Source organism: Balaenoptera physalus (genome assembly GCF_965194825.1).
Source record: "Balaenoptera physalus genome assembly, chromosome: 8".
NCBI lineage: Eukaryota > Metazoa > Chordata > Mammalia > Artiodactyla > Balaenopteridae > Balaenoptera > Balaenoptera physalus.
Window position 1 is genome coordinate 42,928,661 of NC_138887.1, and position 72,089 is coordinate 43,000,749.

Genomic DNA, 72,089 nt, shown 5'->3' on the forward strand with positions numbered 1-72,089 from the left:
GACATTAATATTCAAAGCCCGGCAAACTCTCGAGAAGACAATTTCAACAGGTAAATTTGCTCACAGTGTTTTTCTTTTTTTTCTTTTTAAAGGTACATGAAAAAGTGCTCAACATCAAGAATTTTTAGAGACATGCAATTTTAAACTACAGAAAGGTATTACCTCACAGTAGTCTGAATGGCCATCAGAAAAAAAATGTCTGCAAACCATAAATGCTGAATGTGTTTCCTAGAATGTGTACCCTCCTCTGCTGTTGCTGGGTTGTAAACTGGTAACAGCCACTAATCAGAACAGAATGAAGGTGACTTGAAAAGGTAACAGTTGAGCTACCATATGATCCTGCCGAACCACTAATGGGCCTATAACCCGAGAAGACCAGAATTCAGAAAGACACAGGCACCCAAACGTGCACTGCAGTGATACTTAAAATAGCCAGACATGGATGCAACGAAAATGTCCATCTACGGATGAATGGACAAAGAAGAAGTGGTACATGTACAGAATGGAATATTAGCCATGGAAAAGATGAAACAATGCCTTTTGCAGCACCACAGATGAGCCTAGAGTTAATCATACTACATAAAGTAAGTCAGAAAAAGAAAGACAAATATCCGATGATATCACTTACTGGTGTTATCTAAAAATTGATACCCATGAGCATATTTCCACAGAGAAAGACCCGTACAGACTTAGAAAAAGGTGAAAGGAATGGAACAATTAGAAGGTTGGGGGTTAACATACATTTAATAATACATATAAAATATATATATCAAGAAGGACCTACTGGATGCCAAGGGAGGTCTGATCAATGCTCTGTAATGACCAACATGGGAAATAATCTAAACTTGATTAGATATATGTATATGTATGAATGATCCAGATTTAGTACACCTAGAATAAACAAAACATTGTAATGTTTACAATGTATTTTTACAAATTTCTTTTTACAAATTTTTTTTACAAATTTTTACAAAAAAAAATTTACAAATTTACTCTGATAAGAAATAAAAATTAAATTAAACAAGAAGTAATGTGACACAAGCTTTTGGGTATTTGTCCTGGCATTTTCCACTCTAATTTACAACCTAGGAACAGGAGTTCCACTGAGACCCTGTTTGCCCTAGCTATCAAGTTGAGTATGAATAAATTCCGCTGCCTTGCTGCCCTTTCCTGCAACTGCAACTTTAAAACCAATGCTTATGGGTTCTTAATATTCACAAGGTCTGTAGGGCTGTAAATGACACCTGCAATCAGGAAATTTCCAGGGGTAGGTACGCAAAAAAAAATTCAGAAGAAACAGACTTTCAGGATCCTATTTCAATCGGTAAATTTTACTCACACTGTATAAAAGAAAAGCACCTGGAAAGATGCTCTAATTCGTGTTTATTAGCGGCATGGAAATCAAAACTACAATGAGGGATCACTTCACGTGAGTCAGAATAGCCATCATCGAAAAGTCTACAAATAATAAATGCTTGAGAGTTTGTAGAAAAAAGGGAACCCTCCTATGCTGCTGTTGGGATCTAAGGTGGTAACAGCCACTATAGAGAACAGTATGGAGGTGCCTTTACAAGGTAAAATTAGAGCTGCCATATGATCCAGCAGTCCCACTCCCAGGCGTATATCAAGAGAAAACCAGAATTGGAAAACCCACATGCACCCATATGTGCACTGCAGCACAATTTACAATGTCTAAGACATGGAAGCAACCAAACTATCCATCGGAAGATGGATGGATAAAGAAGTGGTACATGTTCACAGTGAAATATTACTCAGAAATGAAAAAGAATGAAAGAATGCCGTTTGCAGCATAATGGATGGACCTAGAGATAATCATACTAAGTGAAGTCAGAAAGAGAAAGTCAAATATCATATGATACCACTTATAGGTGAAATTTAAAAATTGATACCAATGAACTAATTTACAATAGAGAAACAGGAACTTTCCTGGTGGTCCAATGGTTAAGAATCTTAGCTTCCACTGCAGGGGGTGTGGTTTCGATCCCTGGTGTTGGGAGAAATAATATCCCGCATACCTCGCAGTGCAGCCAAAGAAATAAAAGAGAGAGAAACAGACTCACAGACTTAGAAAACAAACTTATGGTTACCCAATGAGAAAGGTGGGGGGAAGGAATAAATCAGGAGGCTGGGAAAAACATTTACACACTAACACATATAAAATAGGTAATCAACAAAGACCTACTGTATAACAAAGGGAAGTCTACTCAACACTCTCTAATAATCTATATGGGAAAAGAATCTGAAGATGAATAGACATATGAATATACACAACTGAACAAGATTCTGTACGCCTACCACAAACACAATATGTTAAATCAACTTTACTCCAATAAAAAAGAAACATTAAATTAAAAAAAAACAAGAAATAACAAAACACAAGATTTTGGGTGTTTGTTCTGGCACAGTCCACACTCATTTACAATCCAGGTGCCCGTCTTCCACAGTGGCTCTGGTTACCCAAGTAACCAGAGAGGGGTATGAAGGAAATCCAACTGCTTGTGCCCATTTCCACAATAGCAACTTTAAAACATGTGCTTATGGGCACTTAATATTCACAAGGACTGCCAGGGTGTACATGACACCTGCCCTTAACAAATGTCCTGTGGTAGTTATCGAAAAAAAATTCAAAATAGTCAGACTTTCAAAAAGCCAATGTCAACTGTAACTTTTTCTCACAGTGTTTAAAAAAACACATGCAAAGATGCTCAACATCTCGAATTATAAGACACACGCAATCAAAACTACAACAAGGTACCACCTCGCACAGTCAGAATGGCCATCATCAAAAAGTCTATGAACCATAAATGCTGGAGAGGATGTGGAGAAAAGGGAACGCTCCTATGCTGTTGATGGGATGTAAGCTGGTAACAGCCATTATAAAGCACAGTAAGATGCCTTTAAAAAGTAAAAATAGAGTTACCATATCATCCAGCAGTCCTGCTTCTGGGAGTACATCTGCAGAGAACCAGAATTCGAAAAGACAAATGCACCCAAACCCAAACATGCACTGCATCACTATTTACAATAGCCAAGACATGGCAGCAACCAAAATGTCCATCAACAGATGAATGGACAAAGAAAAAGTGCTACATGTACGTAATCGATTATTACTCAGAAATGAAAAAGCATGATCATATCTAGGTCCATCCCTGTTGCTGCAAATGGCATTATTTCATTCTAAGTGAAGTAAGTCAGATAGAAAAGGACAAATATCACATGATATCCCTTATAGGAGTCTAAAAAATGATAGAAATGAACGAATTTATAAAACGGAAACAAACCGACAGACTTCAGATATCCTTTAGGGAGAAAAGTTTTTAAATCTGTTACCGATCATTAAATGTCACCCTGAAAATATTAAGCAATAAATATCATTGTAAAGGTATTAATCCTCCTCAAATTAACCTATACCAGGCATTAGCAAACTAAACCTGCAGATCACATTCAGCCTATCACGTTCTTTTGTAAATTGAATTTAATGAATGACCCACAAAAAAACCCACAATGAGACATCACGTCACACCTCTCAACATGGCTATTATTCCAAAGTCTACAAATATGAAATGTTGTTCATGACATGGAGAGAAGGGAATCCTAGTACACTGTTGGTGGGATTGTAAATTGGTACAACCACTATGAAAACAATATGGAGGTCCTGAAAAAAGTTAAAAGTAGAATTATCATATTAGCCAACAATTCCACTGCTTGGTGTATGTCCAAAGAAAATGAAGACACCAATTTGACAAGATACATGCATCCCAATGTTCATAGCAGCATTATTTACAATTGCCAACATATGGAAGCAAACTAAATGTCCATCAACAGATGAGTGGATAAAGAAGATGTGGTATGTATACACAATAGACTATTACTCAGCCATTAAAAAGGATCAAATTCTGCCACTTGCAACAACATGGATAGGCCTACACTATTTATACCTACTTAAATAAGTTAGAGAAAGGCAAATAGTCTATGTTCTCACTTCTCTGTGGAATCTAAAAAATGCAAGAAAGGAATGTATAGAACAAAATAGAAATAGACTCACAGAGAACAAATTAGTGGTTACTGGTGGGGCGAGTGAAGGGGGAGGGAAAGACAGTAGTTTGTTTCTCTAAATCCAATACTCCTATGTATGAAATAAACAAACAAGGATATATAGTACAACATAGGGAAATATAGCCATTATTTTGTAATAACTTTAAGTGGAGCATGATCTATAAAAATATCAAATCCATATGTTGTAGCACTGAGACTCATGTAATATTGTAAATCAACTATACTTCAATTTAAATAATCCCTAGGGTGGCTGAATGGATTAAAGAAAGTTCAGTTACATACTGTGTACAAGAGATTCATGTTAACTTTAAATCCATATATAGCATAAAATTGAATGATTGGAAAAAAGATACTCCATGAAAATGATACTTGCCTGACTAGTCTATTATCAGGCAAAAAAGACTTGAAGTCAAACCTCTCAAAGGCAAGAAGGTTATCATATAATGATAAAGGGATTAATTCATCAAGAAATTATCACATTAAAGCAATTATACTCCAATAAAGATGTTAAAAAAAAAGAAATTATCACTATTATAAATATGTATGTATCCAACATTGGAGCCTCTCAACATATAACAATTGATATCAAATGAACCTAACAGACATATACAGTACATTCCACTCGACAGCAGCAAAATTTCCATTTTTCTTAAGTACACAAAGAACATTTCCTAGGGTAGGTCATATGTTAAGCCACAAAACAAGTCTTCAAAATCCAAGAATACTGAAATCATATCAAGTGTCACTTCCAACCACAATGGCATGAAACTGAAATTCAGTATTAAAAAGAAAAATTGAAAATTCAAGAACACTTAGGAATTCAACAATAAGCTCCTGAATAGCCAATGCATACAGGAATAAATCAAAAGGGAAATTTAAAAAAAATCTTAAACAAAATTGAAAATACAAAGTACCTAAATTTATGGAATACAAGAAAAACAGTGCTATTCAAAGAGCTATGTTTACAGTAATAAATGCATATATTTAAAAAACATTCTTGAGAGGGGATCAAGATGATAGAGTAGGAAGATACTGAGCTCCCCTCCTGCCATGGACACACCCAAATTACAACAATCTACACGGAAATTATCTCTGAGAATGACCTGAAGACTAGCACAGAATATTTCCACAACTAAAGATATAAGGAAGGAGAAACCACAAGGCAGGTAGAAGCACTGGGAACACAGTCTAGTTGGAACCCACACCTCGAGCACAGTGACCCACAGCTGGAAGATATCACAATTGCATAGGTCCTCCACATGGAGGGAAGGGTCTGAGCCCTGCATCAGGCTGCTCAGCCCAGGGTTCCTGCACTGGGAAGAAAAGAACACAGCAGGTGTGGCTTTGAAAACCTGCAGGGCTTACTTTCAGGAAAGCTGGAGGCTAAAGAAAACTGAGACTTTGCTCTCATAGGGCACACACAAATCTCACACGTTTTCAGTCCCTGTGCAGAGCCAGTAGTGTGAAAGACACCTGGGTCAGACCCACTTGCTAATCTCGGATAGCTTCTTGGAGAGGCAAGAGGCAGCTGAGACTCCTGCTAGGAATTGAGACATTGGCAAGCAACATTTTAGAGTCTTCCCTGGAACTGATTAGAATCAGGGGCCTGCCCCCATCGACCAACATGCCCATAGCACTCCTGCACCACAAGGCCTCACGACCAGACACACTGGGGGCCTACCCTGTCCGCCTGTGCACCTGGAGCACCACACAGCCACCCATAACGGAGGGCTGCCATGGCTACCAGCACACCCACGGCAGTCACATACTTCAGGGCCTCACAGCCATTTAGGCCAGGGTCCAACCCCACCTATCAGCTTGTCCACAGTAGCTGGCCCTGCCGTAAGAGAAAGGTGTGTGCAGCCCACACAGGGGACACCCCTGGAGCATGTGGCTCTGCTGGCCAGAGGACAATGTGCTGCTGGGCCCTATCAGTCATCTCCTATATAAGGTCACTTCTCTGAGACCAGGGAATGTAACAACCTAAACCTAATGAGTAGAAAAGCACAGAGAATTAGGAAACATAAGGAAATAGAGGAATATATTACAAATGAAGTAACAAGACACGACATCAGTAAAAGAACTAAATAAAACAGGGATAAGCATTCTACCTGAAAAAAAAAGTGTTCACAGTAATGATTATAAAGATGCTCACCCAAGTCAGAAGAATAGATGGACATAGTGAGAATTTCAACAAAGAGTAATAAAATGTCAAAAAGAACCAAACAGCTGAAAAATACAATAACACACACACACACACACATATGAGGGAAGCAAAATTATATTATATGATACAGAAGAACAGATCAGTGAAATGGAAACAGAGTAGTGAAAATCACCCAAGCTTAATAGCACGAAGAAAAAAGAAGTAAGACTATAGGTAAAGGGACCTCTGAGACAACATCAAGAATATTCACATGAGCATTACAGGGGTCCCAGAAAGAGGAGAAGAGAGAAAGGGGCAGAGAGCTTATTAGAGGATATAGTAACTGATAACTTTCCTAACCTGGGGAAGGAAACACACATCCAGGTCCAGGAAACACAGAGTTCCAAACAAGATGAAGACAAACAGGTCCAAACCAAGACATATTATAACGTGCCAAAAATTTAAGGTAAAGAGAGACCAAAGAAGCAGTGAAATAAAAGCATCTAGTTATGTTCAAGGTATTCCCATAAGACAGTCAGCTGACTTTTCAGCAGACTTTGCAGGCTAGGAAGGAATGACAGGATATATTCAATGAGCTAAAAGGAAAAAGCCTACAACAAGAATACTCTACCAGCAAGATTATGATTCAGAATTGGAGAGGGCTTCCCTGGTGGCACAGTGGTTGAGAATCTGCCTGCCAATGCAGGGGACATGGGTTCGAGCCCTGGTCCAGGAAGATCCCACATGCCACGGAGCAACTATGCCTGTGCGCCACAACTACTGAGCCTGTGGTCTAGAGCCCGTGAGCCACAACTACTGAAGCCCGCGCACCTAGAGCCTGTGCTCTGTAACAAGAGAAGCCACCACAATGAGAAGCCCACGCACCACAACGAAAAGTAGCCCCCGCTGGCCAAAATTAGAGAAAAGCCCGTGCGCAGCAACGAACACCCAATGCAGCCAAAAATAAATAAATAAGTAAATTTAAGGGGAAAAACAACAATTGAAGGAGAGATTAAGAGTTTCCCAGACTAACAAAAGCTAAAAGAGTTCATCACTAATAAAACAGCCTTATAAGCAATGTGGAAGGAATTTACTTAAGCTTAAAAGAAGTCTCACTAATTATTGATAGTAACAAGAAAACAAACAAAAGTAAAAAAATCTCACGGCAAAAAGTATACATAGAGTAAGGGTAGTAGATCAAACACTTATTAAGCTTCTGTAAAGAATAAAAGACAGGAGTAGTATGTTTTTTAAAAAGAGAGGGCCCAAATAAATCAGAAATGATAGAGATGAAGTTACAACAGACACCACAGAAATACAAAGTATCCTAAGAGATTGTGACAAACAACTATACACCAACAAATGGGACAACCGAGAAGAAATGGATGAATTCCTAAAAACATAAATCTTCCACGATTGAGTTAGCAATAAATAAAAAATCTAAACAGATCAATTACTAGAAATGAAATCAATCAATAATCAAAAAACTCCCAATAAATAAATGTCCAGGACCAGGTGGCTTTACTAATAAATTCTACCAAACATTTAAAGGACAGTTAACATCTATCCTTCTCAAACTATTCCAAACAATTGATGAAGGAGTGCTTCCAAACTTATTTTCTGAGGCCAGCATCACCCATATATTAAAACCAGATAAACACACTATCAAAAAAGGTAAATTACAGACCAATATCCCTGATGAACATAGATGCAAAAACCCTCAACAAAATATTAGTAAACTGAATTCAACATTACGCTAACTAAAAGAACCATACACCATGATCAAATGGATCATCTCAGCAATGCAGAATGATTCAGTCTATGCAGATCAATTAAGTGACAAACCAGATTAGCAGAACAAAGAATAAAATCATATGATCAACTTCATACCTCCAGCAGAGGATCTGGCAAAATTCAACAAAATGCAATATTTGAATTATGATAAAAACTCTCAATAAGGTGGGTATAGAGGCAACATACCTTTTTATAAAAAAGGACAGGGACTTCCCTGGCAGTCCAGTGGTTGGGAATTCGCGATTCCACTGCAGTGGGTGTGGGTTCAATCCCTGGTCAGGGAACTAGGGTCCCCCATGCTGTGCGATGTGGCCTGAATGAATGAATGAATGAATAAATAAATATAAAGGGGATATAGGACAAAAGCAGACCTAATATCATACTTAATGGTGAAAAGCTGAAAGCATCTCCTCTAAGAACAGGAACAAGACAATGATGCCTACTCTCACCACTTTTATTCAACACAGGATGAATAGTTCTAGCCACAGCCAAAAGACAAAAATAAAAGTAAAAAATAGGATCTAACTTGTAAAGGAAGTAGAACTGTCACTGTTTGCAGATGACATGATAATATGTAGAGAAAACCCTAAAGATCTCACCATCAAATTATTAGCACAAATAAACTCAGTAAATTTGAAGTATACACAATTTTTTTCTTTTTATTAATTAAGGTTTTTGGAGTATAGTTGCTTTACAATGTTGTGTTAGTTTCTACTATACAGCAAAGTGAAGCACCTATACATATACATATATCCCCTCTTTTTTGGATTTCCTTCCCATTTAGGTCACCACAGAGCACTGAGTAGATTTCCCTGTGCTATACAGTAGGTTCTCATTGGTTATCTATTTTACACATAGTATCAATAGTGTACATCTGTCCATCCCAATCTCCCAATTTCTCCCATCCCCCCTTTTCCCCCCTTCGTGTCCATACGTTTGTTCTCTACATCTGTGTCTCTATTTCTGTTTTGCAAATTAGATCATCTATACCATTTTTCTAGATTCCACAGATATGCGTTAATATACGATATTTGTTTTTCTCTTTCTGACTTCCTTCACTCTGTATGACTCTAGCTAGGTCCATCCACGTCTCTACAAATAACCCAATTTCGTTCCTTTTTATAGTTGAAAAATATTCCATTGTATATTTGTACCACATCTTCTTTATCCATTACTCCGTTGATGAACATTTAGGTTGCTTCCATGTCCTGGTTACTGTAAACAGTGTCACAGTGAATATTGGGGTGCATGTGTCTTTTTGAATTATGGTTTTCTCTGGGTATATGCCCAGTAGTGGGATTGCTGGGTCATATGGTAGTTCTATTTTTAGTTTTTTAAGGAACCTCCATACTGTTCTCCATAGTGGCTGTATCAATTTACCTTCCCACCAACAGTGCAAGAGGGTTCCCTTTTCTCCACACCCTCTCCAGCATTTATTGTTTGTAGATTTTATAATGATGGCCATTCTGACCGGTGTGAGGTGATACCTCACTATAGTTTTGATTTGCATTTCCCTAATAATTAATGATGTTGAGCATCTTTTCATGTGCCCATTGGCCTTCTGTATGTCTTTTTTGGAGAAATGCCTATTTAGGTCTTCCACCCATTTTTTGATTGGTTTGCTTGTCTATTTTGATATTGAGCTACATGAGCTGTTTGTATATTTTGGAGATTAATCCTTTGTCAGTTGCTTCATTTGCAAATATTTTCTCCCATTGTGAGTGTTGTCTTTTCGTCTTGTTTATGGTTTCCTTTGCTGTGTAAAAAAGCTTTTAAGTTTAATTAGGTCCCATTTTTAAATTTTTGTTTTTATTTTCATTGAAGTATACACAATTAATATACAGAGTTTTTCTCTGCTCTAATAACAAACTATCAGAGAAATTAAGAAAAAAATTTACAATTGTACCAAAAATAATAAAATACCTGGGAATAAATTTACCATGGAGGTGAAAGATTTATATATTAAAAATTATAAGATATTGATGAAGGAAATTGAAGATGACACAAATAAATGAAAAGATATCCCATGTTCTTGGATCGGAAGAATTAATCTTTTTAAAATAGGCCTATTACTCAAAGCAACCTACAGATTTAAAGCAGTCCCTATCAAAATACCCATGACATTGTTCACACACAGAACAAATAATCTCCAAATAAATATAGAACCACAAAATACCCACACTGCCAAAGCAATCCTGAGAAAAAAAGACGAAAGCTGGAGATAGCATGCTCCCTGACTACAAAGCTACAATAATCACAAAAACAGACACACAGGTTAAGGGAATAGACTAGAGAGCCCAGAAAGGAACCCACACACTTATGGTGAAAAAATCTACCACCAAGGAAGCAAGAATATACAATGGAGAAAAGACAGTCTCTTCAATAAGTGGTGTTGTGAAAACTGGAGGGCTACATGTAAAATAATGAATTTAGAACATTTCCTCAAACAGACACAAAATTCAAAATGGATTAAGGACCTAAAGGTAATACACCAAACCATAAAACTTCTAGGAGAGAACATAGGCAGAACACTCTTTGACATAAATTGTAGCAATATTGTTTTGGGATCTGGCCTCTAAGGCAAAAGAAATAAAAGCAAAAATAAACAAATGGAAGCTAAATAAAATTTAAGAGCTTTTGCACAGCCATGAAAACCATCAACAAAATCAAAATTCAAAGTGCAAAGTGTAAGAAAATATTTGCAAATGATATGACTGACAAAAGGTTAATATCCAAAATATACAAATGGTTCATACAACTCAATAACACATACACAAAAAATGAACAGACAACACAATCAATAATGGTCAGAAGACATGAATAGACATCTTTCCAAAGAAGATACAGATGGCTAAAAGGCAGATGAAAAAGTGCCCCACATCACTAATTATTAGAGAAGTTCAATTCAAAACAACCATGAGATATCAACCCCACACCTGTCAAAATATCTCTCATCAAAATGTTTACAAATACCAAATTTTGGAGAGGATGTGGACAAAAGCGAACCCTTGTACACTGTGGGTAGGATTGTAAATTGTTGCAGGCAATATGGAAAATAAGATGGAGGTTTCTCAAAAAACTAAAAATACAACTACCATATGATCCCTCAATAACACTCCTGGGTACCTATCTAGGAAAAAAATGAAAACACTAATTCAAAAAGATACATAAGCCCCAATGTGCATAGCAGCACTATTGACAATGGCCAAGATATGAAAGCAACCGAAATGCCCATGAACAGACAAATGGATAAAGAAGATATGGTATATATGTACAGTGGAATATTACACAGCCATAAAAAGAATGAAATTCTGCCATTTGCAGCATCGTGGATGGCCCTCAAGAATATTACGCTTAATGAAGTAAGTCAGAGAAAGACAAATACTCTGTGATATTATTTATATGTGGAATCTAACAATAATACAAATGAATGTATATGCAAAACAGAAACAGACTCACAGACCTACAAACAAACTAGTAGTTACCAGTGGGGACAGGTAAGGGGGGAGGGGCAAATTAGGCATATAGGATTAAGAGGTACAAACTACTATGTATAAAATAGATAAGCAACAAAGATATATTGTATAGGACAGGGAATTATTGCCATTCTCTTGTAAAAACATTTAATCAACTGTAATCTGTAAAAACTCCCAGATCACCTGAAACTGTTATAATATTGTAAATAAACTATAATTTTAAAAAATAAATAAAACAAAAATAAAAACAATTGGGTAGAGGATCTGAATACACATTTTGCCAAAAAAAAGAAAAAAAAAAGATGCCTAAAGGCACATGGAAACATGCTCAACATCACTAATCATCAGGAGGGAAATGCAAATCAAAAGCACAAAAAGAGATCACCTTACAGGTGTTAGAATGGCTATCATCAAAATGACAACAATTAATTAGTGTTGCTGAGGATGTGGAGAAAAGAGCACTCACCTGCACTGTTGCTAAGAATGCAAATCAGTGCAGCCACTATTGAAAACATTACGGAGGGTTCTGAAAACATAAAAAAATTAAACTACATATGAGTTAGCAATTCCACTTTTGGTTATTTATCCAAAGAAAACAAAACAAAGCAAAAAACTAATTTAAAGAGATACATGCACCCCTGTGTTCACTGCAACATAACTTACAATAGCTGATATATGATAGAAACTTAAATGTTCAATGATAGCCAAATGGATAAAAAAGTGTTTTATATATATATATATACACATACACACACACGTATACACATACATACATATGAATATACACAACGCACATACACATATACACACATACATATACATATACACATATACACATATATACATGTATCTATACACATGTAGATACGTTCATATATATATGTATATATGTGTATACAAATGTACATATCAGTTATATATTATATATTAGCCATAAAAAGATAAAATCTTGCCTTTGCCATGGACCTAGAGAGTATTATGAACAGTGAAGTCAGTCACACATAGAAAGACAAATGCCACATGATCTCACTCATATGTGTAATCTAAAAACAAAACAAACACAACCAAACCAGTTTTACAGACACAGTGAACAAACTGGTGGTTGCAAAATGGGAGGTGAGTGGGTCTTGGACAAGGCAGGTGAAGGGGTATAAGAAGTACAAAATTTCAGGTATATGATAAAAATTGACAAGAATTTAATATACAGAATAAAGAATATGGTTCATGATATTGCAGTAACTGTGGATGGGGACAGATGGTTACTAGCCTCATCAGGTGATCATTTGTAATATACTTAAATCCTAAATCATTATGTTGTACATATGAAACTAATGTAATATTATATGTCAATTATTCTTCAATTAAAAAAAAGAAAGAAAGAAAGAAAAAGAAAGCATGCCCTGACAGAATTTCCCCTGAGCCATTTCTTCGGAGTGTGTTTGTAACGAACAGCCTTGAGGAATGAGCTAATGTCTCTCCCTCAGACAAACAGGAACCTGCTAACCTCTCACTTTAAAAGCAGTGGAGTCCTGAAACTCAGGGTTCCTTAGTGTAACACAACCGAGTACATGCATAGCACTCAACTGGATCCCTCTCTGTCATCCCAGTGGGAACTGCGGTGTAGGGAAGGAGAACCAATACAATATTATGCTCACGCTTGCTGTGCCATAGGTAATAAAACCTTTTGTCTCTGAAAAAACCTCAAAGAACCTAACTTTACAACGAAAGGAACTAGGAAAAGAACAAACTAAGCCCAATATTTGCAGAACGAAATAAATAATAAGGATTAGAGCAGTTATAAAAGTAATAGAAGGGCCTACTGTCTAGGACAGGGAACTCTACTCAATACTCTGTAGAGATCTATATGGGAAAATCATCTAAAAAAGAGTGGATATACATATAACTGATTCACTTTACAGCACACACATTGTACATCAACTATACTCCAATAAAAATTAAAAATAAAGTAATAGAGACTACAAAAACAATACAAGGATAAATAATATTGGAGTTTCTTTTTGAAAAGATAAACAAAATTGACAAAGTGTTAGCAAGAATAACTAAGAAAAAGAGAGACTGAATGAATGATGAATGAACAAATAAATAAACACACCCACACACATGCATATAAAGTCATTGGAAATCAGTAAGAGGCGAGGATTTGGTTTGGCACAGTGTTGAGCACAGGAGTAAAGAAGCAAAGCCATCACCTCAAAAAAGGCACTGAAATCCCATGACACCATTGGATCAGCTGCAGGGACAGGGGTTTTGGATGGAGGGTATTTCTCTCAAAATCTCCCAGGGCAGTCACCCTTCTCTATGCCACCCCACCACTCCATTCACTTTTCCTTTCTCAATTTCTGGAACCCCTGGGGCAGCACTTCTTAAGCTGGAGCCTCCAGGGACCACCTCTGCAGTCCAGATTTTTCATGGATCTTCACAAGGTCTTGACTGGAAGCCAGGTGGCAAGGCCCCTGTGTGTGCGGCTGGACTGGGAGTGCAGGGGGGAACCGGAGCCTTAAAGCACAATGAATGATCAGAAAGAAAAATGAAGGAAACAATCCTATTTACCATCACATCAAAAGAAATAAATACCTAGGAACAAACCTACGTGAGGAGACAAAAAACCGTACTCAGAACGCCATAAGATGCTGATTAAAGAAATTAAAAATGACACAAACAGATGGAATGATACACTATGTTCTTGGACTGGAAGAATCAATATTGTTAAAATGATCATATAACGCAAGACAATCCACAGATTAAATGCAATCCCTATCAAATGATCAATGGCATATTTCACAGAACTAGAACAAAATAATTTTAAGTTTTTATGAAAACACAAAGACCCCTAGTAGCCACACTAACCTTAAGAAAGAAAACCAGAGCTAGAGGTATCAGACTTCCTGACTTCAGGCCATACTACAAAGTTACAGTCCTGAAAACAACAGGGTACTGGCACAAAACAGAAATATAGATCAATGGAGCAGGAAAGAAAGCCCAGAAGTAAACACAATCACCTATGGTCAATTAATCTATGACAACAGAGGCAAGAATATACAATGGAGAAAAGACAGCCTCTTCAATAAGTGGTGCTGGGAAAACTGTACAGCTACGTGTAAAAGAATGAAATTAGAACATTCTTTAACATCATACACAAAAATAATCTTAAAATGAATTAAAGACCTAAATGTAAGAGTGGATACTATAAAACTCCTAGAGAAAAACATAGACAGAAGACAATTTGACATAATTGCAGCAAAATCTTTTTGGATCCACCTCCTAGAGTAATGAAGATACAAACAAAAATAAACAAATGGGACCTGGTTAAACTGAAAATCTTTTGCACAACAAAGGAAACCATAAACAAAATGAAAAGACAACCTGTGGAATGGGAGAAAATGTTTGCAAACGATGTAACCCACAACGGATTAAACTCTAAAATATACAAACAGCTCATGCAGCTCAACATAAAAAAAAAAAAGCAATGAAAAAAATGCAGAAGATCTAAATAGACATTTCTCCCAAGAAGACATACAGATGGCCAACAGGCACGTGAAATAATGCTCAAATTACTAACTATTAGAGAAATGTAAATCAAAACTACAATGAGGGGAGAAAATACAAGAAACGTTTAACAAGGACCTAGAAGAACTAAAGAGCAAACAAACAATGATGAACAACACAATAAGTGAAATTAAAAATTCTCTAGAAGGGATCAATAGCAGAATAACTGAGGCAGAAGAACGGATAAGTGACCTGGAAGATAAAGTAGTGGAAATAACTACCACAGAGCAGAATAAAGAAAAAAGAATGAAAAGAACTGAGGACAGTCTCAGAGACCTCTGGGACAACATTAAACGCACCAACATTCGAATTATAGGGGTCCCAGAAGAAGAAGAGAAAAAGAAAGGGACTGAGAAAATATTTGAAGAGATTATAGTTGAAAACTTCCCTAATGTGGGAAAGGAAAAAGTCAATCAAGTCCAGGAAGCTCAGAGTCCCATACAGGATAAATCCAAGGAGAAACACACCAAGACACATGTTAATCAAACTATCAAACATTAACTAAAAAGAAAAAATATTAAAAGCAGCAAGGGAAAAGCAACAAATAACATACAAGGGAATCCCCATAAGGTTAACAGCTGATGTTTCAGCAGAAACTCTGCAAGCCAGAAGGGACTGGCAGGACATATTTAAAACGATAAAAGGGAAAATCATCCTTGCTGATCCTTGTACTCAGCAAGGATCTCTTTCAGGTTCGATGGAGAAATTAAAATCTTTAAAGACAAGCAAAAGCTAAGAGAATTCAGCACCACCAAACCAGCTTTACAACAAATACTAAAGGAACTTCTCTAGGCAGGACACACAAGAGAAGGAAAAGACCTACAGAAGCAAACCCAAAACAATTAAGAAAATGGTAATAGGAACATACATATCGATAATTACCTTAAATGTAAATGGATTAAAGCTCCAACCAAAAGACATAGACTGGCTGAATGGCTACAAAAACAAGACCAGTATATATGCTGTCTACAAGAGCCCCACTTCAGACCTAGGTACACATACAGACTGAAAGTCAGGGCATGGAAAAAGATATTCCATGCAAATGGAAATCAAAAGAAATCTGGAGTAGTAATTCTCATATAAGACAGAATAGACTTTAAAATAAAGACTATTACAAGAGACAAAGAAGGACACTACATAAGGATCAAGGGATCAATCCCAGAAGATATAACAATTGTAAACATTTATGCACCCAACATAGGAGCACCTCAATACATAAGGCAAATGCTAACAGCTGTAAAAGGGGAAATCGACAGTAACACAATAAAAGTAGGGGACTTTAACACCCCACTTTCACCAATGGACAGATCAACCAAAATGAAAATAAATAAAAAACACAAGCTTTAAATGATATATTAAACAAGATGGACTTAATTGATATTTATAGGACATTCCATCCAAAAACAACAGAATACACTTTCTTCTCAAGTACTCATGGAAGATCCTCCAGAATAGATCATATCTTGGGTCACAAATCAAGCCTTGGTAAATTTAAGAAAATTGAAATTGTATCAAGTATCTTTTCCGACCACAATGCTATGAGACTAGATATCAATTGCAGGAAAAAATCTGTAAAAATTACAAATACATGGAGGCTAAACTATCCAAGAGATCATTGAAGAAATCAAAGAGGAAATCAAAAAATACCTAGAAACAAAATAAAATGAAAACACGACAGCCGAAAACTTATGGGATGCAGCAAAAGCAGTTCAGAGAGGGAAGTTTATAGCAATACAATCCTACCTCAAGAAAAAAGAAAAATCTCAAATAAACAACTTAAACTTACACCTAAAGCAATTAGAGAAAGAAGAAGAAGAACAAAAAAAACCCCAAAGTTAGCAGAAAGAAAGAAATCATAAAGATCAGATCAGAAATAAATGAAAAAGAAGGAAACGATAGCAAAGAGCAATAAAATTAAAAGCTGATTCTTTGAGAAGATAAACAAAATTGATAAACCATTAGCCAGACTCATCAAGAAAAAAAGGGAGAAGACTCAAATCAACAGAATTAGAAATGAAAAAGAAGTAACAACTGACACAGCAGAAATACAAAGGATAATGAGAGATTACTACAAGCAACTATATGCCAATATAACGGACAACCTGGAAGAAATGGACAAATTCTTAGAAAAGCACAACCCTCTGAGACTGAACCAGGAAGAAATAGAAAATATAAACAGACCAATCACAAGCACTGAAATTGAAACTGTGATTTAAAATCTTCCAACAAACAAAGGCCTGGGAACAGATGGCTTCACAGGCAAATTCTATGAAACATTTAGAGAAGAGCTAACACCTATCCTTCTCAAACTTTTCCAAAATATAGCAGAGGGAGGAACACTCCCAAACTCATTCTACGAGGCCACTATCATCCTGATACCAAAACCAGACAAAGATGTCACAAAGAAAGAAAACTACAGGCCAATATCACTGAGGAACATAGATGCAAAATTCCTCAACAAAATACTAGCAAACAGAATCCAACAGCACATTAAGAGGATCATACACCATGACCAAGTGAGATTTATCCCAGGAATGCAAGGATTCTTCAATATATGCAAATCAATCAATGTGATACACCATATAAACAAAGTGAAGGGTAAAAACCATATTATAATCTCAATAGATGCAGTAAAACCTTTTGACAAAATTCAACACACATTTATGATAAATACTCTCTAGAAAGTAGGCATAGAGGGAACTTACCTCAACATAATAAAGGCCATATACAACAAACCCACAGCCAACATCATTGTCAATGGTGAAACACTGAATCCATTTCCTCTAAGATCAGGAACAAGACAAGGTTGTCCACTCTCACCACTATTATTCAATATAGTTTTGGAAGCTTTAGCCACAGCCGTCAGAGACGAAGAAGAAAGAAAAGGAATCCAAATCAGAAAAGAAGAAGTAAAATTGTCACTGTCTGCACATGACATGATACTATACATAGAGAATCCTAAAGATGCCACCAGAAAACTACTAGAGCTAATCAATGAATTTGGTAAAGTAGCAGGATACAAAATTAATGCACAGAAATCTCTTGCATTCCTTTACACTAATGATGAAAAATCTGAAATAGAAATTAAGGAAACACTCCCATTTACCACTGCAACAAAAAGAATAAAATACCTAGGAATAAACCTACCTAAGGAGACAAAAGACCTGTAGTCAGAAAACTATAAGACACTGATGAAAGAAATTAAAGACGATACAAACAGATGGAGAGATATACCATGTTGTTGGATTAGAAGAATCAACATTGTGAAAATGACTATACTACCCAAAGCAATCTACAGATTCAGTGCCATCCCTATCAAACTACCAATGGCGTTTTCCACAGAACTAGAACAAAAAATTTCACAATTTGTGTGGAAACACAGAAGACCCCGAATAGCCAAAGCAGTCTTGAGGAAGAAAAACTGAGCTGGAGGAGTGAGGCTCCCTGACTTCAGACTATAATACAAACCTACAGTAATCAATACAGTATGCTCCTGGCACAAAAACAGAAATATAGATCAATGGAACAGGATAGGAAGCCCAGAGATAAACCCATGCACTTATGGTCACCTTATCTTTGATAAAGGAGGCACGAATATACAAAGGAGAAAAGACAGCCTCTTCAATAAGTGGTGCTGGGAAAAAATGGACAGCTACACGTAAAAGAATGAAATTAGAACACTCCCTAACACCATACACAAAAATAAACTCAAAATGGATTAAAGACCTAAACATAAGGCCAGACACTATCAAACTCTTAGAGTAAAACATAGGAAGAACACTCTATGACATAAATCACAGCAAGATCCTTTTTGACCCACCTCCTAGAGAAATGGAAATAAAACAAAAAATAAACAAATGGGACCAAATGAAACTTAAAAGCTTTTGCACAGCAAAGGAAACCATAAACAAGATGAAAAGACAACCCTCAGAATGGGAGAAAATATTTTCCAATGAAACAACTGACAAAGGATTAATCTCCAAAATATACAGGCAGCTCATGCAGCTCCACATCAAAAAGACAAACAACCCAATCCAAAAATGGGCAGAAGACCTAAATAGACATTTCTCTAAAGAAGATATACAGATTGACAACAAACACATGAAAGGATGCTCAACATCACTAATCATTAGAGAAATGCAAATCAAAACTACGATGAGGTATCACCTCACACCGGTCAGAATGGCCATCATCAGAAAATCTACAGACAGTAAATGCTGGAAAGGGTGTGGAGAAAATGGAACCCTTTTGCACTGTTGGTGGGAATGTAAATTGATACAGCCACTATGGAGAACAGTATGGAGGTTCCTTAAAAAACTAAAAATACCATAAGACCCAGCAATCCCACTACTGGGCATACACGCTGAGAAATCCGTAATTCCAAAAGAGTCATGTACCACAATGTTCATTGCAGCACTATTTACAATAGCCAGGACATGGAAGCAACCTAAGTGTCCACTGACAGATGAATGGATAAAGAAGATGTGGCACATATATACAATGGGCTATTACTCAGCCATAAAAAGAAATGAAACTGAGTTATTTGTAGTGAGGTGGATGGACCTAGAGTCTGTCCTACAGAGTGAAGTTAGTTAGAAAGAGAAAAACAAATACTGTATGCTAACACATATATATGGAATCTGAAAATAATAATAATAATAATAATAATAATAATAATAATAATTCTGATGAACCTAGGAGCAGGACGGGAATAAAGACGCAGATGGAGAGAACAGGCTTGAGGACATGGGAAGGGGGAAGGCTAAGCTGAGACAAAGTGAGAGGGTAGCATTGACATATGTACACTACCAAATGTAAAACAGATAGCTAGTGGGAAGCAGCTGCATAGCACAGGGTGATCACCTTGGTGCTTTGTGACCACCTAGATGGGTGGGATATGAAGAGTGGGAGGGAGATGCAAGAGGGAGGGGATATGGGGATATGTGTATAAGTATAGCTGATTCATCTTGTTATACAGCAGAAGCTAACACAACAATGTAAAGTAATTACAGTCCAATAAAGATGTTTAAAATATATTAATTAATTAATAAAAAAAAATACATGCACCCCAATGTTCACTGCAGCACTATTTACAATAGCCAAGGCATGGAAGCAACCTGAATGTCCATTGACAGATGAATGGACAGAGAAGATGTGATATATATATATATACAATGGAACACTACTGAGACATAAAAAAGATGAAATAATGCCATTTGCAGCAACATGGATGGACCTAGAAATAATCATACTAAGTGAAGTAAGTCAGACAGAGAAAGACAAATACCGTATGATACCACTGGTATGTGGAACCTAAAAAAAAAATGATACACATGAACTTATTTATAAAACAGAAACCAGCTCACAGATAAAGAAAACAAACTTATGGTTGCCAAAGGGGAAAATGGGGGGGGGAGGAATATAGTATATTAACTATACTTCAATAAAAAATATGAAAACTAAATTGCATTAAAAAAGTTATACGAGTGCAAGGATAGTTTGGAAAAGGAGTAATTTTTCACCGCAGAAGATTTGCTTTAACATTATACTTTAACTGGTGAACCCTGTTGTAATGCACGGTATGTTTCAGAATGTTATTGATAATTTGTTGATTAAATCTAAATTATTTTTTTTAAAGTATAATACACTCCATATCGACTGTTTCACCAGGCTGTACTCAGTGCTCGAGAATTCACTCATCTTTCATAACCAAAGTTTTATACCATTTGAACAGCATCCCCCATATCCCCCACCACAACTTCTTGACAATGAAGATTCCGGCCTATACGTTACACCAAATGGACTTAACAGGCATATAGAGGACATTTCATCCAACAACTTGTTCTCATGGAACATACTCCAGGATAGGTCATATCATAAAATATAAATACGTCTTAGCAAATTTAAGGAGATCACAATCATATCAACTGTCTGGACACAATGATATAGAACTAGAAATCAACAAGAGTCTATCTGGAAAATCTACAAAAATGTGGAAACTAAACAGTACACTTCCGAAAAATCAATGGGTCAAAAAAGAAATCAGAAGTGAATTAAAAGGACTTCCCTGGTGGCGTGGTACTTAAGAATCCACCTGCCAATGCAGCAGACACGGGTTCGAGCCCTGGTCCGGGAAGATCCCACGTGCCGTGGAGCAGCTAAGCCCGTGCTCCACGACCACTGAGCCTGTGCTCTAGAGCCCATGGGCCACAACTACTGAGCCCATGTGCCACAACTACTAAAGCCCACGAGCCTAGCACCTGTGCTCCACAACAAGAGAAGCCACCGCAATGAGAAGCCAGTGCACCGCAATGAAGAGTAGTGCCCATGCACCGCAGCCAAGAGTAGCCTCTGCTCGCCACAACTAGAGAAAGCCCGTGCACAGCAACAAAGATCAAACACAGCCAAAAATAAATAAATTAAATAAATAAATTTTTTAAAAAAGTGAATTAAAAAAACCCCTCAAAACAAATGAAAATGGAAACACAACCTACCGAAACCTATGGGATGCTGCAAAAGCAGTCAGAGAGGAAAGTTTACAGCCATAAGTGCATATGACAAGAAATTAGAAAGCACCTAAATAATCTAACTCTACACTTCAAGGAACTAGAAACAGAAGAAATGTATCCCAAAGTTAGCAGAGGGAGGGATGCAATAAAGACTAGAGTGGAAATAAATAAAATAGATAAAAGAAAGTCAATAGAAAGGATCAATGAAATAAAAGCTGGATTTTCAAAACCATAAAATTCACAAACTTTCAGCTAGACTAGGAAAAAAGAGAGAAGACAAAATCAGAAATGAAAGAGGAGACATTACCACTGATAAGACAGAAATACAGGATCATAAGAGACTACTATGAACAAATATATGCCAACAAATTAGCTATCCTAGAAGAAACTGGTAACTCCTAGAAACACACTACCTACCAAGACTGAATCAGGAAGAAATAGAAAATCTAAACAGACCAATAACAAGGGATTGAATCAGTAATCAAAAAACTCCCAACACAGAAAACTCAAGGACCAGATGACGTTATTGGTAAATTCTACCAAGCCTATGAAGAAAAATTAACACCAGTAATAACTCTTCCAAAAAACTGAAGAGAAACGAATACTTCTAAACTTGTTCTATGAGGCCAGCATTTCCAAAACACCAAAGTCAAATAAAGACTCTGTAAAAAAAAGAAAACTACAGGTCAATAAAATTGATTAAAATAGATGTAAAAATTCTGAACAAAATATTAGCAAATCAACTTCAACAATACATTAAAAGGATCATACACGGTGACCAAGAGGGATTTATCGCTGGGATGTAAGAATGTTTCAACATACACAAGTGAATAGGCGAGATACATCACATTAATAGAGTAAAAATTAAAAACACATGATCGTTTCAATACATTCAGAAAAAGCAATGGACAGAATGTTATTCTTTTATGATTAAAAACTCTGAACAGATTGAGTATAGGGGGGAAGGTACCTCAACATAATTAAGGCCATATGTAACAAGCCCATAGCTAACATCATAGTCGTTGGTAAAAAAGGTAAAAGCTATTTTTCTAAGATCAAGAACAAGACAGTGATGCCCTCTTAATCACTCTTATTCAATATAGTACTGGCAGTGTTAGCTGGAGCAATTAGGCAAGACAAAGAAAGGTGTCCAAATCAGAAAGGGAGAACTAAAATTATCATTATTTGAAGATGGTATGACTTTGTATGTAAAAAATCCCAAGGAATTCACCAAAAAGTTGTAACTAATCAACAAAGTATGTAAAATTGAAGTATATAAAATCAACATACATCATCAGTTGTATTTCTATACACAGATAGTAAAACATCTGAAAAAATAAAGAAAACAATCTAATTTACAATAGCATCAAAAACAATAAAGTATCTAGAAATAAATTTGACAAAGTTGTTGACAAGTCTCTATATTGAACACTGCAAGACACTGATAAAATAAATTGAAGTCACTAAAAAATGGAAAGATATCCTATGTTCATAGATTGGAAGAATTTCTAAGATTAAAAGTCCTTAACACCATCTGTAGATTCTAACAATCTCTCTCAAAAACCCAATGACATTCTCCACAGAAATAAAAAATTCAATTCTAAACTTTCTATGGAACCAGAGAAAATCTGAATAGCCAGTACAGTCCTGAGTAAGAAGAACAAAACCTGAGGCATCACAGTTCCTAATTTCAAACTATACTACAATCTATATTAATTAAAACAGTAAAGTGCTGGCATCAAAATAGACACCCAGACCAATGCAACAGAACAGAGAGCCCAGAATCAAACCCCTACATTTAAGGTTAACTAATTTTTGACAAGGTAGCCAAGAACAACCATAGGGAACTAATAGAGTTTTCAATAAATGGGTTTAGAAAATCTGGATAAGCACAAGCAAAACAGAAATTTGAACCGCTATCTTAGGTCAGTCACAAAATTAACTCAAGATGGATCAAAGACTTGAACCTAAGGACTGATACCATAAAAGTCTTAAAAGAAAGCATAAAAAACTCTTCCACATTGGTTCTGATGATTAGTTTTTTTAATATGACGCTAACAGCACAAACAACAAAAGCAGAAATCCACAACCAAGAAGAAATCAAACTTAAAAGCTTCTAGGGACTTCCCTGGTGGTCCAGTGGTAAAGAATCTGCCTTACAATGCAGGTGACGTGGGTTTGACCCCTGGTCGGGGAACTGAGATCTCACATGCCGCAGGGAAACTAATCCCGTGCGTCACAGCTACTCAGCTTGCCCGCCTCAATTAGAGAGCCTGTGTGCCGCAAACTACAGAGCCCATGCACCCTGGAGCCTGCGCACCACAACTAGAGAGAGAGAAGAAAGAAAAAAACCCCGCATGCCACAGCTAGGGAGAAGCCCGCACACTGCAACAAAGAGCCCGCATGCCGCAACTAAAACCCAACGCAACCAAAAATAAATAAATAAAATACATGAATAAATAATAAATAAAGCTTTAAAAAAGCTACTGTACAACAATATAGACAATCAACAAAATGAAAAGTAAACCTACCAAATGGGAAAAAAATGCAAACCATAGACTGGAAAAGGGGCATGTAATCAAAATACATTTTTAAAAAAACTCATAAAACACCACAAGAAATCAAACAATCCAATGCATGAATGGGCAAAGGAAACATTATTTTTCTAAAAAAGACATATAGATGGCCAATAAGTATACAAAAATGTACTCAACATGACTAATCATCAGTACAGTGCCCATAAAAACCACAATGAGCTATTATCTCACACCTGTTAGAATGGTTATCATCAAAAAGACAAGAAAATAAGTGTTGGTGATGATGTTGACAAAAGGGAACACTTGTGAACTGTTAGTGGGGATATAATTTTGCAGCAACTATGGAAAACAATATGAAGGTTGCTCAGAAAAGTTAAAAATAGACCTGTTACACAATCCAGCAATTCCACTTCTGGGTATTTATCCAAAAAAAATAAAAGCACTAACTTGAAAAGAAATATGCACCCCCATATTTCTTGCAGCATTATCCACAATAACCAATATATGGAATCAACCTAAGTTCCTATCAAAAGATGAATGGATAAGAAAGATATGATATCTATATCTATATACTTACCTATATCTACATACACACAATGGATATTATTTAGCCATTAGAAAGAAGGAAATTCTACCATTTTTAACCTTGATGTACCTTGGGTAATTATGCTGATATAAGTCAAAAAGAAAAAGACAAATACTATGTGATATCCTTTATATATGGAAATAAAAAGAAGAGAATACAATGTTGGTCACCAGGGGCTGGGGTGTGGGGAATAGGAGAGATGTTATTTAAGGATACAAACTTTTTTAAAATATTTATTTATTTATTTACTTATTTATGGCTGTGTTGGGTCTTTGTTTCTGTGCGAGGGCTTTCTCTCGTTGCGGCAAGTGGGGGCCACTCTTCATCACGGTGCATGGGCCTCTCATTATCGCGGCCTCTCTTGTTGCGGAGCACAGGCTCCAGACGCGCAGGCTCAGTAATTGTGGCTCACGGGCCTAGCTGCTCCACGGCATGTGGGATCCTCCCAGACCAGGGCTCGAACCCACGTCCCCCTGCACTGGCAGGCAGACTCTCAACCACTGTGCCACCAGGGAAGCCCAAGGATACAAACTTTTAACTAACAGTAAATAATTCCTAAAGATCTGATGCACACGATAGTCAATATAGACCATGGTATTGTATTATGATCATCAAACTTGCTAAGAGACTAGATCTTAATTTTTTCTAACCACAATAAAGAAATAATAATTACGTGACATGATAGAGGTGATAGCTACTGCTACAGTGGCAAAGCATAAGGCTTAAATGTATCAAGGCACCATTAAATTCAAGTAATATTTTATGTTAAATATAAGAAAAAAGAAATGCAATAAGCAAAGTCAATATACAAACAGATCAAGCAGAATAAATTTTCTGTAAGTTAGAAGACAGTAAGTCGAAATTATCCACTCAGAAGAGAACAACGAAAAAAAGAATGAAGAAGGATTTTGTGATCTATAGGATATCACCCAAAGAAATCTTCTCTGAATTATGGAGTCTTAAAAGGAAGAGATAGAGAGAGAAGGCTTATTTAAAGAAATAGTTGCTGAGAACTTTTGTAATCAGGGGAGAGATTTGGATATCCAAGTTCATGAAGATCATAGAGCACCAAAGTTTAAAAAAAAGAAAAAAAAGAAAAACATTCCCCAAAACACATTATAGTAAAACTGTCAACCATCAAAAGCAAAGAATCTGAAAAGCAGCAAGAGGAGAGAAGCTTATAACTTACAGGAGAAACCTCATAAGGTTATCAATTGATTTCTCATCACAAACCTCACAGGGTACGAGAGAGTGGGATAATACATTCAAATTACCCAATGAAAAAAAAACACTGCCAACAAAGAATATCCTCTTCATCATAATTGTCCTTCTTAAATGAAGAGATTAAAAACTTTCTCCAAAAAGCTGAGAGAGTTCATAATCACTATATCTGTCTTAAAAAAATTCTAAAAGAGTTCCTCAAGCTACAATAAAAGTAAACTAAATAGTACCATGATAACATATGAGAATACACAAGACTTGTAAACATAAGTATATAGTTAAGGTAAGAATACTTTTAATAATGTGATATGGTGGTGTGTTAACCAGTTAACTTTAGTATAAATGTTAAAGTATGTGATTATTAAAATAACTGCAGCTATAATAATTTTAACATGTAAACAATATACAAAGAGGTAAGTTGTAACACCATATACAAAAATTCATGGAGGGGAGTAAAAGCAGAGCTTTGTGTTTGTGTCATGGAATTATATTATTATCAACATAAAATAGACTGTTATATCTGTAAGATGTTTTCTGTACGCCTCATGGAACCACAGAGCAAAAATCTTACCATACATTCAGAAAACATAAAGAGAAGGGAATCATAACATACCACTACAGAATATCACTAATTCACAAAGAAAGGCAGCAACAGAGGAAGGAAAAAGAAACAACAAAAAATCCAGAAAACAATAAGATGGCATCGGTAAGTCCTTAACTGTCAATAATTACTGTAAACATAAATGTATTAAATTCTTTAGTCCAAAGTCATAGAGTGGCTAGACATAAAAATACAAGATCGAACTATATGCTGGCTATCAGAGACTCACTTCAGAGTTAAAAACACAAATAAGCTCAAATTGAAGCTCTGGTACAAGATACTCCATACAAGTGGAAACCAAAAGAAAAGAGTGGTAGCTAGAGTTATACCAGACAAAATAGACTTTAAGCCTAAAGCTGCAACAAGGAAAAAAAAAATAAGGTCATTATATAATGATAATGTTTTCAATTTATCAAGACAAAAATCATAAATAAATATGCACCCAACAGTGGAAGATCTTAATATATTAAGCAAATACTAACAGATTTGAAGAGACAAATAGACAATACTAAAAAAAAAAGTGTAGGGATCTTTAATACCCAACTTTCAACAATGAATAGGTCATCCAAAAAGAAAATTAACAAGGAAGTACTGAACCTGAGCTGTACATTAGACCAAATGGACTGAACAGACAAAAACAGAACAGTCCACCCAACAGCAGGAGAATACATATTTTTCTGAAGTGCACATTGAACATTCTCCAGGGCAGAGCATGTGATGGGTCACTAAACAAATCTTCACAAATTTAAGAAGACTGACATCATACTAAGTATTTTTTCAACCATAATGGTAAGAAACCAGAAACCAACAGGAGAGACTCCGGAAAATTTACAAATATGTGGAAATTAAACAACATGATCCTAAGTAATCAATGGGCCAAATAAATAAATAAATAAATAAATAAATAAATTACAAGCTTCCTTGGTGGCACAGTAGTTAAGAATCTGCCGGCCAAAGCAAGGGACACGGGTTCGAGCCCTGGCCCAGGAAGATCTCACATGCCGCGGAGCCACTAAGCCCGTGTGCCAAACTATTGAGCCTGTGCTCAAGAGCCCACAAGCCACAACTACTGAGCCCACACGCCACAACTACTGAAGCCTGCGTGCCTAGAGCCCGTGCTCTGCAACAAGAGAAGCCACCGCAATGAGAAGCCTGCGCACCGCAACGAAGAGTAGCCCCTACTCACGGCAACCAGAGAAAACCCGCGTGCAGCAACGACGACCCAACACAGCCAAAAATAAAAATAAATTAATTAATTTATTAAAAAAATAAATAATTAGAAGACTGAATCATGAAGAAATGAAACAATCTAAACAGACCAAATTACTATTAAGGAGACTGAATCAGTTCTCAAAAACCTTCCAACAAACAAGTACCAAGACTAGATGGCTTCACTGGTGAATTCTACGAAACTTTTAAAGAAGAATTAATACGAATTATTTTTAATTGGGTAAATCATAGAAATCTATTTGTGGGTGATACACTTTGTATATTATAAATACACTAGGGAAGACATACCCACAATGATATAAAATAAGTTAGAGCTATTGGTTCTTAATCTCTGATTTCTTTGAAAAATAATTTGTCATTTGAGTTGAGCTTTATTTCATAAATTAGACAAATGAGCATACATTAATAATGAGATTCTTGTAAACTTTTCTGAAAATACAAAGAAGTGATAAAGAAGAATATGTCTGTTACATGAGTATGGAGTATAACGGAAACTTACAAGAACAAGGCTTGACCAATTGCAACCTCCACATGAAAAGCCAATATCTTTTTTTTTTTTAAACATCTTTATTGAAGTATAATTGCCTTACAATGGTGTGTTAGCTTCTGCTTTATAACAAAGTGAATCAGTTATACATATACAATATGTTCCCATTTCTCTTCCGTCTTGCATCTCCCTCCCTCCCACCCTCCCCATCCCACCCCTCTAGGTGGTCACAAAGCACCGAGCTGACCTCCCTGTGCTATGCGGCTGCTTCCCACTAGTTATCTATTTTACATTTGGTAGTGTATATATGTCCATGACACTCTCTCACCCTTTCATATCTCACCCCACCCCCTCCCCATATCCTCAAGTCCATTCTCTAGTAGGTCTGTGTCTTTATTCCCGTCTTGCTACTAGGTTCTTCCTGGCCTTTTTTTCCCCCTTAGATTCCGTATATATGTGTTAGCATACTGTATTTGTTTTTCTCTTTCTGACTTACTTCACTCTGTATGACAGACTCTAACTCCATCCACCTCATTACAAATACCTCCATTTCATTTCTTTTTATGGCTGAGTAATATTCCATTGTATAGATGTGCCACATCTTCTTTATCCATTCATCTGTCGATGGATATTTAGGTTGCTTCCACGTCCTGGCTATTGTAAATAGAGCTGCAATGAACATTTTGGTACATGACTCTTTTTGAACTATGGTTTTCTAAGGGTATATGCCCAGTAGTGGGATTGCTGGGTCGTATGGTAGTTCTATTTGTACTTTTTTAAGGAACCTCCATACTGTTTTCCAAAGTGGCTGTATCAATTTACATTCCCACCAACAGTGCAAGAGTGTTCCCTTTCCTCCACACCCTCTCCAGCATTTATTGTTTCTAGATTTTTTGATGATGGCCATTCTGACTGGTGTGAGATGATATCTCATTGTAGTTTTGATTTGCATTTCTCTAATGATTAATGATGTTGAGCATTCTTTCATGTGTCTGTAGGCCATCTGTATATCTTCTTTGGAGAAATGTCTATTTAGGTCTTCTGCCCATTTTTGGATTGGGTTGTTCGTTTTTTTGTTATTGAGCTGCATGAGCTGCTTGTAAATCTTGGAGATTAATCCTTTGTCAGTTGCTTCATTTGCAAATATTTTCTCCCATTCTGATGGCTGTCTTTTGGTCTTGTTTATGGTTTCCTTTGCTGTGCAAAAGCTTTTAAGTTTCATTAGGCCCCATTTGTTTATTTGCGTTCTTATTTCCATTTCTCTGGGAGCTGGGTCAAAAAGAATCTTGCTGTGATGTATGTCATAGAGTGTTCTGCCTATGTTTTCCTCTAAGAGTTTGATAGTGTCTGCCCTTACACTTAGGTCTTTAATCCATTTTGAGTTTATTTTTGTGCATGGTGTCAGGGAGTGTTCTAATTTCATACTTTTACATGTACCTGTCCAATTTTCCCAGCACCACTTATTGAAGAGGCTGTCTTTTCTCCACTGTATATGCTTGCCTCCTTTATCAAAGATAAGGTGACCATATGTGTGTGGGTTTATCTCTGGGCTTTCTATCCTGTTCCATTGATCTATATTTCTGTTTTTGTGACAGTACCAAACTGTCTTGATTACTGAAGCTTTGTAATATAGTCTGAAGTCAGGGAGCCTGATTCCCCCAGCTCCATTTTTCATTCTCAAGATTGCTTTGGCTATTTGGGGTCTTTTGTGTTTCCATACAAATTGTGAAATTTTTTGTTCTAGTTCTGTGAAAAATGCCAGTGGTAGTTTGATAGGGATTGCATTGAATCTGTAGATTGCTTTGGGTAGTAGAGTCATTTTCACAATGTTGATTCTTCCAATCCAGGAACATGGTATATCTCTCCATCTATTTGTATCATCTTTAATTTCTTTCGTCAGTGTCTTATAATTTTCTGCATACAGGTCTTTTGTCTCCTTAGGTAGGTTTATTCCTAGATATTTTATTCTTTTTGTTGCAATGGTAAACGGGAGTGTTTTCTTAATTTCACTTTCAGATTTTTCGTCATTAGTGTATAGAAATGCAAGAGATTTCTGTGCATTAATTTTGTATCCTGCTACTTTACCAAATTCATTGATTAGCTCTAGGAGTTTTCTGGTAGCATCTTTAGGATTCTCTATGTATAGTATCATGTCATCTGCAAATAGTGACAGCTTTACTTCTTCTTTTCCGATTTGGATTCCTTTTATTTCTTTGTCTTCTCTGATTGCTGTGGCTAACACTTCCAAAACTATGTTGAATAATAGTGGTGAGAGTGGGCAACCTTGTCTTGTTCCTGATCTTAGTGGAAATGGTTTCAGTTTTTCACCATTGAGGACAATGTTGGCTGTGGCTTTGTCATATGTGGCCTTTATTATGTTGAGGAAAGTTCCCTCTATGCCTACTTTCTGCAGGGCTTTTATCATAAATGGGTGTTGAATTTTGTCGAAAGCTTTCTCTGCATCTATTGAGATGATCATATGGTTTTTCTCCTTCAAGATGTCAATATGGTGTATCACATTGATTGATTTGCGTATGTTGAAGAATCCTTGCATTCCTGGGATAAACCCCACTTGATCATGGTGTATGATCCTTTTAATGTGCTGTTGGATTCTGTTTGCTAGTATTTTGTTGAGGATTTTTGCATCTATGTTCATCAGTGATATTGGCCTGTAGTTTTCTTTCTTTGTGACATCTTTGTCTGGTTTTGGTATCAGGGTGATGGTGGCCTCGTAGAATGAGTTTGGGAGTGTTCTTCCCTCTGCAATATTTTGGAAGAGTTTGAGAAGGATAGGTGTTAGATCTTCTCTAAATGTTTGATAGAATTCACCTGTGAAGCCATCTGGTCCTGGGCTTTTGTTTGTTGGAAGGTTTTTAATCACAGTTTCAATTTCAGTGCTTGTGATTGGTCTGTTCATATTTTCTATTTCTTCCTGGTTCAGTCTCGGCAGTTTGTGCATTTCTAAGAATCTGTCCATTTCTTCCAGGTTGTCCATTTTATTGGCATAGAGTTGCTTGTAGTAATCTCTCATGATCTTTTGTATTTCTGCAGTATCAGTGGTTACTTCTCCTTTTTCATTTCTAATTCTATTGATTTGAGTCTTCTCCCTTTTTCTCTTGATGAGTCTGGAAAAGCCAATATCTTTAATAAACAAAGGTGACAATGTTCATTTTCCAAAGAAAACTACAAGCAAAAAATAAATAAATAAAAATAAGAAGAAATGGGATTTTCCAGATTTACCTTGATGGTTTATGCACATTTTCTCACTGAATCACACCAGACATTTACTAAAGATAAAATATATGAACTTCATAGTGGAGGAATCTTGCAGAAAGCACCTGAACCAGTGAACAGCAGGTGTAATGGGACAAATGATTATCAGGTGACTGAAGCTCACAAGACACATTATCAGTACTGTGGTATTCTGGGTGAAAATACATAAGAAAAGCACAGTCTGAAACTATCATGAAAAAAATGTCAGTTTTATGCAAATTTCAGACCGCATATACCTCCCATGTTCCCTGACTGTTACACTGTATTTAAATAGTCTTTCTTATCAGTATACAGAGAAAATCTCTCCTAATTACTTTTTCTCCCAGAACCTTGAGTTATCTGGGCCACTAATGCCATCCCACTTAAAAGAGCATTTTCTTAATCCTGCTGTGATAAGCTGACGTTTCTGTTGCATTCAGATGTAGATTAATCATTCCACTTTCCCTTCTTCACTAATATCCAGCATCTGCAATTATGCCATAGGGCATTTCGGATATTACTGCCTTCCCATGTTGATCTTTCACAAAGAGAATAATTTCAATAGTTGAATGTCGTTTATTCATAGTGAGAATTCTCCATGCTCTGTAGGGAGCCTGGATGCAGACAATGGGGAAAAGGCTCTGGATCACAGGGGACAGGTATTCTAAAGAGTGGACTTTGACTATCATAAGAAGGAAAAAAATAAGTAGTTGAAAACAACTTTGCAAGGCAGGAACATCAGAAGTAGAAAATTAAAGGTTTGTAGTTTCGCAATCCATGAAATTTCAGGAGGAAAAGCAGACACAGCCTCTGACCCAGGACAGGACACTCACCTGGGAAGCTGCCATTCCCTCATCTTCCTCCTGCTCTGGTCGTCTTCTCATGGACATTATGTTGAGGCACCCCATCAGCATGTTGAGAATATGCCTTCAGCACCATCAGCACAGCTCCTTCACCTGTTCCCACTAGAGCCACAGACAAAAGCACCTCGAAACGCTGAAATGCCAATGTTTTGAAAAAGAGAGATTCAGGAACGATGACCCCTGAATGGAGACCAAACTGTAAGCTTTTTCCTTCCTGTCTACACATACTCTCCCCTCACGCAGATGCCCCAAAACTCTGCTACAGCACAGAGTCAGTGGACTATACTGCCCTGCCCCTTCCAGTCCCATGTAGAGCAGACACCGATGCCTCCCCAAAGGAAGAAGGACCAAAGACTGGAAGCACCTCTCACCGATTACCCAGCAGCCCTCGGGCTTAAACCTGGTCTCACCTTAGAATCACCTGGAGTTAAAACAACATGGATGCTCCCACCCAGATCAACAGACAGACTCTGTGGCGAGGGCACAGATGATGTTATTTCTAAATACTCATCATGTAGTACTAATGGGAAACTGCATGGGAACCACGTAGCAAACATTTCTTCTGCAGCTTCAAAGTGCATACAAATTTGGGGAAAATCAGGGCTAATAATGGCCTGACTCTTTCCCTAACTAACACCCTGATGCTGTCCTTAACTGAGGCTCTGAAGATGTCCCTAAGTAACAGCCTGAACTGTGTCCAATTAAGGCCCGCAAATTATCTCTAACTGAAGCCTTGACATTCTCCCTAACGAAGCCCCTGATGCTGTTCCAAGCTAATGGTCTGAACTAGAACTTACAAAGTCCCTAACCCTGTCCCTAGGACCCTGACACTCTCCCTAACTTAGGCCCTGATGCTGTCCCTCAGAGCCTAAGTGGTCACAAAATAATGCCCTGATCCTGTCCATTACTAAGGTCCTAAACATGTCCCTAAAAAAGTCAGTGAGGTGTCCCTAACTATCTCTTACTAAGGCCCTCAAGTTTTCTCTGAGGTCCTGACACTGTCCCTAACTAAGTCCCCGATGCTCTTCCTAACTAAGGCCTTGACGCTGTGTCTACCTGAGGCCCTGACACTGTCTACAATAATGGCCTGCCTCTTTCCCTAACTAATACCCTGATGATGTCCCTAATAGCTGCAGACATCCCACAATAACATCTTGACACTCGCCCTGACAGCTGTGATTCTGGCATTATTTAAGTCCATGAGAATATACCTAAGGAACAGCCTGAACTATTTCTAACTAAGTCCCTGATGGTGACCCTAATAGACTGAGATATCCGACACTATCGCCCTGATCCTGTCCATAACTAAGGCCCTGAATATGTCCCTAAGAAAGTCTCTTACGATGTCCCTAACTAACGGTCTGAACTCTCTCTTACTAAGGCCCTAAGTTATCTCTAACTGAGGCCCTGACGCTGTCCCTAACTATGGCCCTGAAGCTGTCCCTCATAGCATTTACTGTCACTAAATAATGTCCCGATCCTGACCATTACTAAGGCCCTGAATATGTCCCTAAGAAAGTCTCTGATGTGTCCCTAACTAACGGCCTAAACTGTCTTATATTAAGGCTCTCAAGTTTTCTCTGAGGTCCTGACACTATCCCTAACTAAGGCCTGGTGTCTGGCCCTAACTAACGTCCTGATGCTGTCCCTAACATCGGTGAAGCTCCGATGCTCTTCTTAACGAAGGCCTTGACGAAGTCTCTACCTGAGGCCCTGCCACTGTCTGTAACTAATGACCTGATTCTTTATCTAACTAACACCCTAATTATATCCCTCACTAATGCCCTGACAATGGTCTTAGCTTCGGCCCTGATGCTGGCCCTAACTAATGACATGACACTGGTCCTTACTAAGGCCTCACCCCGGGGTTGTCCCAGGCTGATGGGCAGTTTTCTCTTGTCCACATCTCTAGCCAGCTGCCTGCCATTGGCCACTCTAAGATTCTGCGATGCAGTGGTCCCACGTGGGATGTCCCTGAGTAGGCTGACCTACGGGAGGAGGGTCATGGACACTCCGCCCTCCAGGGGACTGCAGCTCAGGGTAGGAATCACTCAGCCAGTGTCTGGACACAGTTCTGTGTCCTTGTTTGTTGTAAAACCCTTGGAGTTACCGCTAACATTTTTTAAATGGATCTCCCCCTCGGCATATTTATAATATAAATTATTTGCCACATTAAGATTCAGGAATGACATTATTAGAATGAGCAGGAAGACAAAGGATGCCCCCCCGCAATGATCTATTACTTGGAGGATTTAAAATTCTAATGAAAACACTCATTCTCATCACCCTCTTGGGCATCAGCACAAGGCCAGAACCAGCTGCATTCTTTATTTATCCCTCTGATTTTTCCAGAACCTTTCCTTCGAGGAGAAATCTCTGGATTCTGAGGGAACTGTGAGTGGTAGCCATCAGGTAAATCTGATTCTGAAAAGCAAGAGGAAAAGAGACAGGGCAGGAGATGAGAATTGGTGATGGGGAGAAGCAAGGGCGTCCACGTTCAATCTTAGGCTGAGAGTCTGGGTTAATCTCCAACGAAGCTAAGGACCACCAGGAGCTGGCCTCACTGGCCTTGTCACCTGGTGTGGGGATTGGGGACAGCCAAACCACCATGCTCACTTTCAGAGAAATAAAGAAGGTGGGAGGGCACCCCTGGGAGCCAGACTGAAAATGTTCATGTTGTGAAATAATAAGATGTCTTTTTCAGAAAAGTGAAGACTCTTCTCTTGGTTCTCAAAGACTTGCAAATACTCTGTGTCCTTCTGGAGGCATGCTGAAGCCTTCAGCCTTTGAGGGCAGTAATGGGTGGGAATATGGGCTCAAAACAATCTGGCACTCACTCCTTGAGGGTGCTGAGGATGACCAGTGTCCACCCCTTGGGTGCTGTGGGGCCTGAAATCTCCTGATCACCTAGGATGGGAGGGGCCACACAGACACTCCACTGGACCACCGGGGGCTTGGCTGGTGGGCTACAGTCCTTTATCAGATACATGGTTTGCAAACATCTTGTGCCATTTTGGATGGTGGATTATCTTATTCCTTGCTCCTTTGATAAACAATGGTTTTTCATGTTGAGGAAGTCCATTTCATGTATTTTATCTTTTGTTGCTTGTGCTTTTGGTAGCAGATCTAAGAAATCATAGTCTAATTCAAAGTCATGAAGATTTACTCTCATGTTTTCTTCTATGAGTTTTATAATATTGGTTCTTACATCTAGGCCTTTGATCCATTTTGTGTTGATTTTGTTTATGGGACGGGGGGAGGTAAGGGTCCAACTTTATTCTTCTGCATGTGGGTATCCAGCTGTCCCAGCACCTGTGCTAATTGTTTGGGAGAATATATTTGCAGATGATGTGACCAACAAGGGCCTAATTTCTAAAATATACAAACAGCTCATACAACTGGAAAAGAAAATCAAAAAGTGGGCAGAAGGTCTAAATAGACATTTCTCCAAAGAAGATATACAGATGGCCAATAGGCACATGAAAAGATGCTCCGCGTCGCTAATTATTAGAACAATGCAAATCAAAACTACAGTGAGGTATCCCTTCATAGTGGTCAGAATAGCCATCAATAAAAATTCTACAAATAAACGCTGGAGGGTGTGTGGAGAAAAGGAAACCCTCCTACGCTGTTGGTCAGAATGTAAATTGGTGCAGCCACTATGAAAAACGGTATGAAGGTTCCTCAAAAAACTAAAAATAGAGTTGCCGGGGCTTCCCTGGTGGCGCAGTGGTTAAGAATCCGCCTGCCAATGCAAGGGACACGGGTTCGAGCCCTGGCCCAGGAAGATCCCACATGCCATGGAGTAACTAAGCCCGTGCGCAACAACTACTGAGCCTGCGATCTAGAGCCTGCAAGCCACAACTACTGAGCCCGCGTGTCACAACTACTGAAGCCCACGAGCCCAGAGCCCATGCTCCCCACAAGAGAAGCCACCGCAATGAGAAGCCCACACACCACAACGAAGAGTAGCCGCCACTCGCCGCAACCAGAGAAAGCCCGCGCACAGCAACGGAACCCAACGCAGCCAAAAATAAAAATAAATTAAAATAAATAAATTTATAAAAATATAAATAAAATAAAAATAGAATTGCCATATGAACCAGCCATCCCACTCCTGGGCACATATCCATACAAAACTATAATTCGAAAAGATACATGGACCACTGTGTTCATAGCACCACTATTCACAACAGCCAAGACATGAACACAACCTGAATGTCCATCAACAGATGAATGGATAAAGAAGATGTGATAAATATATACAATGGGATATTACTCAGCCATAAAACAGAGTGAAATAATGCCATTTGCATCTACATGGATGGACCTAGCAATTATCATACTAAGTGAAGTCAGACAGAGAATGACAAATACCATATGATATCACTTATATGTGAAACCTAAAATGAGACACAAATGAATCTACAAAACAGAAACCGACTCACAGATATAGAAAACAGACTTGTGGTTGCCAAGGGGAAGACGGGGGAGGGATAGATTGGGAGTTTGGGACTAGCAGATGCAAACTGTTATATATAGGATGGATAAACAACAAGGTCTTACTGTACAGCACAGGAAACTATATTCAATACCCTGTAGTAAACCATATGTATATATGTAATAAACAGTATGTGTGTGTGTGTGTGTGTGTGTGTGTATATATCTGAATCACTTTGTTGTACAGCAGAAATTAACACAACATTGTAAGTCAACTATACTTCAATGAAAAAATTTTTTAAAAATTAGGTGGAGATTATACCATCAATTAGTTTGAAGGCACTTTTATAAAGTGGGCCTTGTTTTTCTTGTCCTTTCATCCTGGGACAAATGTACAACAGATAGAAACTAACCAGGATTACTCCAGTCTGAACTCATATCACACAGAACTTTAATTGTTGAACAAACCATTAATACCGATTACACCATGGGATGTCCTGATCCAATATCAAGTTTGTAAACCTTGTATCAAGCCTGCAGAATCCACTAAATTTGGAAATTCAAACTGAAATGAAGCCAACTGTCCCATGACTTCTCCAAAACTAGTTATACAACAATCAGTTGGAAACCATACGCAATCAAAGGAATGTAGACAGAAACAACCATACCCTTCCTTTTTTTTCCTTTGAGATGAAGACGGTATTTAAGGGTGTTTCAGGGTGTTACTCAATTTTCTGGGTATCTCCCATGCACACAGGAGGTACACATGTTAGTTAACTTGTTTGTGCAACTATATGAAGGCAGTCAATACCACAAAAGTGTGTATGTAAAATGAATTAAATGGTAAATGTCATGTTTTGTATTTTTAATGACAATGAAAAAAAGTGTAGTGCTGATATTTCTTACAACATAAATGTACATTAAAAACATCCTTAGTGAAAAAAGCCATACAGAAAAGTCCACCCAGATCCCATACTCATCTTGTCTGCTTTAAATCCATCAAGGTTGTCCAAATGAGGGGAAAACTCAGTAATGGTTCCAGAAAAAGAAAACTGGATCAGGATGGAAAAAGACATTTTCATACAGTTGGGACAACAGGCGAGAGTTGAAGTGGGCCTGTGTATTAAATTATAATGTAGACATCATGATTTCCTCATTTAGGGGTTATGTGCTGATTCCTCTGGAGAGTGTCCCTGTTTTGGGTAAAACACACTGAGTGTTTTGTGTGAAGTGGCAAATGTGAGTACTTATGCCATTATTGAAACTTTTCTGTACATTTTAAATCACTGGAAAGTAAATTACTTTTCAAAACAACCATGTCAGTACCATGCCAGAAAATCAGATAAGACAGCCATCAAACTTTGTTATAGAGGCCAAGACTTAACCCAGACAAAGTTCAACGAAAGTTGTGATTGTTTTTTCCTTTGTAGGAGTCCACATGGTATTAGGAGGCACAGTGGGAGGGACTTCCCTGGTGGCACAGTGGTTAAGAATCTGTCTGCCAATGCACGGAACACAGGTTCAACCCTTGGTGCAGGAAGATCCCACGTGCCACGGAGAAACTAAGCCTATGCATCACAACTACTGAGCCCGCACGCCTAGAGCCCGTGCTCCACAACAAGAGAAGCCACTGCAATGAGAAGCCCGCGTACTGCAGCAAAGAGTAGCTCCCGCTGCCGCAACTAGAGAAAGCCCGTGCGCAGCAACGAAGACCCAACACAGCCAAAAATAAATTAAATAAATAAATTAAAAAAAAAAAAAGGCACCGTGAGAGGAGTATATTAGTAGCTACCATGTCTTGGGTCCTGCGGATTACCTGGGATGCAGTAGAAACAGTGAGATTTTAGCATTACAATTTTTCACAGTACTTCAAAAAAATGTTAAAAAAATAAATTCAGTAAAGTTGCAAAATATGGAATCATTACGCACAAATCAGTTTTGTTTCTACACACTTAAAACGAACCATCAGAAAGAAAAATTAAGAAAACAATCCCATTTACAACTCCATCAAAAAGAACAAACTATTTAGGAATAAATTTAACCAAGGACATGAAAGACCTATACTCAGAAAAATATAAAGTATTGATAAAGAAATTGAAGACACAGTAGAAAACAATATCCCATGCTCATGCATCAGAAAAATGACTATTATTAAAATGTTTATTCTACCCAAAGCCATCAACAAACAGTGCCAGGGAAACTAGACACCAGGTTCCAAAGAACAACACTGGTCACCAGCTACACTGTAAATAAAACTAACTAAAAGCGCACAGTATTCCACATTAAACCCTTTCTCTCCTGAGTCCCCTGAAGATGCACCCCACCCACCCAGCAGTCAGCTGCACAGGAAGATTCTCCACACTTTCTCATTTTTTCCTCTCGTGGCATCTCCTCACCAGTGGGTCCTGAGAAAAGTGAGCTCCAGCCAGTGTAGAAACTGCCCCATGGTCCAGAAACCTAAGCCCTGACAGGAGACAAAGTTCCTGTCTGCTTGTCACAGAGCAAAGTCTGTGAGCTGGATGCACCTGTGTCCCCAGGGTCAGACAGGTGGGTTCGGTGCCCCCTGTGGGACGTCAGAGGAGTGCCGGGAGCGCCACACTCACAAACCCAGAGGCCTCATCCAGAGTGCTGTTCTGCTGTATATACTAAGTTTGGAAATCCAAACTGAAATGGAGCCAAGTATCTCTCTGTATCTTCTCAAAACACCGTTAAGGAACAATTAATTAGAAACCATATGTGATGAAATGAATGTAGACACAAACTTTACAATGCAAACCGAAATTCACTCAAAAGTGCCCATAGACAAGTTTAAATTACCAAACTATAAAAATTCTAGAAGAAAAAAGAAAATCTAGGACTTCCCTGGTGGTGCAGTGGTTAAGAATCCGCCTGCCAATGCAGGGGACACAGGTTCGAGCCCTGGTCCGGGAAGATCCCACATGCCACAGAGCAACTAAGCCCGTGTGCCACAACTACAGAGCCTGCACTCTAGAGCCCATGCACCGCAACTACTGAGCCCACATGCCACAACTATTGAAGCCCGTGCACCTAGAGCCCATGCTCCACAACTAGAGAAGCCACCACAATGAGAAGCCCATGCATGGCAACAAAGAGTAGCCCCCCCTCGCCGCAACTAGAGAAAGCCCGCGTGCAATAACGAAGACCCAAAGCAGCCAAAAATAAATAAATAAATAAATTTATTTTTTAAAAAAGAAAGAAACTCTACATGACCTTGGGTCTTGTGATGTGTTTTAAACACACAACACCAAAAGTCTATCGACAAAAGAAAAATAATTGATAATGTGGACTTTATAAAATTAAAACTTTCTACCCTATGAAAGAACTTATTCAGAAAACCAAAAGACAAACCACAAACTGGAAGAAACTATTTGCAAAACACATATCTGATAAAGGGTTTGTACCCAAATTATACCAAACAATGCCATTAAAATTTGGTAAAGGTTGACACACACACCTGGCCAAAGAAGATAAACAGATACTAAATAAGCATACAGGAATATACTCAAGATGCTGGTGGAATGCACGTACAACCAACTTTGGAAGACGGTTTGGCAGTTTTTTCCAAGTCTAAGTAGTCTCACCTTAGGATCCAAGAAGCGTACCTCTTGTATTTAGACAACTGCTTTGAAAACCTGTGTTCAAACAAAAACTAGCATCAAGTAATGCACAGCAGCTCTATTCATAATGGCTAAAAACTTAAAGATATCAGGATGTCCTTCTGTAGATGAATTCATAAGCAAATTAGGGCACATACATGTCAAGGGGAGCAGAATACACCACCCCGAAATATGCCCATTAGACAAAAGGATTATTTTGGACTGATTAATTTAAAAAACAGCAGACCCAGGAGAATCTTTGAAAACCAAGTAGAAAATGCCCTTTTATGAGGTAAATTTACATTTATTAAGGATATCTCCATTTATTAGGGTATGTCCCTCTCTGGACCAGGAATTGAATGATGACTAAATATCAAGAAAAACTTGTTGGGACTTCCCTGGTCGTCCAGTGGTTAAGACTCCACACTCCCAATACAGGGGGCCTGGGTTCGATCCCTGGTCAGGGTACTAGATCCCACATAACTCAACTAACACCTGGCACAGCCAAATAAATAAATATTAAAAAAAAAAAGCTTGTCAATGAAATAGGTCTGGATGTAAATCTGCATAACAACCATACCCTTGTTTACTGTGCTTTGCCTAATAACCTCCCTTAAATGGCTTCCTTCATTCCCTAACATCTTTCTTCTGTTCTTAGCTGAAGGTAGCCTTTAAGGTAATGGCTTGGGCCAGACTAAGTTTTCCTGGGTATCTTTCAAGCATACAGGAGGTATGCATGGTATATATTAAACTTCTGATTGTTTTTCTCCAGTTCATCTCCCTTTCATTACAAGGGGGATCTCAATGAAGAACATAAAAAGGGTAGAGGGAAAATTATTTTTCCTCTCATATACATGCAATGCAATAGTATTCAGAGATATAAAGGAATGAATCATCAACCCGTGCAAAAAAAAAAAATAGATGAATCTAACACTTACATTGCTAAGTGAAAGAATACAGTCTGAAGTGCTACACAGTGTATGACCTCATTTATATGACTTCTAGAAAAGGCAAAAGAGACATGGTAAACAGTTTACGGAATATGTAGTTGAAAAGGTCCGTATGATACTTTAGTGGTGAATACCTGTCACTGTGCATTTGTCTACACCCACAGATTTTTTACAACCCAACAAGTAAATTATAATCTATTCAAATTATTTACTTAGGATATGGGAGTGTCAAAGACTGGCATACAGAATGTAACAAACAATCTAACTGATTTAGAAAGGTATGAAAAAAACTCACTGTTGGTGGTGGGACAAAATGGGCTGACCTAAGTTAACTTTGGAAATGAGCGGACTCCGTAGGCCAAAGGCAAAATATGCTGTACATACACAGTGGACTCTGTAAGTTCTTTCCCATGGGGAGTAGTAGCTAACAGTACTGAAACTACTATATCAGTAATCAAATGGAACAAGCACTGAATTTAATGACAAATGGTGGAAGCCAGGTTTCTTACCACTGGAGTGGGAAGTCACAGACAAACAAAGGGAGAAGGTTACAATATCCATGTCATAACAGATCAGGTTGGAGGCATCAGTATAAACTATCTTTAGGCTAATAGAGATACACATAGTTCCACATAGAAATCTTTATAATTATGTGTATATGCATACGCTGGGATACATGCATACATTTCCATGCACTGTCAGCTGAGCATATTTAGCTCCCACATGTAAGTTTTTAACACCATTCTCTAATAAAAGGAACAAGGGCTCTTTGAAGAAAGGGCTGATGCTAGGACTGAGACAGTAATATATGAAGCAGGATAATCTTAAAATATCAGAAAGTAAAGAAGTACCAAAAATTTTTAAAACCCACAAAAGAAAAATTATGTAAAATGAAAACAGGAGCAAATGGAAAAAGCTATCAACAGCCAAAGCAAGAATGAACTAAGCAGTCTAATAATGTAGTGCTGGATTATAACCAAAAGTTTATAATAATTATTCATGTGTCCAAACTGGTAAAAATAAGTTACATAGTTTTTGATGAATGGTGTTAAATAGAAATCTCCTAGGCAGGAAGCTTCTGAACAATTCATATAGACACTCAGCTGTCCATCAAGGATGTGAAGCTAACCCCTCTCTCCTCAAGTGCGGCTTCTGTATTATGACTTCCTCCTAAATAAGACACACAGGATGGACATGGGAAAAAATTAATTCCACTGTGGGAAAACTTCACAAACACTACTTCAGCCTGGTGACCAAAGTTAAGAATATAAGTAAGCAGTTCCCTTAAGAGCCTGTTCGCTTGATATATAGTGAAGAGGAAGCACTTTAACTCTGTGATCTGCTTTTTCAAAGCCAAGTCTAATTACAGCAAAAACACTAAGCAAATCCCAGTGCAGGGCAGTTTACACCATACCTGACCAGACGTCCTCCACACTGTCAAGGTCATGGAAACAAGGAGAGTCTGAGCAACTGTCAAAGCCCAGAAGAGACTAAACAGACATGATGACCCCATGTCCTTTGAGACCCTGGAACAAGGGAAGGTATAACAAAAGGAACATGAATAGAGACTTAAGTTAATAATAAAGTATCAATATTTGTTCATTATTTGTGATGGTTCTGTAGAAAATTAGACTGCAAAAATTAAAGGTCAAATAAGAGAAACCTATTGTAACAAACTGGAAATCTAGAGGAAATGGGCGATTTCTTTGTAAAAACACATTACCAAAATGGACCCTAAATTAAGGAAAATACAAAAGGACTAATTAACCACTGAGAAACCTCTTCCCCTATTGGTTATCCTATCATTGTTCCAGGGTTTCTCTCTCCAGGACAGGGAAGGAAGAGGGAAAGAGTTGTTTGGCAGCTCCCCTAGTATATGACCCCACCCAGTGTCTTCATCTCCCCCAGCCACACCTACCCAATGAGGACACCTGAGGATGGATCAGGGATTATTGATTCGGATGTGTCAACTAGGACTTTTTTTATTCCCAGCAACTGGACACACTTACTGAAGTAAAATAAATTAGTATTTATTATAAGGGTAGAAATAAATTAATACTTGCAAGTGGCAAGTTTAAGAATGGGTTTGGACCTGGCAGGTCCAGTGTCTCACACTCTCTGTGTGACCTTGTTTCTCTCCAAACCTTTGTCCTGCTCAGTGCCTTTGGGGGACCCCATTCACAGGCACAGTCTCTCTCACTGCCCTTGGGCCAACAGCAACTCTAGGCTGACAACCACTCACCATCCTTTATCCGAGAAAAAGTTTCTCCTTTTCTTGGGTTCTAAGAAAAGTCATGGTTTTGAACGCCTTTGGCCTGGCTTGGGTTTCATTCTCATCCTTGATCCATCACCAGAAGATGGAAAATGGGACTGGCTAGATGTGGGTTGTAAACCCATCTTCGAGCTGGGTGGAACATGGGCTCATCCTTCTGGAACTATTTGGACTGGAAGCAGGTGAGATGTAATTCCCAAAGGAAAACTGAGGCACTAGACTTGGGCATGAGAACAGCTGCTGGCTGCGAGAAAGCAGCAGATTCTATGTCAATGACAGCTCACAGCATAGCACAGAATCTGACACAAAAGGAAGAACGGGGTTCACTTAGGGTCAGGGGCTGCAGCTACTCATCCAGTGCTTTTACTGTCTTCCCAAGACTGCAAGAAGTTCTTTGACTTGCTGAAAAGGCGGGATCATTGTTGTTGGTAAACTCAAGTCTCCTGCCTTGGGCATCAGGTCCTCACATCTCAGAGGCTGGCCCAGAGCAGCCCATGTGCCCTCAGAAGACACACAGACCTCATTCCTGCCCCTGAGAGGTGGGAGCCCTTGAGTTATGCCATCTCCCTTGCCATATTAATTACCCATCCCTGAAAAACAATACTGTTCCTTTTCCAGTTTCTTCTGTCTCCTTTACTAAGGGAAGAAACCAAATGCTAGGGTGGTAAGGAAACTCTTGTGCAATGAAGTAATGGGAGGCTGAAGAATTATTCCATGTCATGGAAACCATAATTGGCAGGCTTTCCAGAGGCCACATGGATGCATATGGCTCTCCAAGACAATGCAGTCTCAGTGTGAACCTCCCATTGGGAGGCCCAGTTACTCCCATAACTTTGACTCTTAATGAATATGAATGTCAAAATTTCTAACAACTAACAGGACAAAGGATTGCAGGGCCATGGTCTGCTGTATGGTTGTTGTGTCAGGGACACACTCAAATATTTAGAGGGTTATTACCTCTCTTGGCAGGCTATGAGGCTGTGAAGGCTGTGAAGGCTGTGAAGGGGAGGCCCTTTTCTCAACCACATGGATGTTGGTAGTTGAAACATCTCAAAGGAAAGGATACATTGCCCAGGTAGCTGTTCCATTGCTCACCACCATGGTGAGCTCACTAATTGTCCACGGGGTCTTGACAGGGCCCTGGCTGAACTGAGCTAGAGGACCACAGATGCCTCCCTGAATGGTCAGAGGTCAAGGACTGTCCTGCCTGAGACTTGATTGTCTATTGATACCCACTCAGATGGGACAAAGGATGCCTGCAGTCCCAGGAGGGCCCCACCAGCCCTCAAGTAGGCAGGGGGCTGGCACGTTGCTACACCCAGTCCTGCATTAATCCACACATGTCCACTGAGTGCCCTCCTCTCTGGGCATTCTGCTGGAACTGAGGCTGCTCAGGCAGAGTAGGGCCAGCACCACCTTTCCCAGATGGGAGGGCAGGAAGCAACCATGCATGACTCCTGACACCCTCCACAACCCATGACTGACATCGAGTTCAATTTGAAACAGTCAGAGACAGTACAGACATTTCATTCTTCTCTCAGAGCCCAGGACTGGGGGGTAGAAATACAGTGGTCCAGCTCAACTCCCTGACTCATATGTGACCCTGGGCAAATGCTATCCATCCTGGAGACCTGAGAGAGGAGAAAGGAAGAGTAATGGGGGCCAGTTATGCTTAAACCTAACCCTAACTCTAGAGAACCCTAACCTCTAACCCTAACACCCTAACCCCAGAACCCTGACCCCTGACCCTTAAACCCTGACCTGACTCAAACCCCAGACCTAAACCCTAGCCCAGAGGATACCGAGGGATGATGGTACTCTGGAATCAACCAAGGGATTCATGACCCTGCATTTAGCAATAGTTTCTTAGATCTGACACTAAAACACAAACAATGAAAGAAAAAAAAACAGATAATCTGGAGTTCCTCAAAATTACAAACTTTTGTACATCAAAAGAGGCTATCCAGAAAGTAAAAAGACAGCCCACAGAATGGAAGAAAATATAGGCACATTATATATCTTATAAGAGTCTTTATCCAGAATATATCAAGAATTTTTACCACTCAATAAAAGAGCAACCCAATTTTTGAAATGCACAAAGGACTTGCATAGACTGTTCTCCAGACAAGGCATACAAATGGTCAACGAGCACATGAAAAGATGTCAAACATCAGTAGTCATGATGCAAATGCAAATTAAAACCACAATGTGATACCCCTTCACACACACTAGAATGGTTATATTAAAAATAAATAAAAATAACAAATGTTGGCAACAGTGTAGGGAAATTGGAACCCTTAAACTTTACTTATGGAAATGTAAAATGGTACAATCTATGTGTACAAAACTTTGGCATTTTCTCAAAAATATAAAAATATAATTATCATATGTTTCAACAACTCTACTCCTAGATATACACCCAAAGAACTGATAACAGGTGTTCAAATAAAAACTTACACATCAATATTCATAGCAGAAATGTTCACAATAGCCCAAGGTAGAAACAATTAAAATGCCCACCAACGGGTGAATGGATAAGCAAAATAAGGTAGATCCATAAGCTGCATTATTCTGTCATATAAAGAAATAAAGTAAAATTGTGCTCCTGCTGTGGAAAACAGTATGGCGACTCCTCAAAAACTTAAACATGGAATTAACGTATGATCCCTCAATTCCGCTCCAGGGTATACACCCAAAATATTAGAAAGCAAGGACTGGAACAGATATCTGTACCCCATATTCATAGCAACATTATTCACAATAGCCAAAATGTGGAAGCAACACAAGTGTCCTTCAACAGATGAATGCATAAATACAGTGTAGTATATACACAATGGAATATGATTCAACCTTTAAAACTGAGGTAATTCTCACACAGGTTGCAATGTGGATGAACCTTGAAGTCATTATGCTAAGTGAAACAAGCCAGACACAAAAGGACAAACATTCTATGATTCCACTAGTATGAGGTATCCAGATAAGTCAAATTCAAAGACAAAAAGTAGAATAAGTTTGCCAGGGGTTGAGGGGAATAAGTGTTTAACGGTTACAGTTTCACTTGCGGAAAAGGAAAAAGTTCAGGAGATGGATGGTGAGGATGTTTTTACAACAATGTGAATGTATTTAATGCTATAGACGTGTATACTTAAAATGACTTAAGTGATAAATGGTATGTGTTTTCAATCACAATGAAAAAAATGATACATGTTACAACATGAATGAACACTGAAAACATCCTAAGTGAAAGAAGCCATACAGGAAAATCCACCCAGATCATACTCATCTTGTACACTTAAAATCCATGAAGGTTTTTTAAATGAGGGAAAGCCCCAGTGATGGTTCCAGAAAAAGAAAACCGGATTAGAATGGAAAAGGGTATTTCCACAAAGTTGGGGCAGCTGGTGAAAGCTGAAGCGGTCCTGTGGATAGGATTATAATGAGGAAACCATAATTATCCTTCATTTTGGGGTTATGTCCTGGTTCCCTGGGAGACTGGCCCTGTTTTGGCCAAAACATACTGCAGTATTTGGTGTGAATGTAGAAAACTTTGTACTGCTGTTTAAAGTTTAAACATTTGAAATTTACTAGAAAATACTTTGCAATACAACCATGTCAGTAACATGCCAGAAAAGCAGTGATGACATCAAACATTGCTAGAGAGGCCAAGACTTACCCAGACCAAATTCAACCAAAGTGATGCTAGTCACTTTGTCCACATGGTATTAAGAGGCACCGTGGGAAGACAATATTAGGAGCCACTAGGTCTTGGGCGCCGTGGATGACCTGGGTGTAGTGGAAACCAGTGGGATTTCTGAATTCTAGGTTTTCACATAAAACCACCAAAAAAATTGTCAGAACTAAAAAAAATGAATTCAGTAAAACTGCAGGATCATTTGTGATTCTATACACTAATAATGAACTATCAGAAAGAGGAACTAAGAAAACATTTCCATTTATAATTTCATCCCCCAAAAAACTAGGAATAAATTTAACCAAGGACTTGAAAGACCTGCACACTGAGAACTTAAGACATTGATGAAAGAAACTGAACAGACACAAATCAATGGAAAGGTATCCCGTGCGCATGGGTGAAAATATTGTGAAAACGTCCATGCTACCCAAAGCAATGTACACATACACGCAACCACTACCAAAATTTCAATGACATTTCACAGAAACAAAACAAACAATCTTAACATTTGTGTGGAGCCACAAAGGACCCAGAAGAGCCAAAGCGACCCTGAGGAAGGAGAACGGGCTGGAGGCATCTCGCTCCCTGACTTCACACTTCATTACGAAGCTACAGTCCCAAAAAAGTGTGGAATTGGCACAAAAACAGGTACACAGACCAGAGGAACACAGCAGAGAGTCCAGGAATAAACCTACAGGTATGTGGTCAGTTAATTCACAAGAAAGGAGCCAAGAACATACACCAGGGAAAGGACGGTCCCCTCAATAAATGGTCCTGGGAAAACCAGACGCCACATGCCAAAGAACAACACTGCACTCTGTCTACACCACACACAAAAGTGGCCCCAAACCCAGTTTTCCACATCAAGCCCTTCCCCTCCTGGGTCCTCTGAAGACAGACACCCTCAGTGGTCAGCCACACACAAGAACCTCCTCCCTACTTTTCCTCACCTTTTCCCTCAGCGGCATCACCTCCTGGCAGGTCCTGGGGAGACCAGGCTCCTGTCAGAGAGAAATGGACCCCATGATGTCCCAAAGCTGAAGTCCCAGTGGGTCCTGAGGAGACCCGGCTTCCGTTAGTGTGGACTCGACCCCGGGTTGTCCCGAAGCCTGGCCGTCAGCATGGACTCAGCCCCGCGTGTTCCAGAAGCCAAAGCCCCAGCGGGTCCTGAGGAGACGGGTCTCCCGTCGGCTGCGCGGGGAGCCAAGTCCGCAGGCAGAATGCGCGTTCCTGCCTAGGGTCAGGGAGGCGGGCTCACGTTCCCTGCCAGCCAATGGGAACGTGCAGACCAAGCCACCTCCCAGTTCAGGGGAGGCCCCGCCCTTTAAGGGCACTTCTGCTGCATCCGCTAAACTGTGAAAATTCAAACTGAAATACAGTCAAGTATCCCATGACTTCTCCAAAATAGTTAAGGAACAATTAACTGGAAACTGTATGAAATGAAATGACTGTAGACACAAACTTTAAAACTTAAGCCAAACACTCAAATTTATTAACAGACATTTAAAATGTGAAACTATAAAAATTACAGAGATAAACATAGAAAACCTATATGACCTTGGGTTTGGTCTGGAGATCATGAGCTTTGAGTTTTAACACACAACACAAATGTCAATGCACAAAAGAAAAAGATAATCTTATGGACTTTATGAAATTAAAAATTTCTACTCTCAAAGACCTTATTCAGAAAATCAAGAGACAAGCCACAAACTTGGAGAAAAATATTTGCAAAACTTGTATCTGATAAAGGATTTGGACTCAAAATAGACAAAGACCTCTAAAACAACCCCATAAAAAAAGGGTTAGGATCTGAACAGACACCCAGCCAAAAAAGATATACAGATAGTAAAAGTCATAAAAAAACATGGTCAACATCATACACCGTTAGGGAATTACAACTTAAAATCATGAGATACCACAGCACACCTATTAGGACTGAGGCAGCAGATAGATGGGCTCCAGGATAGACATTTACAACTGGCCTCCTGTTCACACTTCCTGGGGTGAGAAGAGGATGGGCTTCAGCCCAGACATTCATTACCAGCCCCCTGTTTACATTTCCTGAAGCAAGAGACAAACGGGCTCCAGGACTACATGTTTATGACTGGATTCCTGTCTATATTTCGAGACCTGCACCTCGATATAAAAACCAGCAACAGAAAAAGGGTAAGTAACTGGACATTGGACATTTATATGGCAAGGACAGAGTGGGACTAAACCCTGTTAAAAGATCAAGAGGTCATACGTTTCCCATCCTTGGGGCAAGGGAGACATTGCACATGTGTAGAAAGCCTCCTTGGGGGTCAAAAAGGAATGGGCACCACCCCAAAATAGGTGATGCTAAGGCCGTCCCATAGGTCTCTGGGCTGTAATCCATCTTCGAAAAAAGTTGCACACGCATGTTGGGGAGGGTCCTAGGGCAGGGCAGGTGTGGAAAAAGAAACCAGATAATTGGCCAGAGGTAAACAGAGACCCGGTAGAACTGCCCTATATAAGTGACTTAACCGCCTCTTTACTGCGCTCCTTCTCATTGGGGGGATGCCCACACCTTTCCTCTCCGGGTGTGCATCTCTGCCTTGCTTCTGTCTTAACTAAACAAACTGTTTCTCTGTGTGCTCTCCCATTTGTTGTTGTGCTATGTCTCTAATAATAAACTTTGTACCTGTTTTTACAGTTTTGCCTCTGTAAAAAATGCATTTTTCACTGGGGGGCAAGAGTCAGGGGGTGTGGTGGCTAGCATTCCTAGTTTTCATCCAGGCTACCCAGGTTCCATTCCTGGGCAGGGAATTAAGATCTCACCACTACTCACTGCTCCCTCTCCAAAATCAGGACTGCCAAACTCAAAATAATGACAATACCAATTGCTAGAGGGTGAGAACCAACAGGAACTCTCCCTGCTTACTGGTGGGATGCATGTACAGCCACTTTGTAAGACAGTTTGTCACTTCTTTCCAAAGCAAAACAAGTCTCACCTGGGGATCCAACAATCGTGCTTTCAGTATTTAAGCAACTGCTTTGAAAATCTATGTCCAAATGCAAACAAAGATGCAATTATGCACAGCAGCTCTACTCATAAATGGCTAAAAACCTGAGGAAATCAGAATGTCCTTCAATAGATGAATGCATAAGCAAACTGGGGTACATCCATGTCAAGGTAAGTAGAATATGCCACTCCAAAATATGCTTCTCTGGCATAAGGATTATTTCAGTCTGCTTTAACAAAAAAAAGGAATCTCAGAAAACTGAGTAGAGATTTCCCTTTTGTGAAGGACAGTTGCAATAGAGAAGTCTCCATTTATAAGGGTATGTCCCTCTTTGCACCAGAAAGAAGGATAATGAAATCTCAAGTAACTGTTATCAGTGAAGAAGTCCTGACTTAAATGTGCAAACAATCATACGTTTGTTTACTGTGCTTTGCATGATAACCTGCCATAACTGGCTTCCCCCTTCCCCAACATCTTTCTTCTGTTTTTAGCTGAAGATGGTATTTAAGGTGATGGCTTTGGTCATTTCAGGGAGTGAGTCAGTTTTCCTTGGTATCTCCCTTGTATACAGGGGGTATACATGTTATTAAACTTCTGTTTTTCTCCTGGTTATCTGTCTTTTATTATTGGGGGGCGGCGGGGGCTCTCAACCAAGAACCTAGAAAAGTAGAGGGAAAATTGTTTTTCCTCCCATACATGTGCAATGGAATACTACTCAGCAGTAGAAAGGAATGCACCAGCAACCTATGGAAAGACATGGATAAATCTTCAGTATATACTGCTAAGTAAAAGAACCCAGTCTGAGGAGGCTGCACCCAGTATGACCCCATTTATGACATTCTAGGAAAAGCAAAGCTACATAGATGATAAGCAGATCCTGGGGTGGGGGGTTTGAAGTATTCCATGTGATACTCTAGGATGGATACCTGTTGCTATGCATTTGTCTAAGCCCACAGATTTATATAGCCCAAGGGGTCAATCATAATCTATTCAAATTTAGTTATTTAGAATGTAGGAGTGTCGCAGGATGGAATACATAATGTGCCAGAATGTAACTGCATTAGAAATGTATGGAAGGGGCTTCTCTGGTGGCTCAGTGGTTAAGAATCCAGCTGCCAGTGCAGGGGACACGGTGCGAGCCCTGGTCCAGGAAGATCCCACATGCTGCAGAACGACTAAGCCCGTGCGCCATAACTACTGAGCCTGCGCGCCACAACTACTGAAGCCCGCGAGCCTAGAGCCTGTGCTCTGCAACAAGAGAAGGCACCACAATGAGAAGCCCACGCACCACAACGAAGAGTAGCCCCCACTCGCCGCAACTAGAGAAAGCCTGTGCACAGCAACGAAGACCCAATGCAACCCCTCCCCCAAAAAAGAAAATGTGTGGAAAAACCCACAGTAGGGGTAGGGGATAGGGCAAAAGGTGCTGACCTAGGTAACCTTTGGAAATGAACAGAATCTGTAGACTAAAGGTAAAGTTGACCATACCTAAACAGTGGGCTTTATTTTATGAAGTTCTTTCCAGGGTGTAGTAGCTAACAATTCTGAAACCTCTGCACATGTAACCTGGAAAGGAGCAATGCATAGATAAATGGCAGATGGTGGGAGCCAGCCTCCTTGGTGTGGGAGTGGGAAGTTACAGGTAAGCAAGGGGAGAGCCTCTGCCCTCATAATCCTGGATCTGGGCTTCCTGGGAGGATGCTGACTGGCCGGGGGAAACGCACAGATCTTCACGCTGGGAAGACCCTGCAGACATAGGAACTTCACACCCCATCTTTCCACCCATACCTGCTGGAAACACTTAGTCCTTCATAATCAGTCAATTGTAGCTTTTAAGACATCCTCACCCCTAGGCAGATAACGGAGCATAAGGGTCTTGCTTACCCCTAAGCTGTCCCAGAATCCAGGCCCTGGGGGTGGAGCCAGATTGGGGGTTCCTGGGCCTCTGACCAGCAGGTGAGAGGAAGGAGGAAGACCAGTCCTGAGGACAGAGGTTCTCTGAAGTCTGTGAGGCCTGGTGCCCTGATGGGATTCATTCCCTGTGGGGACATGAGCGGGGCCTGCAGTGGTTCTGTGTTCCACCTGGACCCTTTGATGAAGCCATGGCAGCACTGGTCTCAGAAGTCTCCTGGCAGTGACTCAAACTCTGACACAGTGGTTTTACAAAGGAACAAGAGAATGAAGCTGAGTCCCTGACGGCCACTGCTTTCTGGCTCTGAGGTGTTTCCATCAGGACAGCCGTCACCTGCACGTAGTCTGCTGTGACCTACCTGCCCCCATTGGCCTTTCCTCTCCCTCCCTGCGATGATTCCAGTGACATTTCCAGTCTGGACCCCTCTCCCAGGCCAGACGCCTCTGTCCAGCCACTGCATCCCCGTCTCACCTTGGGGGTTAACAGGCCCCCTCAGAGGACTGTGATCCTGCAGCTCCCCACAGCCAGGAGCAGCCCCACCTTCCCAGGTTGCCAAGCCCAGGCACCAGGTGTAACTGAACAGGACCCTATGGAGCCTTCCCAGGACAGACCCCTCCCCCATATCCTCTGCTGTAGCTCTTCTCTGAAGTACCTGGATAACAGTATCTGATGTACGCTTCCTGAGTTGTTTTACAGATGTTAAAACTACCACCAAGTGGAAGAAATTAACTACTTGATGATCATGAACAGGTAGCCCCAGAGCTTCTGGTGCCTAAGAATTTACAATGTTAACTGCCCTGTTACCTCACCATCAGCCAGAGGGTTGTGCACCAGCTGATCACATACCCTGTGACCTCCCTCCTTAAAGTGGCCTTTAAAATGCTTTGCTGAAATCCCTCAGGGAGCTCGGGGTTTTAGAGCACAAGCCACCTGTCCTCCATGTATCAGCACTTTTACAATTAAAACTCTACTTTCCTTCACCACAACCGGTGTCAGTAGATTGGCTCTACTGCACTTGGGCAAGCGGACCCAAGTTTGGTTCAGTAACACTGGGGCCTCCCAGCCTCTCACTCTCCTTGTGCCCCAGTGACTGTCAGCTCCTCCTCCAGAGTCTGTGGCCAGTCCCCACACTAATTCACCTCTACACCCACAGCCCTGGCCCAAGCCCGATCCCTCCATTAGGCCCTGACAAAGCTCGCTGCCCCCAAAGTGCATCTCACATCCCACCCCAAAGAGTGGCCTTTCTGAAGCATAAATGAGACTTCGACTCTCTCCCACCTGTACACCCCCGCAAAGTTTCCCCACTTTTGCTGGGGTGTCTGGTGGGAGAGGCATCCATCATGGCCCTGAGAGTCCCTGGCATCCCCACTAGGCTGCTGGCTCCTGGGTCCCCTGACAATGAGCATCTCAGCAGGCCAGGCGACACGGCACAAAACCCCAGAACTGCTCACCTCAGGACGGGGCTAGCAATGCACTGCCACAGCCTGATCAAAGAGAGCAGAGCAGGGTGCCCCAGCCGGGACACAAACTCTGCCCAGACTCTCCCTGAGCCATCGCATGATCCCCATGGGACTTGAGGGAAGCAGGGACTGAGGCACATATTGGTTCCTAAGCAGGATGTTGTGGGCTCAGCCATGTCCCCCACAAATTCACATGTTGAATCCCTAACCCCCAGGACCCCAGGATGTGGCTGTATTTGGAGACGGGGTTTTTAAAGAGGTGATCAAGGTAAAAATGTGGTCACTAGGGTGGATCCTAATCCAATAGAACTGATGTCCTACAAGAAGAGATTAGGACACAGATAGGCATGGGGGAGACCATGTGAGGACATGGGGAGAAGATGGCTGTCTACATGCCAAGGAGAGAAGCCTGAGAAGAAACACCTTGATCTCAGACAGCATCCAGGACTGGGAGATGTCTGTTGTTTAAGCTGTCCTGTCTGTGGTATTAGTTACGGCAGCCCCAAATAGACTCACACACAGGATAACTCAGGGCTCAGACTGGACAGAGTTCACTCTCCATTCCCCTGTACATGAGTTACAGGAGCCTCAGGAACTCAGGAGGGGGTCCCGGAGGGGAGGCACAAGATAGAAGATGTTAGGCATTAACACGACTACATTCATGTTAAATGTGTCTTAACTACATTCACACGAGATAGTTTTGTCCTGTATATACATTGGCACCTTTAGTCTGGACTGTGGATCTTTGGCTTCACCACCTCCACTGACAGCACGTGCTGTGGACCGTCTCCTATAGGATTTCCAGAACCACAAAGCATCAAAGCTTCACAGGACCCAGAGTCTGTGCACTAGCGTCCGGGTGACCCTCACAGGAGAGCCGCCCAGCTGCCCATCAGAACCCATTTCCCTTTTTCCTGTTTATGGCTACCCTGCACCCCCCAGCCTTCCCACCCCTTGCAGCTGGGACACAGTGGCTTGTGTTACCAAGGGGAAGGGGGGGAGGTGGTGAGGGTCTTGGCCAGCCTGCATCCTAGGACAGAGGGAATGATGCCCCCACCGTGGTCAACCCCTCCTGCTGGTTAGAGCCCTCACCTGGAAGCAGGGAGGAGAAACAAGGGGAACAGAGCCTGGGCCCCGACACCCACCTTCCCTGGACTTTCACAAGAAGGGGGACAGAGACATCTTCAGCTTTGGCCCATTTTTGGGAGACACTTTGTTCCAGCAACAAACCTTTGCTCTAAAAGCCAAGGTGCTTTGCAAACCCCTCCCCAGCTGTCACATAAAGTCAGGCTTAATCTCATCACACTTTTCGCAAACCCCAGCTCATGCTGAGACCTCCACTTAGGTGATGGTGCTTCAGAGCAGCCCCTTTAAAAGATCCCTGGAGTTCAGCTCTCCCAGCCCTGCCTTCTGTTTAAGAGAGAAGTTTCTTTGACAACCTTGAAAAACCTGCTCAGTTTCCTTGACAACCAAGCTTTGCAATCTCTCAAACTCTTCTCCTTCAAACATTCCTATTCTAGGCTTGCTGCACCTAAAGTGACAGTGCTGTCATCACGTACCAGAAAGCGATTCCTCCAAGCCCGTAGTTATTGGTTACATGATGCTATTGATGAGGAAATCCCAGAAGAGCCAGCTTTGCAACGTAACCACTTCTGGACTTGGCACTGTGTCCCTTTCCACGGACAGAGTGGAGTGGCTGTTTCCACGGGCACCATGGTGGAAGAGCTCACTTTCTGATGAAGCCAGGCCTTGATCCTTTCCAGGTGATTCTAGAGTCCTCATCATCACCAGACCCCCACCCACATGGCTGTTGTCTGTGCCAATCTGTTTGAGATCTTGGTAATCTCCTAAAATGAGGATTATTTTATACACAGATAATGGGTTGAATGGTGACCCCAAAAGATGTGTCCCCCCAGAACACGTGAACAGGACCATATCTGGGAAAAGGGTCTTCATATATGTAGTTAAGGATCTCGAGGTGAGGTCATTTACGGTTAGGGTGGCCCCCAATCCAATGACAGCATCCTTGCAAGAGGCAAAAGAGGAGCGACCCAGACACAGGAGAAGCCACGTGAAGACAGAGGCAGAGATGGAAGGGATACAGCCAAAAGCCTGGGGATGCATGGAGCCCCCAGAATCTGGACAAGGCAGGAAGAACCCTATCCTGGAGCCTCTGGAGGGACTTCAGTCCTACAACACCTTGATTTCAGATGTCTGATCTCCAGGACTGGGGGAGGATGAATTCCTGTTGTTTTAAACCACTCAGCTTGTGGTCATTTGTTAGAGAAGCCACAGAACAGTCACACAGACCCTGCTCTGTAGGATCCTGGAAATGTGGGTCTCACTAAAGGCAGACAGAGGCTGGATTATGGAACCCTTAAAGTCAGCATCGGACCCCCAGAAATCCTAAAGCAGTGGCTGGACACCAGAGTGTTGAGGGGTCAAGTCGGAAGCCCTAAGGGTGCTGTCTGCACGTGGCCTCCCCAGGATCTTACACCTGTACATGTGGGGGGTAAGTATTTCAATCCTGATTCAGGACCTTTCACATTATCATTCACACTGCTAATTAAGAACTCACCAGTGGAGATTGGTTCAAGATGGCGGAATAGAAGGACGTGCACTCACTCTCTCTTGTGAGAGCACTGGAATCACAACTAACTGCTGAACAATCATCGAAAGGAAGACACTGGAACGCACCAAAAAAATACCCCACATCCAAAGTTAAAGGAGAAGCCACAATGAGACAGTAGGAGGGACTCAATCACAATCAAATCAAATCCCATAATTGTTGGGTGGGTGACTCCCAAACTGGAGAACAACTACACCACAGAAGTCCACCCACTGGAGTGAAGGTTCTGAGCCCTACGTCAGGCTTCCCAACCTGGGGTTCCGGCAATAGGAGGAGGAATTCCTAGAGAATCAGACTTAGAAAGCTAGCAGGATTTGATTGCAGGACTTTGACAGGACTGGGGGAAACAGAGACTCCACTCTTGGAGGGCATACACAAAGTAGTGTGCACATCAGGACCCAGGGGAAGGAGCAGTGACCCCATAGGAGACTGAACCAGACCTACCTGCTGGTGTTACAGGGTCTCCTGGAGAGGTGGGGGGTGGCTGTGGCTCACTGTGGGGACAAGGACACTGGCAGCAGAAATTCTGGGAAGTACCCCTTGGAGTGAGCCCTCCCAGTGTCTTCCATTAGCCCCACCAAAGAGCCAGGTAGGCTTCAGTGCTGGGTCACCTCAGGCAAAACAACCAACAGGGAAGGAACCCAGCCCCACGCACCAGCAGACAAGCAGAATAGATTTTATTGAGCTCTGCCCACCAGAGCAACACCCAGCTCTACCCACCACCAGTCCCTCCCATCAGGAAGCCTGCACAAGCCTCTTAGATAGCCTCATCCACCAGAGGGCAGACAGCAGAAGCAAGAAGAACTACAATTCTGCAGCCTGTGGAAGAAAAACCACATTCACAGAAAGACAGACAAAATGAAAAGGCAGAGGACTTTGTACCGGATGAAGGAACAAGATAAAACCCCAGAAAAACAACTAAATGAGGTGGAGATAGGCAACCTTCCAGAAAAAGAATTCAGAATAATGATAGTGAAGATGATCCAGGACTTTGGAAAAAGAAAGCAGGCAAACATCAAGAAGATGCAAGAAATGTTTAACAAATACCTAGAAGAATTAAAGAACAAACACCTAGAAGAATTAAAGAACAAAAAAACACAGATGAACAATACAATAACTGAAATGAAAAATACACTAGAAGGAATCAATAGCAGAATAACTGAGGCAGAAGAATGGATAAGTGATCTGGAAGACAGAATGGTGGAATTCACTGCTGCAGAACAGAATAAAGAAAAAAGAATGAAAAGAAATGAAGACAGCCTAAGAGACCTCTGGGACAACATTAAACGCAACAGCATTCGCATTATAGGGGTCCCAGAAGGATAAGAGAGAGAGAAAGGACCCGAAAAAATATTTGAAGCGATTATAGTCGGAAACTTACCTAACATGGGAAAGGAAACAGCCACCCAAGTCCAGGAAGCACAGAGAGTCCCAGGCAGGATAAACCCAAGGAGAAACATGTCGAGACACATAGTAATCAAATTGACAAAAATTAAAGACAAAGAAAAATTACTGAAAGCAACAAGGGAAAAATGACAAATAACATACAAGGGAACTCCCATAAGGTTAACAGCTGATTTCTCAGCAGAAACTCTACAAGCCAGAAGGGAGTGGCATGATATATTTAAAGTGATGAAAAGGGGCTTCCCTGGTGGCGCAGTGGTTGAGAATCTGCCTGCCGATGCAGGGGACACGGGTTCGTGCCCTGGTCTGGGAAGATCCCACATGCCGCGGAGCAACTGGGCCCGTGAGCCGCAATTACTGAGCCTGCGCGTTTGGAGCCTGTGCTCTGCAACAAGAGAGGCCGCGATAGTGAGAGGCCCGCGCACCGCGATGAAGAGTGGCCCCCGCTTGCCACAACTAGAGAAAGCCCTCGCACAGAAACGAAGACCCAACACAGCCATAAATAAATAAAAATAAAAATAAAAATTATTAAAGTGATGAAAGGGAAAAAACCTACAACCAAGAGTACTCTACCCAGCAAGGATCTCATTCAGATTGATTGGAGAAATCAAAATTTTACAGACAAGCAAAAGCTAAGAAAATTCAGCACCACCAAACCAGCTCTACAACAAATGCTAAAGGAACTTCTCTAAGTGGGAAACACAAGAGAAGAAAAGGACCTACAAAAAGAAACCCATAACAATTAAGAAAATGGTAATAGGAACATACATATGGATAAATACCTTAAACGTGAATGGATTAAATGCTCCAACCAAAAGGCACAGGCTTGCTGAATGGATACAAAAACAAGACCCATATATATGCTGTCTACAAGAGACCAACTTCAGACGTAGGAACACATACAGACTGATAGTGAGGGGATGGAAAAAGATATTCCATGCAAATGGAAATCAAAAGAAAGCTGGGATAGCAACACTCATATCAGAAAAAATAGACTTTAAAATAAAGAATGTTACAAGAGACAAGGAAGGACACTACATAACGACCAAGGGATCAATCCAAGAAGATATAACAATTACAAATATATATGCACCCAACATAGGAGCACCTCAATACATAAGGCAACAGCTAACAGCTATAAAAGAGGAAATCGAGAGTAACACAATAATAGTGGGGGACTTTAACAACTCACTTACACCAGTGGAGATCACTGAGACAGAAAATTAAAAACAAACCACAAGCTTTAAATGACACAAAAGACCAGATAGATTTAATTGATATTTATAGGACATTCCATCCCAAAACAGCAGATTACACTTTCTTCTCAAGTACACATGGAACATTCCCCAGGATAGATCACATCTTGGGTCACAAATCAAGCCTCAGTAAATTTAAGAAAATTGAAATCATATCAAGCATCTGTTCCGAACACAACACTATGAGATTAGAAATCAATTACAGGGAAAAAAACGTAAAACACACAAACACATGGAGGCTAAACAAGACGTTACAAATCACCAAGAGATCACTGAAGAAATCAAAGAGGAAATCAAAAAATACCTAGAGACAAATGAGAACAAAAACATGATGATCCAAAACTTACGAGATGCAGCAAAAGCAGTTCTAAGACGGAAATTTATAGCAATACAAGCCTACATCAAGAAACAAGAAAAATCTCAAATAAACAATCTAAAGTTACACCTAAAGGAACTAGAGAAAGAAGAACAAAACCCAAAGTTAGTAGAAGGAAAGAAATCATACAGGTCAGAGCAGAAATAAATGAAACAGAAACAAAGAAAACAATAGTAAATATCAATAAAACTAAAAGCTGGTTCTTTGAGAAGATAAACAAAAATCATAAACCTTCAGACAGACTCATCAAGAAAAAGAGGGAGAGGACTCAAATCAATAAAATTAGAAATGAAAAAGGAAAGCTGCAACAAACACCACAGAAATACAAAGCATCCTAAGAGACTACTATAAGCAGCTGTATGCCAATAAAATGGACAACCTGGAAGAAATGGACAAATTCATAGAAAGGTATAACCTTCCAAGACTGAACCAGGAAGAAATAGAAAATATGAACAGACCAATCACAAGTAAAGAAACTGAAACTGTGATTGAAAATCTTCCAACAAACAAAAGTCCAGAACCACATGGCTTCACAGGTGAATTCTATCAAACATTTAGAGAAGAGCTAACACCCACCTTTCTAAAACTCTTCCAAAAAACTGCAGGGGAAGGAACACTCCCAAACGCATTCTATGAGGCCACCATCACCCTGATACCAAAACCAGACAAAGATACTATAAAAAAAGAAAATTACAGACCAATATCACTGATGAATAGAGATATAAAAATCCTCAACAAAATACTAGCAAACAGAATCCAGCAACATATTAAAAGGATCATACACCATGATCAAGTGGGGTTTATCCCAGGGATGAAAGGATTCTTCAATATACACAACTCAAACAATGTGATACACCATATTAACAAATTGTAGACTAAAAACCGTATGATCATCTCAATAGATGCAGGAACAGCTTTTAAGAAAATTAAACACCCAGTTATGATAAAGAAAGTGGGCATAGAGGAAACCTACCTCAACATAATAAAGGCCATATATGACAAACCCACAGCAAACATCATTCTCAATGGTGAAAAACTGAAAGCATTTCCTCTAAGATCAGGAACAAGACAAGGATGTCCACTCTCGCCACTATTATTCAACATAGTTTCAGAAGTCCTAGCCACAGCAATCAGAGAAGAAAAAGAAGTAAAAGGAATACAGATTAGAAAAGAAGAAGTAAAACTGTCACTGTTTGCAGATGACATGATACTATACATAGCGAATCCTAAAGATGCCACCAGAAAACTACTAGAGCTAATCAATGAATTTGGTAAAGTAGCAGGATACAAAATTAATGCAAAGAAATCTCTTGCATTCCTATACACTAACAATGAAAGATCAGAAAGAGAAATTAAGGAAACAATCCCATTCACCATTGCAACAAAAAGAATAAAATACCTAAGGAAAAAACCTACCTCAGGTGGTAAAAGACCTGTACTCAGAAAACAATAAGATACTGATCAAAGAAATCAAACATAATATAAACAGATGGAGAGATATACCATGTTCTTGGATTAGAGGAACCAATATTGTGAAAATGATTATACTACCCAAAGCAATCTACAGATTCAATGCAATCCCTATCAAATTACCAGTGGCATTTTTTTAAGAACTAGAACAAAAAAGCTTAAAATTTGTATGGAGACACAAAAGACCCAGAATAGCCAAAGCAGTCTTGAGGGAAAGAAACAGAGCTGGAGGAATCAGACTCCCTGACTTAAGACTATACTACCGAGCTACAGTAATAAACACAATATGGTACTGGCAAATAAACAGAAATATACATCAATGGAACAGGATAGAAAGCCCAGAGATAAACCCACGCACCTAGGTCAACTAATCTATGCCAAAGGAGGCAAGGATATACAATGGAGAAAAGACAGTCTCTTCAATAAGTGGTGTTGAGAAAACTGGACAGCTACATTTAAAAGAATGAAATTAGAACACTCTGTAACACCATACACAAAAAAAAACTCAAAAGGGATTAGAGACCTAAATGTAAGACTGGACACTATAAAACTCTTAGAGGAAAACATAGGAAGAAGACTCTTTGACATAAATCACAGCAAGGTCTTTTTTGATCCACCTCCTAGAGTAATGGAATAAAATAAACAAATGGGACCTAATGAAACTTAAAAGCTTTTGCAAAGCAAAGGAAACTACAAACAAGACGAAAAGACAACCCTCAGAATGGGAGAAAATATTTGCAAATGAATCAACGGACAAAGGATTAATCTTCAAAATATATAAACAGCTCATGCAGCTCAATATTAAGAAAACAAACAACCCAATCCAAAAATGGGCAGAAGACCTAAATAGACATTTCTCCAAAAAAGACATACAGATGGCCAAGAAGCATATGAAAAGCTGCTCAACATCACTAATTATTAGAGAAATGCAAATCAAAACTACAATGAGGTATCACCTCACACCAGTTAGAATGGGTATCATCAGAAAATCTACAAACAACAAATGCTGTAGGGTGTAGAGAAAAGGGAACTCTCTTGCACTGTTGGTGGGAATGTAAATTGATACATTCAATTTGTATGAAAGTATCAAGTCACTATGGAGAACAGTAGAGAGGTTCCTAAAAAAACTAAAAATAGGGATTCCCTGGTGGCGCAGTGGTCGAGAATCTGCCTGCCAATGCAGAGGACATGGGTTCGAGCCCTGGTCTGGGAAGATCCCACATGCCGCAGAGCGACCAGGCCCGTGAGCCACAATTGCTGAGCCTGAGCGTCTGGAGCCTGTGCTCTGCAACAAGAGACACCGCGACAGTGAGAGGCCCACACACCGCGATGAAGAGTGGCCCCCGCTTGCCATAACTAGAGAAAGCCCTTGCACAGAAACGAAGTCCCAACACAGCCATAAATAAATAAATAAATAAATAAATAAATAAATAAATAATTAATTAATTAATTAATTTAAAAAAAAACTTGAAAATAGAATTACCATATGATCTAGCAACCCCACTACTGGGAATATACCCAGATTAAACCATAATTCAAAAAGACACATGCACCCCAATGTTCACTGCAGCACTATTTACAACAGTCAGGTCATGGAAGCAACCTAAATGCCCATCGACAGATGAATGGATAAAGAAGATGTGGTACATATATACAATGGAATATTACTCAGCCATAAAAAGGAATGAAATTGGGTCATTTGTAGAGATGTGGATGGATTTAGAGACTGTCATACAGAGTGAACTAAGTCAGAAAGAGAAAAAAATATATTGTACATTAACGCATATATGTGGAACCTAGAAATATGGTACAGATGAACGAGTTTGCAGGGCAGAAATAGAGACACAGATGTAGAGAACAAATGTATGGACACCAAGGGGGGAAAGTGGTGGGGGGCGGGTGGGATGAACTGGGACACTGGGATTGACATATATACACTAATATGTATAAAATAGATAACAAATAAGAACCTGCTACATAAAAGAATAAAATAAAATTCAAAAATTAAAAAAATAAATAAAATTAAAAAGAACAAAATTTCTTCCCTTCCCATAGACCTATTTATATGAATGAAATATTTCCATGCTTATATCTATAAATTAAAAAAAAAAGGAATAAAACCTACCTTGAACCAAAAAAAAAGAAATAAAAAACAGAACCTACCAGTTATACAGACGAAAACCCTATCAGGGCACTTGTTCCAGTGGTAAACAATTCTGAAGTTGGTCAGAGGTGGGGAATCGTCTCCCATGCAGCCAGCAACGCCCCCCACCCCCCCGCAAGGAGCGTCCTCATTGCAAAGCTGGGGGACCGTGAGGCGGCGTCTCTGACTAAACGTGAGCTGAGCCCCAGGCCAGCTGCTGCTGAACTTTTTCCACCCTTCCCAGGTAAAACACCTGAATATGTACAAAGACTTTAAAGCCTAGAAGAAAGGGCTTGGAGTCACACCACCGACAGCACGCAGGCTCGAGATGGTGCCTGCAGGCCAGCCAGGATGGTCGTGGCCCCGGGCGCTCTTCTGGAAGCTTTCCATTTCCCTACCTGAGTTACTCCTCCTGTTCCGGCCCCCACTGCTTTTTTCCTTCCTCACCTCTGCCCGGGGAGAAATTCCAACGGCAGGTATTGGTGACACATCCTCCTTTTAGCAGGTGGCAGCTTGGCAGCTCCTGCAGAAAGTCCAGCAGAGCCCCACTCACACCGGGCCACCCACAAAGCCATGGCCCCTCACTCCGTCCCACCAGCCCAGCCCCGAGACTGCTGACGGGGCAGAGAATATGGCGTCAGGCACAGCTGCAGAGGCTTTTGCTGCCTGGAGGGGTGTTTATATTGACCTCAACCCAGGCACACCTGGGAAGGGCTGGCCGGCCAGGTCAGGCTGCCCAGGTCAGCCAATCCTCGCCCCTCAGGGGCTCAGAGTTGCAGATAATGGGCCTTGCTGCACCGGCCAGATCCAAGGAACAAGTGTAGGGTCCCGAGAGTCAGGATAGACAAGGGGCTGCAGCTCTGGCTTGTTTTCTAATCATTTTATCTGGTCCATGAGTGGGAGACAACTTCAAGAAGACCCTCTCCTAATGAGAGGAACCCAGGAGTCAGGGAGAGGAGGGGTGGTGGGTGGAGACAGAGGCCTGGCGTCCCGGCTGCAGTGGAAGCCTCTGGAAGACCAGGTGGAGGGAGGCCACACAGAGTGTAGATCAGGGTCACAGACCTGTCGGAGCTGCTGTTTGTTAGTTCAAGCCCTGCTCTGAGGTGCTCTGTGTCAGCTCTGAGCGACAGGTGAGCTGGGGGTGCTCTGCAATGAGGGCTATGTGCACGGTTCCTGTGTGCCCAGCACTGCTGGGGTGCCTGCCCAGGTGAGCTCCGTATCCTGGGAGGGGCCTGCCCACGAGAGCCCCGTAGGCTGCTGGGGACCTGGTAAAGGACGTCAGGACAGTCAGTGAAGCCACAGAGGATATACATCCAGTAGTTCCTAATTCCTACACCCTGCTGGTCATTCTACCATCCACCAGGACCTAGTATTCTGTATTAGACTTAAAAGATGCCTTCTTCTGTATTCCATTAGTCCCAGAGTCCCAACAAATTTTGGCTTTTGAGTGGCAGGACTTAACATACAACAAAAACAATACTGCTGGGCCGTCCTGCCCCAAGGGTTCAAAAATTCCCCCACCATCTTTGGGGAAACTTCAGCTAAAGACCTAAAAGCTCTACCTCTGGAGAAGGGAACCCTCCTTCAATATGCAGAGCACATCCTGATCGCCAGCCCTACTAAGGAGGCCTCTGAACTACCTAGCCAATAAAAGGTAGAAGGTGTCCAAGAAAAAGGCTCAAATATCACAGACTCAGGTCATCTGCCTGGGCTTCATTCTCACAGAAGGTCGGAGAAGCCCATCCCAGGAAAGGGAAGAAGCCATTTGCAGCCTTACCTCTCCTAAAACTAGAAGACAGCTTAGGGGTTCCTGGGGAGGCCGGGGTTTGCTGCATCTGGATCCCTAACTACAGTCTAATACCTGGGCCTCTATATGAAACACTGAAAGGAAAAGATGATGATCCTTTTGAATAGAATCCAGAAGCGGCCTTTCAAGAATTGAAAGAGCAGTCAATTCAGGTCCTTGCCCTGGACCTCCCTAATTTAGCTAAACCCTTTGACCTTTACATTCCCGGTAGAAGGTGAATCGTCCTTGGAGTATTAGTGCAAAAACTGGGACCATTTGAAATGGAACAACTCAATTATGACCTCCAGGTAGGAGAAATTACGGTAACCAAGGGCTAGGCCCGCCGCCCCATACCGCCAGGATACTGGGGGTATCTAAAAACCTGGAAATCAGCAGCCCACAAGGCCAGCTCCCTCTAAGGGAAAAGAACCCCACTTGGTGATCCTAACCACCCACCTTGCCCTGAAGTTGCAGGGATCGCTCCGTGGACACACTGACCTCGAGTGAGGAGGCCCTCAAGCTCCAATCTCCAGAGAGACAACATGGGGCAACAGGCCCCCATGACGACTCGTGTGACCATCTCTTTGACCTGGAGCTTCTCTTCCAGAAAACAACAAGAGTGTGCCCCAAAAGAGCAGACTACTGGTTGCAGGAATTTCTGCACCCAGAGGGAAGGTAATAAGCTTGACGGGGGAACCGTATATAACGCTGTCACCATAGAAAAGCCAACAGACACCGCGGTGATGGCGGCCAATGAGACCGGCTGGACTCCTGGCTACTTCAAAAGTCCGTTGACTCAGTGGCCGTCATGGTCCTGGATCACCACCGGCCCTGGACTGTCTGGGAGTTGAGCAGGCAGGGCTCTGACACCTGGTGCTCTTTGTACATTAATTCAGTGACCTCATTGAAGAAAGCGCAGACTACTCATCAGAGGATCTTGGCTGGCAGAAACAGTCAGCCAAATGTGGCCAAACAAATGGGGGTCAGGGTAAAACCGGCCCACCCAGCGTCTCTGCGCATCTCTTTCCTGGTCCCTTAAAGGTCATTAGAATCTATTGAACTTCAAATGCTGGTGCTCAGGCAGACGAGCAGTGAGGGAGGAGGCCTGGGGGCAATCAACCTCACCTGGAGGCTGCTGGGGAGAAGTTCTGCCCCTCCCACCAGGTATGAGGACACCCAACTCAGCTAGAGGCAGTTACAGAAAAAGGGTCTGCACCCTCAGCGCCCCAAAATGAGGAACGGGACAAAAGGCAGAGGAGGGGTTTGTCACCGGCAAAGCCCATTAAAAATTCCTGGGAGATAAAAATAGAATCTAGGCAATAAAATAAAGTCTAACCTTTTTTTCCTTTGTGCTTGGTCTAATTTCACTTGCTCCTAGGGTTCCGCATGCAGAGGCCTCACAGTCGGCACTTCAGACCCGATTTCCTAGTGCAAAATGGCTGGGCTGACACCTCAGCTCGCGGGGCCCAGTGCAGACTGCGAGACATAGAGCCTGAGCTCCAGCCAACCCAGCCCTCGAGAGCTCCGCCCCGTCCCTCCCGCTGACGCTGACGGGATCCCTACACAGCAGCCCGGCCCACAGCCCGCGGGGGAGCGCACGCTCTCACCTCTCCATTCTCTGATCAAAATATAAAGTTTTCCTTTGCTTCTGAACCAAACTCAGTCTCGTTCTGTTGGCTACAATGACAGTGGGCAGGGGGACCCTTGTTGGGACCCGTTCTGGAGGATCAATGACAGAATTTGAGAACATTGTAACCTCCATGAACAGATGTGTGAACCAAACTGTAATTAACGTAGAGCAGTGTATAAGGCTCGTTTAAAAGAAGAAGTTTCTAACACTTCCATTTGATATTTCCATCACTTTATTACAAGCAAGTTCAGTGAAGGGTTTTTGTCTTATTTGTCAGGTCAAGTTTAGAGAAACTAAGTCATTTTTTTCCAAGGATGTACATCTAATAATCTGGGCTGAAGCTTCAATCTACTTTTGCATAATTTTCCATTGAAAATGATACCCCTCTTTCAGCTCCCCCATTTCTGAGGAATATAAAATCTTATAACTTATTGTTATCAAATGGGAAAGGCGGGGGGAGGGATAAATTAAGGGTTTGGGATTAACATATACACACTGCTATGTATAAAATAGATAATAAACAAGGACCTACTGTATAGCACAGGGAACTACACACAATATTTTGTAATAACCTATAAGAGGAAAGAATCTGAAAAAGAATAGATATCTATATGTACCTCATCTATAAATGCCAGATAAAATGGAACCTAAGGGAGGCCGATGATGACCGCTTCTGACACTCAAGACTTCAATCATCTAAAGTTTGGACACTGCCTACTGCCCAAGGCCCTTCATGAACATGCATGTACCCGTAGCTTAAAACTTCCCCAGTTTTAGGGTTCGGGGAGACACTGCTTTGGAAATATCCCTGGTGTTCTCCTTACTTGGAGGGGACCCTTCGTACACCTAAAACATGCCTGTGACACCCAGAGGATGGTACACCGTCTGATCGGGAAGAGTTAGGGAAAGGCACCTCATCTCCTCATCTCCTGGTGGTTGGGTTCCCCCTGCAGCCTCTTTCCTAAAAACCTCCCCACTTGGGGAAGTCAGCACCTTCAACATCCTGTTTCGCACAGTTTGGAAGTTGTCTGGAGGATGAAACGGAAGGGGGGGAACCAATGAGAGACAAGCCCTAGGTGTTTGGACAGGCACATGCCATGCTCATTTCCAATCAGGAAGAGGAACTGACCAAAGGCTCACCTTACCCTTGGAACCAGAATAGGGCTTGAAGCAATCCTACTGTTCTGTGGCCAGTTCCCAAAAATACAAGTTGAAAAATGGAGCTCATGGGCACTGCAATTCACAGACCTGCAGGGTTGTAAATGATACCTATCATCGAAAAATGTCTTGAGGTAAGTCATCGAAAAGGACCTGTAATCAAGGCACAATTGCAGGAAAGGGATTTCAAGAGGTAGAATGGACTCATCATTAAAGCACATGAAAAGCAGCTGAACTTCGCCAATGATGCAGTTGGCCAAAAAGGGCGTATGCGCTTTTCCTGAATATATTCAGGACAAACGCATACGCCCTTTTTGGGCCAACCAAACAAGCGGGCAATGCAAATCAACACTACAAAGAGGTATCACTTCGCATCATTCAGAAGGGTCATCCTCACAAACTGTAAAAACCAGAAATGCAGGAAAGGGGGTGGAGAAAAGGGAGCCCTGTTACGCTGATGGTGGGAATGTAAATTGCCAAGGCTATTCTGGAGAAGTGTATTGTGTTTCCTTAAAAATCTAAAAAACAGAGCTACAGAGCATACAGCACTCCCACTCATGGGCATATTTCTTGGGAAAACGAAAGTCGACAGGACACAGGCACCCCAACCTTTACTGCTGCTCTGTTTACAAGAGCCTCGACTGGCATACAACGTAAATGACCTTAGAATCAAAAAATGGATTAAGAAGATGTGGTACTTATGTAAAATGGAATATTACTCAGCCATGAAATGAATGAAAGAAGGCCAGTCGCAGCAACTCGGGTGGACTTAGGTACGATCATTCTAAGTGACATAAGTCAGACAGTAAAAGAGACTTACCATAAGATATCACTTATAGGTGGAATCTAAAAATGGCTACACATGAACTAAATGACAAAACAGAAACAGAGTCACACATTTAGAAAACACACTTATGGCTGCTAAAGGGGAAAGGTGGGGTGGTGTGAGGCATAAAACCAGGAGGCTGAAATTAGCATAGATACCGTTCCATAGACCAAATAGGTAATTGACAAGACCTACTCTACAGCTCAAAGCATTTTAGTCAGCACACTCTAGTCACCAGAAGAGAATATATGACTAGTAAGAATCTGAAAAAGAATTTATTGATGTCTCTCTGTAAGTGAATCAAGTGGATGTACAGAAGGAAGGAACGCAGCATTGAAAATCAGCTATACCCCATTATAAAAATAAATTAGAAAAGAAAAAAGAGAAACAAAGACAGTGAGAGGGAGAGGAATTCTTACAAAATTCGTTCAGGGGCTGTGATGCAACCTGGACTGACCACATCTAGACCCAAAGAAGAAACAGCCAGAACAAAGGTTCAAGGATAGTGTCTCCAGCGTGTTAGAAAGCTTGCAAGAAAGGCAGTGTGGCCAGAGCACAGTGAGCAGAGGAGAGAACAGTGAATGGAGAAGTGATTTCTTCACTTGTTTCCTTCTAGAGTTTAACAATAACTTATTTGATCAGACTTTTCTTTTTAAAAAATCACGTCCTTGAATAACAATAGCCAAATAAATATAGGAATTGTTTTGATATTTCTTATTCTTCATAATAATGCTAATGGTGAATTGCATTTATATTATTAAATATATTATTCCATGATAAATGGACCTCATTGGGAGTTATAAAAGGTAAATGGACAGGACCCAATTTATATATTCTGCCTTAAGTGAGAGAGTCACTTCAGTTTTAAGGACACACACAGACTGAAAGTGAAGGGATGGAAAAAGGCATTCCATGCAAACGGAAACCAAAAGAAAGCTGAGGTAATATATAATACAAGATAGACTTTAAGACAAAGATTGTAATAAGAGACAAAGAAGGTCATTATATAATTATAAAGCAGTGAATCCAACAAGAGAATGTAACATTTGTAAATATTTATGCACCCCCAAAAGAAGCACCTAAATATATAATATTAATGACACAAAGGGGGAAAAAAGACAGCAATACAGTAATAGTAAGGGACTTCAACACCCCACTTTCGTCAATGGATAGATATAGAATATCAAAGAGAAAATCAACAAGGAAACATTAGACTTAAATAATATGTTAGACCAGATGGACTTAACATACATTTACACAACATTCCATTCAAAAGCAATAGAATACACATACTTCTCATTTACACATGCAACATTCTCCAGTATAGATCATGTATTAGACCACAAAACACATCTTAAATTTAAGACGATTGAAATCATATCAAGTATCTTTTCCAACAACAGTGGCATGAAACTAGAAATCAATTACAAGAAGAAAACTGGAAAATTCACAAATATGTGGAGATTAAATAGCATGCTACTGAACAACCAGTGGGTGGAAAAGAAATTTAAAAAATATCTTGAGACAAATGAAAATGGAAATACAATATACCAAAACTTACTGGATACAGTAGTAGCAGTTTTAAGAGGGAAATTTATAAGGATAAACCCCTACAGGAAGAAAAAAGAAAATATCAAACAACCTAACTTTGTACCTCAAGGAAGTAGAAAAAGGAGAAACTAAGACAAAAGTTAGTAGAAGGAAGAAAATAACAAAGGTCAGAGTAGAAATAAATGAAATTGAGACTAAAATGACAACAGAAAAGATCAGTGAAACTAAGAGCTGGTTCTTTGAAAAGATAAACAAAATAGATCATTAGCCAGACTCATTAAGAAGAGAGAGGACTCAAATAAATAAAATCAGAAATGAAAGAGGAGATGTTACAATTGATACCTCAGAAATACATAGGATCATAAGAGACTACTATGAAAATTATATGCTAACAAATTGGACTATCTACAAGAAATGGATAAATTCCTAGAAACATAGGCTGTACCAAGACTGAATCATGAATTAACAGAAAATCTGAACAGACCAATTATTAATAAGGAGATTGAATCAATAATCAAACCTACCAACAAACAGAAGTCCTCACCCAGATGGCTTCACTGGTGAATTCTACCAAACATTTAAAGAAAAATTAATACCAATCTTTCTCAAACTCTTCCAAAAAAGAGAAGAGGAGGCAACACTTCTAAACTCATTCTACGATACCACCATTACCCTGATACCAAAACCAGACAAGGACACTACAAGGAAAGAAATTTACAGGCCAATATCCCTGATGAAGATGGATGCAAAAATTCTGAACAAAATATTAGCAAACTAAGTCAACAATACATTAAGAAGACCATACACCATGATCAAGTGGGATTTATTCCAGGGATTCAAGGATGGTTCACTATCTGCAAATCAATGTTATAAACCACATTAACAAAATGAAGGATAAGAATCATATGATCATTTTAATAGATGCAGAAAAAGTATCATATTCAACAGCGAAAAACATAATATCATATTCAACAGCGAAAAACATAAAGTTTTTTCTCTAAGATCAGGAATAAGACAAAGATGCCCACTCTTGTCACATTTATTCGGTATAGGCTTGGAAGGAAGGAAAGAAGAAGTAAAACTGTTTCTATTTGCAGATGACATGACATTATATATAGAAAACCTTAACGATTCCACCAAAAAACGTTAGAACTAATCAATGAATTCAGTAAGTTGCAGGATACAAAATCAATACATAAAAATCAGTTGCATTTCTATACGCTAATAACAAGTTATTAAGAAGAGAAGTTAAGAAAACAATCCATTGACAATTACATCAAAATGAATAAAATAGCTAGGAATAAACTTAACCAATGAGGTGAAAGATCTGTACACTGAAACCTATAAGACACTGCTGAAAGAAATAGAAGACACAAACAAATGGAAAAATATTCCAGGTTCATGGATTGGAAGAACTGATATTAAAATGTCCATACCATCCAAATCAATCTACAGATTCAATGCAATTCCTACCAAAATACCAATGGCATTTTTCACAGAACTAGAATAAATAATCCTAAAATTTATATAAAACCACAAAAGACCTGGAATAGCCAAAGCAATCTTAAGAAAGGAGAACAAAGCTGGAGGCAACATGCTTCTGGTTTTCAAACCGTATTACAAAGCTGCAGTAATTGAAACAGTACGGTACTGGCAGAAAAATGGAAACATAGGTCAATGGAACAGAATCAAAAGCCCAAAAGTAAACTCTCATATGTATGGTCAATTAATTTACAACAAAGGAGACAAGAATATACAATGGAGAATGGATAATCTCTTCAATAAATTGTGTTGGTAAAACTAGACAGCCACATGCAAGAGAATGAAGCCCTATCTTACACCATACACAACAATTAACCCAAAATAGATTAAAGACTTGAACGGAAGACTTGAAACCTTAAAACTCCTAGAAGAAAACATAGGAGGTAAGCTCCTTGACATCAGTTGTGGCAACGACTTTTTGGATTTGACACTAAACAGACAGGCAAAAAAGCAAAAATAAACAAGTAGGACTGTATCAAACTAAAAGACTTCTGCACAGCAAAGGAAACCATCAACAAAATGAAAAGGCAACCTATGGAATGGGAGAAAATATTTGCAAATTATGTATCCGATAAGGGGTAAATATCTAAAAAGTATTTAAACTCATACAACTCAGCAGAAAAAAGAAGCAAGAAACAATCTAGTT